The sequence below is a fragment of the Convolutriloba macropyga genome, chromosome 15 (genome assembly GCF_964194025.1).
Source record: "Convolutriloba macropyga chromosome 15, txConMacr16.3, whole genome shotgun sequence".
NCBI lineage: Eukaryota > Metazoa > Xenacoelomorpha > Acoela > Convolutidae > Convolutriloba > Convolutriloba macropyga.
The window spans coordinates 9,529,736-9,599,277 of record NC_134482.1 but is presented as its reverse complement, the minus strand read 5'-3'; the positions used below and the strand labels follow the sequence as shown (position 1 = coordinate 9,599,277).

The 69,542-nt window shown below is 34.8% G+C and overlaps 2 protein-coding genes across 2 annotated transcripts; one reads left to right on the top strand and one right to left on the bottom strand.

Moving 5' to 3' along the window:
* Nucleotides 1-28,745: 28,745 nt before the first annotated feature.
* LOC142353930 (uncharacterized) lies at nucleotides 28,746-37,829 on the top strand. The gene is made up of 2 exons (XM_075406161.1): nucleotides 28,746-28,867; nucleotides 34,882-37,829. The coding sequence occupies exon 2, from the start codon at nucleotides 34,896-34,898 to the stop codon at nucleotides 37,047-37,049; it is 2,154 nt and encodes a 717-aa protein (XP_075262276.1). The 5' UTR covers nucleotides 28,746-28,867; nucleotides 34,882-34,895; the 3' UTR covers nucleotides 37,050-37,829.
* Nucleotides 37,830-39,884: 2,055 nt separating this feature from the next.
* Nucleotides 39,885-47,509, bottom strand: LOC142353926 (neuronal acetylcholine receptor subunit alpha-10-like). Its single transcript, XM_075406158.1, has 4 exons — nucleotides 47,339-47,509; nucleotides 45,631-45,770; nucleotides 43,653-43,783; nucleotides 39,885-41,169 (listed from the first exon to the last, which is right to left on the bottom strand). Exons 2-4 carry the CDS (start codon nucleotides 45,724-45,726, stop codon nucleotides 40,326-40,328), a joined length of 1,071 nt encoding a protein of 356 aa, XP_075262273.1. The 5' UTR covers nucleotides 45,727-45,770; nucleotides 47,339-47,509; the 3' UTR covers nucleotides 39,885-40,325.
* Between the last annotated feature and the right edge of the window lie 22,033 nt (nucleotides 47,510-69,542).

The window sequence follows — 69,542 nt, the reverse complement described above, 5'->3', positions numbered from 1 at the left end:
ATCAAAGGAGAAACTTGAAAAGACATTTCCACTATTTTCTTGAAGAAAATTATTGCATAATACTGCCAGCTAGCTCAGTTAATGGGGTAATATGTACACTTCAGAATAAAAATAGATCTAATCTGAATATTTGTTAAATTTTATTACGTACTAATAGCCAATAGCAGCTCACTATTTAAATGGGATAGTATGAGCTGAATGAGAAAAAAACTAAAAGCAAAACATTTACGTAAGCAAAAAGCGGGCCAAAACCCTACAACTTCCCTCTCAAGCTTTGATTCTGTTGAGCCTTCCTGTGAGCCTAAAACTCCTTTCAATTGTATCCGCGTTCTCCGAAAATGCCACAAGAGGTCCCTTTTCAGCTTTGGTCACTGTAATAAACAAGAAAGGAAGATAGTTTTCTGGTTCCAGTAGTCATAAAATGAAGAGTAATAGTTAAATGTTAGTAATAGTTCATAAAGTCAACAATTTTTAGAAGAATTATACTTCTTTTAAAAAGTTTAAAAGAGGGGTTATTATTTTAACAACAACTTTTCACTGCTTGCTTTTTTGTAGCTCAAGTTGTCTAATTGCAGCGTATTAGAAAACTTTAAATTTGGAAAGTTTTCTAAGCTATAGTTTATTTGTTTGATTTACAGGTTTGAATATTTCATAAAACTCAAAAAAACAGAGACAACCATAGTTTACTTTTTGGGGTACGTTGAATGCAATTAGACACAAACTAAAAACTGCAGACAAACCTTTGAAGAGACGGATTTTTAAAAAAGAAACAAAATTGAAGCAATTATTTGATCCTGTTCAAAAACCATCTGTAAACAAGCGCGAACGCCTATTTTTTCATTTTTTAAACAAAATTTCTTGCTGGGTTTAGCACAAAAAAGGCACATAAGACTCCATTTTTGAGAAAAGTTGGGTCAATTTTTTTCATCCAAATAAATGTGTCTCATCAGCCTCACATAGATTCACTTTTTCTTAGAACTCTGGTTCGCTCAGGTTTTTTAGCCGTTTTGAACATTTTAGTAAAAGGAACACCAAGAGCAACTTGGCAAGCAAGAACAGCCAAAATGCTTCGAACCAATTCAAAATTTTGGAACTGAGTTTGAAGCAACTGGACCTTCTGCAATCTGCAATTGATCAGCTCAAAAGCTACAGATAATTGACCTTTCTCACCAACACCGCACACAAAAAAAAGCTGTCGAAGAGTTCAAATTCAGGTAGCAATTCATAAGTCACAGAACGATTCTCAGAACGAACAACTGTGGCTCTTAGAAAACGTCGAACACAAAATTGACCGTCTGAATGACGAAACAATACTCAGCCAAGCGTCAGAGAGATTACGCGATGACGTAATTGACACAATTTCTTCAACTACCAGGTGCTTAAACTCACAAAGAAGATGTTGGCCATCTTCGAAAGAGATGGCAAAAGCAGGCGATTCCGAACGTTCATAATTCTGCAACAAAACTCCTCCCCTTCCGGCTGAACCCAGAAAACTTTCCTTGTTTTGTTTTAAGGTCTCATTAAGCAAACAATTTTGTCAAGGTTTCTTAAGGGCAAAAACGAGAAGGCGCCAACTATTGGGATGGGCATGACAAGTTCATTCGAACAAATACTTACAGAAAACACAGGTAAATCAAACACAGAAGTCAAAGACTCTCATGCAGTTTGTAAGAAACAGGAATCGCTCATCCATAGAGTTGCACAACTTTTTGCTCTCAGTGACACAGATTTCTCTGGTTTACTTGATATGACAGACCACCTTCAGAATTATAGAGCAGGCAAAGAAACATTCAAACCACAAAGTTTTGCAATTACGCAAAATAGTTTTCAATTCCATTTGCCTCAGCATACTTTTAAACAACTAATTTTTGTCAAACTAGCGTCGAGGAAAAAATTTCAACTCAAATGTTTCAAAAGGAAAACATACCACTTCCACATGATCAAAAACACAAAAACTTTGGCAGACAGATTTCTATCCCGTAACAAAATACAGACAAAACTTGAAGCAATTGGGTTTAACTTGAACCAAATAGAATCTCCGTTTGAAATGTGTAATTTGCAATTAGAGGATTTCAATCATTTCAATGAAAAACCTCATCAAACTGCAAGCCCTTTCAATATTTTAACATAACTTCACAAGCTTTGCAAAATCAAAAAACGTTTCAGAATTTCGGAAGACAAATTTTTACCAAGAAATGGGAAATGTTTTGGCTCAAAATGGGAAACAGAAGGTGCAACAAAAGGCCTCTTTGAACAGAGTAACTACAAGCTGCCCATTGCTACTTTAATCAAAGCGTTTTTACCACATTGACCTCCTTTTCAAGAAAGCAACCCCGGGCAACAATTTTTTGATACACATTAAGTATCCAATGGAACATGGCTAAAATCAGACGAAAGTATCCATAACCCTTCCAAAGAAATCAAAGTTTTCCCCATTAGCTCAAACCAGGCTCCCTACTAATAATGTCTTATAAATAAAAAATGAAGAAGTTACCCCCTCATAATACACAAAATTTTAATGGTGACTCAATAAAGTTTCACGAAAGTATCAACGGTTTTTCTGTCTCGTGCAAAAAAATACTAGTTTACTGACATTCATTGAATTATCTATTTGCAAAACGCTGCTGATGGCAAAGCAAAGGGGATATCCCAACAAATTCGTTTGATCCTGCTTACCATAGCACATCATTGAATGAACTAATGTCATAATTCAACCAATCCTACTACAGTTGTAAACGCCTTCAAAACTAAATTAGAGAAGTGTTTGCCAATCAATACCTATGGCAATCTATATTTCTAGCATTTTGTTTGTCTTTGAAACCTTCCATAGAAATTTTTCGATACCTAGGACACACAGCGGACCTAAAGGTCTCAATTCCTTAGAATTAATTAAGGAGAAGTTTCCTCATTACTTCTTTAAACGGACAAAATACACTGCAGCCGACTTTACAACCCAAAACCAGAATCAAATCAACACACTAACTTGAAAATTTATTTAATGTTTCTAGTTACGATTCCATCGCGAATCACTTACATGCAACATTCAAATAATGGTTTGAACAACTTTAGCTAATTCCAGTCTCAGTCTACTATTTAAGCGGAAAGAATGCATTCGATACGTAAGCCCTGAGCGACAGATGAGGCCAATTCACTTAAATTATTGATAGGAATTTAGAGTTGACTACTCTTCCCACTGAAGCTGGAGAATCTAACACTATTCAGTATCATGACACCAAAGAGGAGATCTCGCATTGTCGAAAATTGCACAACCATTGAATGTGAAACCTTATGAAAATGTTTGATATCAAGTTTTAAGTAACAGCCAGTTTCAGCACCCCCTCTTAATTGTAACATCTGCTGATATATTTGAGCTCAGCCAGCTCTGCGATGCATCCAAAGAACTCCGTCATATTCAATTCCCAGAAATCGCAGCAGACAAAAAATCGGTGCGCTTTGGGAATAAACGATTTTGCCTTCACACACCCCACTCAAGTAATCCCAGCAACAAAAATCCAGCCACTTGGAGTAAAACCGAGCTTGGACGGACAGTTGCTGGAGAATATGAGCGAGTGCAGAACCGAAAAAGAACTCAACAACAAGGAAACTATACAGCAAAGATGCACTTCACAAGTTGGAGCAGACAATTAACCACATTGGTGGAAAGTACAGAATTGAATTACCTTTGAAAAAGCTAGTGAGATTGGCAAACATCAGGTTGGTCAATTATAAAGTCATCCCAAGCGTCTGAGTAACAACACCCGCTTGAATGAGACGTATGGACAAATTCTTGAATCAGATAATCAAAAGTGCTACGTCAAACCAATTGAAAAAGCAACCGCATGAACTCAAGAAAGTATGTAATCTGCTGCCTCAGCTGGCTGTCAATCCAAGCAGACCCGAGAAGGTAAGCAGAGTAGCGAATGCTGAGGCCAAACTTTAAGTCCAGCCCCTCAACTCAATTTTTTAACGAGACCAGATTTGCTAGACAACTTGACTAATCTTGTGTCAAATGAACTTGAAATTCCAACAACCATTGAAGAGGACGATCAGTTCTAACTGAAAGACAAAAATACTGTTTTAGGTCAGAAATTGAGAACTCAAAACTGGCTTCTTTCTAATGAAGATGTTAAAACAATTTCCTCCAAATGCAAAAAATTATATGCAAGAAATGTTCAGCTTAGTGTCAACAATTTTTGACCCACGAAGAGTACTGTCTTCACTGACAATCCGGGTTAAAAAACTTGGAGTACTGAGTATTGACTAAGAAAAGCCCGATATCGTAATCCCCTGACGCTGAGACACCTGTACAAATTGGGAATGAAACGACCAGCTTGATATTTTGTTAATGTTTCCACTGCTGTTTTGGCAGCAAATGACTATATTAGCATTGAAGAACCAGAGCATGAGTTTAGAACATCCTTCCTCCTTGTAGAAAGCGAAGTTGCACCAATAACACAAACAGTTGCCGTGCTAGGTAGCCGTCTCCGTACAGAAAAACAAAATCAAAAGAGACTAAATTTTGAAAAGTCTTCTACTTGAGAGATAGCCGTGTTGTTTTAGATTAGAGACGGATTGGTAAAGAAATCAGCGTTACACACGCTTGAACGCATGTCTTTTCCATTTTATAAACGAGAAATTTTGCGGGGTTGTTTAGAAAACACATTTAGGACTCCAATTTTGGAGAAAAAAATCGAAAAATTTTTATCTAAAAAACGTTTCTTTTCAGCCTCAAACAGTTAACTTCAGCTTTATCGTTTTTTAGAAGTCTTGTTCGCTTCAGTTCTGAAACCGTTTTGTAGTACGAAAAAGACCATCAACAACAAAACGACAAAAAAGAATAGCCATTATGCTTTGAACCAATTCCAACTTGCAGAACAGAATTCGAAGCATCCTGTATCTACAATCTGCATTTGATCAGCGCAAGAGTTTCATATTACTTGCCTTTCTCATTATTAACGCAATAAAGCAAAAACAACAGTTGACCAACTGAAAACTGTACTGGACGCTGTATTGAGATAAAATACGGCTTCCAGTAGCATTTCGTCAATCACTAAACAATTTTCTAAATTTTTGTCACTCTTAGAGATGTTGGAATCAACCATCTGGATGACGATGCTGATCTCAACCAATCCTCATTGAGGATACGCGATAACTTGAGTATCGAAATTCATTCAACTACCACGTTCTTAATTTCAAAAAGTTGTTGGCCACCTTTGAATGAGATTGCAGAAGCAATCAATTCCTATTCTTCATCATTTTGCAAAATAAAATGCCTACCCTTCAACCTGAACCCAAAAAACTTTCCTTGTTTTGTAAGAAGGTCTCAATAAGCAAACAATTTTGCCAAAGTTTCTTAAGGGCAAAAACGAGAAAGCGCCATCTATTGGGGTGGGCATTACAAGTTCATTCGAACAAATACTTACAACACATTCGAACAAAAAACACAGTTAAACCAAACACAGAAGTCAAAGACTCTCATGAAGTTTGTGAGAAACCAGAATCGCTCATCCTTAGAGTTCCACAAATCAGTGACACAGATTTCTCAGGTTTACTTGAAATGACACACCACCACCAGAAGCATAGAGCAAGCAAAGAAGCATTCGAACCACCTAGTTTTGCGATTAGGCAAAATAGTTTTCAATTCCTTTTGCCTCAGCATACTTTTAAACAGCCAATTTTTGTCAAACTTGCGTCGAGGAACTATTTTCAACTCAAATGTTTCAAAAGGAAAACATACCAATTCCACATGATCAAAAACACAAAATTTTTGCCAGACAGATTTCTATCCCGTAACAAAATACAGACAAAACTTGAAGCAATTGGGTTTAACTTGAACCAAATAGAATCACCGTTTGAAATGTATAATTTGCAATTAGAGGATTTTAATCATTTCAATGAAAACCCTCATCAAACTGCAAGCCCTTTCAAGATTTCAACATAACTTCACAAGCTTTGCAAAAACAAAAAACGTTTCAGAATTTCGGAAGACAATCTTTTACCAAGAAATGGGAAATGATTTGGCTCAAATTGGGAAACAGCCACAAACTAAAACCCTCAATTTTGATCATCGCAGCCCGTTTGTTGTCCAGCAAAACGCCTCTTTGAACAGAGTAATTGCAAGCAGCCCATTGCTTCTTTAATCAAAGCGTTTTTACCACATAGACCTCCTTTTCAGGAAAGCAACCCCGAGCAACAATTTTTTGATACACATTAAGTATCCAATGGAACACGGCTAAAATCACACGAAAGTTTCTATAACCCTTCAAATGAAATCAAAGCTTTGCCAATTAGCTCAAACCAGTCTCCCTACCTGAAAAGTCTAATAGAAACAAGGAACAATTTACCACTTCTTAATATTCAAAATTTTAAATTTGTTTCAGTTAAATTTAACGAAAAGCTCAACAGATTTTTCTGTCCAGTGGACAACAACCTTGGTATTACTGAAAAAAATTGAATTACCTATTTTCAAAACGCAGCTACTGGCAGAGTAAAAGAGTTTTTCCCAGCATATTCGTGTGATCCTGCTTACCTTATATAGCATTGAATGAGCTAATGTCATAAATCGGTGATTTTTTTAATAGAAAAAGACTTCATAAAAAAATTAGAAAACTGTAGCTCAACCAATGACTATGACATGCTAATTTTGTAGCATTTGCTTCGTTTTTGAAACGTTCAGTAGAAGCTTTCCGACATCTAGGACACACAGGGGACCTATGATCACAGCTCTTTGGAAAGAGCTAAGGAGAAGATTCCTCATTACTTTTCCTCAAGTGGACAGAGCTCATTGCATCGTCAAACGAGACACCTGTAATTGTGGTTAGAAGTCCGAGCAAATATGCAGGAGAACGTGTGTTTGGAAACTTTCTATCAAAACAAATTTCGTAGAAACATAGCCGTTACTTTAACGAATTTGTAATTTCTTCACAGCAGACAAATAAGCATTGGTTGTACAAGGCAAGCAGAAACAAATCGGTGACAGCACGCCACCATTTCCAGCATTTCCAACCCTGACAAGTATAGATTGTTGACTGCGCTCTCACGATGAACAATCGAGGAGAACTTATACGTGCGACCTGTCTCAATTATCAAAACTGCAGCCCCAGCCAATGATTTTATATAGCCAGCCAAACCAATATTTCTCAATTTTTTTATCAATCAACTCAAATATCAAAACAGCCCCTCAAAAAACCGCCCCAAAATGCAATGGATACCATCACAGATTGCATCATGATTCCAGGAAAAAACATCAAAGGTCCAGAAGCTGCATTCGCTACAAACAACCCAACTAGTTTAAAAAACGTTCAACCAGAAAACCAGTCAGTCAAAACCAGTCGGTCAGACTATGAAAATTCTGCTTGCAAAAGACTTACTTCGTTTCAACAGTTAGAACATACAACCAAAATAGTCCCATTTTCTGTACTTTGCTTTCCAACAGGAGATTAAAATGCTATTCACCGACACGGGACTGGATTTTTTGGCACATTTCAAATTGAAAAAGAAAATAGGGTAAAACTGAGGAACACTCTGGACTCATTCTAACTTGCCTCGTTATGTGAGCGGTAGAATTAGAAAAAAATCCAAACCTGAATACTGGTACTTTTTTCATTGCTTTTCGTAGACTAAGTTGCCGCAGGTGTCAGCCTTTTTTTATTTTACAGCGATCATAGAAAAACATTTTTGGGTGCTTCCGAAGATTTAGGGGAGAACGTTAGGGCTTTAGACAAAGACCAAGTTTTTTAAAAACTCTTGCTCCGGTCAAATCTACATGGAACTTCAACCCGCTGTACAGCTCTTATTTTGTTCTCGCTCATGCTAATTCTTGGATAAAGGCGTCTCTCCCTGACATCTTTCAGACAATAATTGTTGATGTTGAAGCAAGGCCATTGACAAATATTGCCGATCAGCCCGCCAATGAAGAGCTACTAACTCCGGATCATTTCATCGTCCAGCGCACGTACAGTTCAGGGCAATCTGGAGACCATGGAGGTCAGCAACCGGCTAATTTTAAGAACTCGGAGCACGTTCAGTGCTTTTAACCTGCGTTTTTCACTCTTCTTTTTAATAAAAAATCTTGGATAACGAAGAATTCTTACATTGTGAATTGTTTTTGCAGATCAGTTCTATAAAAAAAAGCACAATGAATCACATACAGAACAAAACATCAGCGCTTCATATGAACTGAGAAAGCTCTCAACTCTAGCCGAAGACATCCTACATTTATATTCTAACTTTTTCAACCCGTTTGAATATCAAAAGCAATAGTAAAAGTGTTTAATTTCGTTTTTACAAGGAGTTATCGAGGCCTGAAGTTTTGTTGACATTCGACCGATTCCCGTTGCTTTTGTTCACATCTTCCGTTATTTCTTCTAAAATTTTCCTCCATGTTTTTTTATAATATGTTGAAATGGTTAACGTTACAGTTTTTAGTTTTACATTTAGCGAGGAGGGTTACTGAACTTTTTGATCCGATGCCTTGACTCATTTTTGCGCTAATTTTTTTTCAAATTACAATTTCTTTATCATCAATGGCACCAAACATGCATCTTTATCCTTTCTGATTTATTTTTCAGGAAGTGAGGAAACGAAGTTGCTCAGACAATTGTGATAAACTCAAAAACAGGGCCAGTTGTATTTTTGTCATGTTTAAGGGCCTTCTGTATTTTAAGTTTTGCCGGTTGTTTGCAAAATTCTCGATAATTTTATTCATCAAATCTTTTAGATATATTGAAACATTTCATTGTCAATAGATCTATTTTGCAATTATTTGCATTAGTAAGGTGCTTTAATTTGACGCCAAGCAATATCAGAGCGCGTTTGTATTTAATAAAGGTTTTCAAGGCTTCGATTATAAATGTTTTCATAAAAATTGTGTCATTTTTGTGTTTCCTTATCAACGTATTGCATCAATGACAAGTCTAATTGGTGTTAACTTAACGCATATTATCAAATTTTTAGTTTTTGCTATGAATAAATCCTGGTTTTACAAATGCAACGTGGTTTTTGTGAAAATTTAACCTTACTTCTTCACCTTTACTTTTTTGGTTCGATTGAATCCCGTACGACAAATTCCGGGCAAAGAAATGTTTCACTGGCTCTCAATGTACATTATAATAAACCGTTTCAGCAATGTCGATAGATAGATAATTGCTTTTTATTTTTTAAATTAGCTTTGTAAGAAAAAGTATCCTTGAACTTATCGTTTTTCTCATTTTGGTCGAACTTCGTATCTTTATTGACAGGTCTTTTTAACTTTCAATAGAACAATTGCTGATTTTCCTTGTTGGTTAAATTTCTTTACTGAAGTTCCTAGGGCTTAGATTATGTATTTTTATGAGAATTTTGATGATGGTATAGGTGAGTTTTGGTACTAGTCAGTATTTGAGGCTCCCTTTGCCGTCTTTTCTCTTAGTTCTGTTACTATGAGGACTCATTGAGACTTAAATGAGCCCCATGTGAACATTTATACATCTTGCAATTAATATTTTATAGTTTTACTGTCCTCTGCAATGAGGTTTCCTTAAAACTGTACCTGGCACTTTATTCTCTACCTGTATTTGTTGTTATTTGGTTATGTTATGATTTAGAGACACTAATAATTAGCGTATTTGGTTTCCTAAGCAGGTTCATATTAATTTATCTGTATTTTGTTGAAATCATATAAATGTTATGACCTTTGAATATAAATAAATTTTTTAAAAGTCTTTAGACTTTTGAGCTTTACCTGTTTTCGAAACCTATTTCAGTTACTTTTCAGCTAGTCTCTGTAAAAACAGGTCACATCTTCTTTTATATATATTCTCGCTAGTCAACTAAATTATTTCATAGATTAATAACACTGTTCATAATTCAATAATCATAATCTCGCTTAATCTTCTGAAGTTCAAATGCATTTGTAAACGCTCTTCGACTCCGCTAACTATATCTAGCTTGGATTCGCCTAGCGATTCCCCTACTGAAAATTAATAAGTTTCATTCTAATCTGCCTAGCGATTCTACTACCGAAAATATGCAAAAGCATTCGCATCGCGGATACTTAGCGACAAAACTTTTATAGCTCTATCATAAGCTATAACATGGCGCAGTCCGCTCCAAAAGACAGCAGCAAATCTCCACTCGGAATTCAACCCTTTTGGGAGAAAGCAACCCTAGAGCCTCTTCTTCGATGGGAACACTGGAAAACACAACTCAAGTTGGCAATTCTTGCTCGCGAGGGGATTGTGGTGGACCTTCTCCTTGCAGACACTCCAGAACATTCTAATCCCTGAACCCGCTCAAGAAAACACTGTTGAAAATCCAACAACACAATCGGAACGAGATAGACACGTTCGAAATGAACAATCAAAGACGGCATGGAAGAACCATTGTCTCCGCCTTGAAACTGAGGGTATACTATGTGGACACAAACTATGGAAAGATTTGTGATCTAAAAGCATCATCTCTGATGTACTTAAGACTCGGAACAGAAGGACGACGAGTCTTCAACTCCAAAAATTCGGCTGTGATTTTGGATGAAATTTCAACTAAGAAACTCTGGGACCTCTCGAAGAACACTTTCATCCAAATTCACAATATTATATTCCATCGATATGTCTTTCTGACCCGAAAACAACAAAAAAGTGAAAATTGGAAAATTCTATGTTATGGTCACCTGAAAGAACTTTCCGAGATCTGTGATCTAGGATAAGAGGAAGCCACTATCATTAAAGATGTCTTTATTGCAAACATGAAGAATTAAGATATCCTAAGACAGCTACTGAAAGAGACAGTGGAATCCGACAATGCTCTGACAATTGCAAAACATTGAAATGGGCATCCTTAATCAACTTATGATGAATGCTAACAAATCAGAAATCAATTCCACACTCAATCAAGTACATTGTATGCGCATCGCAAATGCCACTCCTTACTCAAACATGAACTCTAGTGTCCGGAAAAAGCCTACAACTTGCTATTTCTGTGGACTCGGTTGGACTTCTGAGCACCGTAACAAAAATCCTGCTCATGGAAAACGATGCAATAATTATGGTGTGGATAACCATTGCGCAAAGGTTTGTCGAAAACCAAACGATCATATTTCTTACCCAGAACACAAGCCCGGCGTCAATAATGTTGAAAAGGAAGATCATCAAAATGATGATGTTAATCAAATTTCGGCTGATTATGATCCTGATTTAGAATCTAACTATTCATCTGATGAAGACAACTGTGCTGCATCAGTATCTTCAGAGGATCCTAAAACTCCGATAGAATCAATTAATCTTCCCGTGGTATTTGAAAACACAGCGGCAAATGTTCTAGCGGATTCAGGAAGCGTCTGCACGATAATAAATGTGACCCTGGCAAATTCTATCATCTCTCAAGGTAAAAATTCAAAATGGATACGCGAGGCTGCTCCAAAACAATTAAAGACTTTCTCTAATGAACTCATTCAAACGCTTGGCATACTCCAAACTTCAAATCGAACTAACAATTGGTAGGCAAATCCAATTGAAGTTCAGGTAGTGGCAGATGGTCATCGTTCACTACTAGGCAGAAATTTTTTCCCTGCTCTCGAACTTTCAATCCAACAATCAAATAATCCAAGGACACTTAATCAGGTAGAACATGAAAATTGTCCAATCAAAAAACAGAGCGCTACTGATTTTTCTGAATTAATCTCCAGAATTGGTCAGTCAAAATTACATACCGTTCGTTCAAAACTCCATGAAAGTATGCGCCAACACATCAAAAAGGCCGTCGCATTCCTATAAACCTGCTAAACAAAGTATCATATGAATTGAAAAAATTATCAAATCAAAGCCATATTGAAAAGTTGCAAGATTGTTTAGAGCAAAATTTTATTTCTCCGATTGTCATCACTGTCAAGAAAAATAAATCCGTTAAATTAGCTCTTGATTCAAAAGTTTTAAATAAAGCAATTCATAAAAACAAATATCAAATGCCGACTATTGATAGCCTTATCGATTCCATTTCACAACACATAAATGATTCCAACCTAGTCGAGAATGTCTATTTTTCAACGATCGATTTACAATATGCCTATAGACAGTTAAATTTACACCCAAAAACTGCTCGTTACTGTAATTTTGATATTATTTGTGGAGAATCTACTGGTACATATCGTTTTAAAAATGGTTTTTACGGTCTTAAAGATATGCCGGCAGAATTTCAAAAAGCCATGGATTACACACTGATTGATCTAACCAATACGTATTGCTTTCTTGACGATATACTTGTAATTAGTAAAGGTAGCAAGGAATCGAACATCAAATACGTTCACAATTGATTGCAAAAACTTAATGCGGATAAACTTCGAATAAACTTGAGAAAATTTTGTTTTGCAAAACAACAAATAAATTGGCCTGGTTTTACATTCTCTCAAAAGGGTATCAAACCTGTAATTATTGGTAATCAAAGACAGCAGCTATTTAAGAATTCAAGGCCCTAAAAAAGTTGAGACAATTAAGATCATTTTTAGGCAGTGTTCACCATATAAGTAAATTTATTCCCAATTTATCAAAAATTTGTCATCCTCTTCGACCTTTTTTAAAGAAACATGAAACATTTGTTCGGACTAAAAATCATCAAATTCATTTTGAACATATTAAAACTACAATAGCAAATGATCACTAAAAACACTCATTTTAATCCAACATTGGAAACGCGAGTCAAATGCGATGCATCTAGACAAGATTTAGGAGCTGCGTGAATGTGAAGAGTGGAAAACTCTTGCTTTTGCATCCCGTTTTCTTAACAACAAAGAACAACGGTACAGTATTAATGGATTAGAATTGCTTGGTGTGGTTTGGGCTTTTTTCAATATTGAATACAATCTTTTTGGAAAAAACTTCACACTCGTGACATTTCAAAGAGCACTTCTGTCAATTTTGAGTTCTCATCGTTCAAATAAATCATACAATATTCGATTAACAAGGTGGATTGACCGTTTGTTACCTTTCGATTTTGATATAAAACATATTCCTGGCACCCGTATGGGATAAGTTGATTATATTTCGCGCCAAGTAATTTAAAAAAAGCATAATTCAATATGATGAGGAATTTATGATAGCTACAATTTCACGCATTTGCGAGGCAATTACTGCTCTGTTTAAAAATTCGCCTCAAGTTCCATTCCAAAGGAAACACAACAACTCCAAACGCAAATTCCTTTCAAACACGACGCGAGTCCACACCCGCAATTTCACCAAACTCAACGCACATACTTCAAGTTCTTCAAAAAACACGTTCACTACTGAAGCAAGTGTAAATATTTGGAACCCAAAATTCATTGAATTCACCAATTAAATCCGATTTATTTCACCAAATTAAATCCGATATTAAAAACAATCACATCACGATGTCTGCACATGAGTCCCTTCAACTCAACCCATCCACTTCACCTCAAACTCCCCGAGTGACATTTCAAATCCTTTCAATGCCCAACATAAATACGAGTACAAGCACTACTCAATCTTCTTCATCGTCAGAGAACAGAAACATTGAACTTTCTTGGGAAGACGTTTTCAAGAATAACCTCAGTTTACTTTCCACAAAATCCTTCCCAGCTGTTCTTACAAGCGAGGACGCAGTGCTTAAGGAAATCCGATATTGTGTCTTGCAAGATGATGAGGCTAGATGTAAGGAAGTCCCTATACTCACGCTTTCTGGAAGGACCTCCACGTTAAGTCAGGATGCCTTTTTGTCGACGAACGCGTCGCAATTCCGCAATCAATTAAAGAAGCCCTAATAGAGTCGCTCCACATGACACATCCCGGTAGTTGTGGGATGATCTCCTTATCCCAATATGCATGGTGGCCATATATGCATAGAGAAATTCTGGCTAAAACAACTGAATGCGTTCCTTGCACAGAAGTAGTTAAGAATCTCAAATCTGTTGTTCCTAAATCAAAATGGCATCCGCATAAGCATGTCAAGAACCTAATGGAGAAATCCAAATCGATTTTGGGGGTTCGATACTAAATGAAAAGTCACAAGAAACTTATTTCCCCACTTGTATTGAGAGTTATTTAAAATATCCTACCACTGAAATTTTCGAGAAAGCTAATGGTACAAATGTAGTTAAATTTCTGCGAGAATATGTATATAATCATGGAGTTCCACGATCGATGCGCTTAGATCGAGCAACTTGTCTCGTAGGAAAAACGGTCTCAAACTATTGCAATGACAAAAATATTAACATTCTCGACAATCTTGTAGGCGATCACAGAGCAATTGGATTGTAAGAGCGAATGATTCAAAAAACAAAAAGAAGAGTATCTTGTATGGAAGAGGAACACAAATTTTTGACTTCCTCTTTGATCAAATCAAATAATTCAGATCTAACTACAAAGATAACCCATTTGAAGCCTTTTTTGCTCGTTCTGCAAAAACTCTATTAAAGAATTTTAGTACTGCTCCTTCAAGTTTTAATTTAACTTATGAAAAAATTATCAACTACTATTTAGATGCCGACACTGTTTTTGCAGAGGATTTCCTTGACAATGCCGTTTGGGTCAATCCTGACAGAAGCGATCTGGAAAGTGAAAAGAAAATGAATGCAGCTCAACAAGATGCAGGTCGCCGATATCGTGATTCCACCGACAAGGAATCGCGTTTCATTATTCATCAAAAATTGACTAACCCCATGACCAGGACAGAGGCATCTCTCAAAGTCAAACTCGCTCGCAAACTTCTACACAAGAAACGGGCCAAGAAGCAACTTGCAGGACTATGCGAAGTCATCAAAACCGGTGCATATGTCACAAATTCGTCACCCAGTACGACAATCGTTAACGAACCTGGACGACGGCCTGTTAGGGTCAGAGACAGTGATTTTGCCAAATTTGGGACCAAAGCAGAAAGAGCAACAAACTTGTGGACTTACGCACGGCGTCGGACAGCTCTGTACGATAAGACTAGTGAAATGAAAATCGCAAAGCATAGTATTGATCTCAGAAAACACAAGCGTGGGAGATCAAAAATCGACACAGACAACAAGACACCACATCAGTAGTCTCATCAGTAGATTCGAACGTCTTCCGAGCTCTAACTGTTAGGAAGCCCTCTAAAGCACATCAGAAACGCCGCCGAACTACGTCTTCAGTGAATGAGCCCAGTGAACCAGCACCACATGAACAGTTTGGCCCTTCAACAGCACCCGACCAGCAAACACACGTACCCGACCAGCGAACCCAATTCTATGGTTTTTCTGAAGCGGACATATATCCAACCAATTCTCTAGCATTCTCTACTTCTTCGAAATCGAAGAAAAGAAAAACCAAAAAGACGGCACCTAAAACAACTTCCACAACTGGTGAATCGGTGGTTGAACTTATACAGAACGCAGAGCAAGACCGGATCCCATCTCCGCCAATGCAGGACATATAAATTGGTCACGTGCCACCTCCTGATCCTCGTATTCGTTATCATGACTACGAGCAGGAACGATGAATGTTGGTATGGGACGCCGAAAATGAAACATAGTGATTGAAGAAACTGTTAAAACTTCTCAAACTCTTGGTTTTTGTTGATTTAATTTCATTCAGGCATTCGCCTAGCAAATAAAGTTAATTTCTCGATTCACATAATTTAAATGTTGTATTCGCCTCTCAATTTCAGCTCACAATTGTTAGTAAGCATATCTTTAGCCTTTTATCTTAAGCATTTTCATTTAATATTCCCATCATTCGCGGTGCTTTCCCATTCCAAAGTTATGTTTTTTTTAGTCCAATTTAAGTTTTGTTTCATTGATTCAATTCAATTTGCATTCACATGCCTATTCTTGTTCCAGTGGTGTTCTTCTTTAAAAAATTGTAAATACGTTTTAATTTTTTCCTATCATGGGGGAAATGTGACACCTATTGATAACTATCTATATACCGAAATTCATTATTGTACTAAATTACCATTACACTCTATTCTAATATTTATATCATACAATTTGTAACAAAGGATATGATGACTTTTTATTATTCACCTATATATATATATATATATATATATATATATATATATATATATATATATTTATATATATATATATATATATATATATACTCCGTAGTCTACTAAATTATTTCAAAGAATGTTCACTCTGTTCATAATACAATAATTATAATCTCGCTTAATCTTAAGTTGCATTTGTAAACGCTCTTCAATTTCGCGAACTTAATCTAGCTTGGATTCGCCTAGCGATTCCCTTACTGAAATTTAGTAAAGTTCATTCTAGTCTGGATTTGCCTAGCGATTCCACTACCGAAAATAAGCAAAAGCATTCGCATCGCGGATACTTAACGACAAAACTTGTATAGCTCTATCATAAGCTATAACAGGTTCCCATAGGCGTTGAGAGAAAGAGCAAATGAAAGTTTCCCAGAAAATATCTTATGGCTTAACAGCTGCATAGAATTTATTGAGTTTTTTTTTTACTTTTCAGCCTGTTGTTGTCGTTCTTTTTGGTGTCGTATGGCATATTCTGAATAATAACGAGTCTGAATTGCTTCCACTACAGTTGAAAAATAATTTTTTTTACTTGAGTTGTTATCTAATGGTTTTAATCACTTTGAAAATCATTGTTTCGGAAAATAGACAAGCATTTTTGAAGTTTCTTGCGCTCTTTACCGCGTCTCATACTACCGCTCATTATTAGGGACAGGTCTCATATCTTTTCTAATGAAGTACAGTTTATGTTGTGCATTTTTGGTTTTTATCTTATACTATGTTCATCTTTTTTATTAAAATAGGAAGTTATAGCTTCATCGAATTTTGTTCGCAATTAATGTTTTTGTTTTTTGATTTTCATGTTTGTGTTGTGTAGTGGTCTAGTAGTCTCATTAATGACAGGCCTCATCGGGCCTCTATTTCTGGCCTCATATATTATCTATTTATAAATTTGTTGAACTACATGTGAAATTTCAAAAATTTTCTGTCACGTCGTCATTTGTCAGACAATTAGGTCAGAAATGTAGACGAAGTTTTTTCCCTACTTCATAGCGGCTGCATAGATGAAGAGAATTCTTAAAATCCATCAAAGAGCTTTTTAGAGAACTTTCTCCACTGGAGATTCTGTAAGTAGTATGAAACGCAGAAGAACTTTATGTTTACCTAGAATTCAAGTTACTGCTTATGGAGGGGAGCCAGATTGTTGATCGATTAATATTAAGATACTATCGAAAAAAATGGATCTAAACACTGAAACTAAAAAATTCGAGTGCTGAGGAAAAACACAACATTTGCTTAAAAATCAAAATCATGGCAAATGAATGGGACTGTGCTAATAAAGGAACGGCAAAACACGTGCACAGGTCAGTTTGATTAATCAGCAATTTTAGGTAATTTCACCTGCACATTATGTTAGTGTGTACAACATAAATTTTGTTGACTAAGTTTATTATTTTTCATTTCAAAAGTTTTTCAATGAAGGAAACTTGTTTGTCATTGAAACTTAAACTTTCATAAAAGCGTTTAAAGTGAGTTAGTTTGAAATCGTTTTTAGTTGTGAAAACATTATGCATGATTCAGCGGTAGATGCTCTTTTTAACTTGCTAATTTTTCAATAAAAATGGAATCTTTTTCCGTTATTTCTGATCTCCAATAAACGTATCAAAACGAACCAAAACGGTTCAACCGCAACCTGGTAGTGTTGGTTTAATAAATTTAAATAAACGTGATTTCTGTTTTGCGAATGAGTCTTTCTTTTCAACTCCTCGAACAAATGATAGTCATATTTATTGAACCCGAAGGTTCAAAAAGTACAACAATGAATATTATTTCTGCTTCAATAATCATAGAAACGACTAGAAAATGATTTACAAGGAGGCTCAGTAATGTTCGTTTGCACTTAATGTTCCGGTTCCGTTCATCCGACTTCTTGCCTTATAAACCAACTGAAGGAAGTACAGATATGGAAAAATTTTAATACAACACAGAGTACAGAAATCTAAGCAATACGTGATGGATTCTCACATACAGACCAACGTGTTTATGCATGCTATCATTTTTATTCACTAGAATAGAGAAAAATTTTAATCTCAACACAAAAACTATGGTTGAAAAAATAAATCAAGGACATTACGCCGCAGAGATATACCCAAATCGTTACGGGCAAATTCGCCCGATCTGCGAATCTCTTGTTCGGTTTTTCTATGTTAATACAATGAGAATGCATCAATATTGCGAAAAAAGATACTTTAGCAACAATAGGCAAAATTGAAGGGAACTGCGCAGCCCGTGTTCACAAAAGTCTCCAAATTTCACCGCGAAATTGAGACACAAGCTGTGTATCTTAATTTTCGCGCACTATGTATCACTAATCTGCTCGATTTATGTATCTCTTTTTCGCACGCAACGTAACTCGATTTTGCATTAAATGTATCTAATTTTCGCTCTGAATGTAAGTAAATTCCGCAATTAAGCATATATAAATTTGCGTTTTTGAGCATGTTTAAGTTGTTTAAAGCTTTATTCAATGATGGCAATTAAAATGAAGTTGCCATCAACTAATATTTTTGATTGTCACCTCACGCAGAATGTTTTTATTTGATGCCTTTTCTGGTCGGGAAATGGAATTGGCATCACCCATAACTTTTTTAAGGTTTTTTTCTGAGAATTTTACAAATAAAATATTTTCTGCAAAATACCTCTCACTTTGCAGTGTGATTGAAAATGAAATTAGCATTCGCCTCACTATTTTGTCATGGTTTGTCCGGCTTTTAAAAGTATTCAAGTATCATTGTTTTGCGATAATTTTTTTAAATTTGCAAATCAATTGATTTCTAAATAATCCATCAGTTTCACATTTCTCTTATTTTATGCTCTATAGTTGAATTAGATACTTCGTCAAAAAAACCTAGCATCAGGTAAAATGTTGTATCTGCAAAACTCTTCAACTCATTTAACTTATTTGTCCATAACAAGATAAGATTGGATAGGGGGAAACTTTGGTATTAAAATCACATGTGAAACAATTACTGTTTTTTCTCGCTAAATTTAGTTAATGATTGATTTGCAGTTGAATTCAGCAAATGAATTGTTAAATTGAGTTTGCTCAATACTTTTGCGTCTATTTACACGATCACATGTGTCTAGCACTTTTTTCTGACAAATCTCTCAATTGTGCGTCTTTTTTGGTTGTCCATCATTTTCTTCTGAAAATTACCTCCATTGCTCGACTTTTTTGCATCTTCTTACAGGTTTACAGCTGTTTGTTAATTTTTGAATCAACCGTTTTTTTTAATCAACAGTTTTTTGAATTAACAATTTTTTAGAATCAACAGTTTACAGGTGTCTTTTTATTTTTGAATCAACAGTTTTTGAATCAACATCAAATACGTCTATTTACAGGTATATTAGTGTCTATTATTTTTTGCGTTTATTTGAAGGTTTTCAGGTTTCTAATAAATTTAAAGATTCCGTCCTTATCGTGTATCTGCTGCAATTTTACTGGAAAGGAAAACGGTTTATATAACATATGAAAGGATTTCTACTATAAAAAACAACAAAAACCAAAGCTGTAAACAAATGTATTTTGTCGCGACATTAATTCTATCTTTAAATCACTTTGAAAGCTTCAAATCACTTTTGCATGCTACATTAATGAAGCCCTTAATTACTTTTTTATGCTAAAAAGCGCCCTTTTAATCAGGCTCCAATGCAAATTAGAGACAAAATTATTGCAAAAAATAGATACCTAAAAAAGCGGAAATCTGCTACAAAATTGTCACCTATTTTACAAATTTAAACTATCTTAATTTCCCAAAAAAAACGTAATCCCTTTTGCGAAAAATAAGATACAAAGCTTGTCTCCTAATTTCGTTCATTTTGTGTATCCATTTTTTGCGTTATTTTTACTAAGCTTGAAATTTTGGGGTACACTTCTGCGTCGTAATGGAAATACAGTACCTCAAGAAAAGAACAATTTTTCATCGAGTAAACCCCTTATTTGGTTAATTAACAGAAAAGGAAACTCTGACTTCAATCGTTGCAACCATTTTGAATTAAAGTTCTGAAAATTAGTCTGTTTCTAGTAACATTGCCTCATAAAAACCTAGCTTGGGTGAGCTCTATTTGATGTCAAATAATTATTGGATTTCTTTTTGAGATATATAAGTTTTTATAGATACCATTTAAGTAAGTCAGATAGGTAAGACATGAAGAAAGAAGTTATCAAACTGAGGATTTAAAACCATGCTGAAACAATTAAATTTATTGCAAAGAAATCTCAGTGAATTAGGAAAGCTAAAAAAGCGCAGGACATGCCTTGAATTGAAACAAAAAAAAGTGATCAAAAAGATGGCTTAACTTTCCACAATTTTTTAAAAAAAAAGTTCTGACAGTGTACAAAGCAGTTGACCCCGCATGCGCATTAAAAAAAAAGCAAGCAAAAACTTTTGATCAGAACTAGTGGTGTTAGAATTGTCGATACCAATTACTTCATGATTGATAATTGAGAGATTGAAACTAAAATAAAAAACGATTCACTTATGCATTGCTCGAAAAGAGATGAGACCTGTCCATAATAATTGACTAAGTACACGTCCAGGAAAATGCAATCAACAAAAGGGAGGCCTAATTCAACAACTCACATACGTTTTTGCAAAAGCAGGTTTTGTTGGAGTCCTAAAAACAATCAGCTATCAAAATTAGATTCTAATAAAGCTAGTTTAAACTTGATAAAAAAACCTGATTCAAAAAATGGCATTTGTAATTATTGACCCCAGGAGACAAAACAATAAAAAAATTAGTGGCAGAATTAAAAATTCCACCATTATTCTATGCAAATCCATTGTTGAAGTTATATAAAACGAAATTTAAAAACCAAGAGCTTTGAAAAATGGGCTTACAGATGAGCGGAAAGCCTATCTCACCTGCCAATACCGCAACAAAAATGCAAAATGCAAGAAAACAAAAACCTACGAAACACAAAAAAAAAAAATCTTCGCTAACAAATTTTAAAATTTGTTTTGAATATTTATGTCAAAATCTTGAAAAAATTAATCTGTCAACTGAAAATATTACAAAATTTTGGTAGTGTAAAACAACAAAATCAGGAAACAAAAACAACAAACTCGAATTTTACTAATAAACGTAGTCAAAGACGTAAAAAACGAAAAACAACAACTGAGAACAATAAAACAACTCTCAAGAGCTTCATTGGAACGTCACGGGAGTTTCTCATTTATGAGACCAAAATATACAGTTTCAAAATCAGAAAACAGAGTGCTGTCAATTGGGCTGTTCAAACAACAGCATTTATGCACCATTAGCAAGGTTCACAAGCAAATCGAAAAGCAAACAACAAAAAAAAGATGTCCAATTGCCGTATCTTCAAAAATCAAAAAAATACAAGACAGAGTATCTTGTACCAAACGATTTCTAGCTTTTTTCCTTTTGCTCCCCCCAATTATAGAGCGCGTGCCATTACATAGTAAGTTACTATTTAAAAATATGGCACGTGCGTCTGTGGGGCGCAATTAATATGCACCCACTAAGCTGGGGGGGGGGGGGGGGGCACAAACGGAAAAGATCCCAATCTGTTCACCTAAAATGAAATTTAAGAATCACTTCCGCTTTAAATCTAATTAATCGGCTTGTCCACTTGCTATTAAAGGTTGATAAAAAGTCATTTCTCAATTTTTACTACACATTGACATCAGAAGTAAAAGAAATGAACACATCTTAAATCAAGACAGCGCCAAATTTAATAAAAAATATATTGGAGTTCCTGAAAACTACAATGAAACCAACAACGGCCTCATTGCTTCGTGATATTGTAAATACCTGATTTCCTCCAAATGCTAACGTAGCGCGACAAAACATCTAAGAGAGACCAAAATTGTTAATAAAAATGAAAAAATTAACGTGTGATGTACATAAATTAGATTGAACAATCTCAAATTTGAAGTTACTGATTGTTTTTTTCAGAAAACGGAAGTTCAATAAGCTCTCGATGCGTTTTGTGGTTATCATTTGCTCGGGTTCTAAGGCAGTGTTTGAGTATTTGCAGTTTTGCCAATCGAACAGATATTTGCAAAAAGAAAGTACTTAAAGAATTAAACCTATATCGACTCTGTTTCTGTTAAAGAAACGTTTACGAAGTTTTTGTTTTTGGCCCTATTTCAGTTCATTTTTAGCAAATTCAAATAAAAACAGACAAAATTAGTCAAAATTTGAGGAATTTTAAACCTCAATATCTCTTCACAAGCAAAACTCAAGCCTAATAATTCAATTAATATTTTTGCGCTGGACGGGCTTTCTAATGGTACCTCTCATATTTCTCTACGATAAAAAATCAATCGGCCAAATTCGACATTTCAGAAGCAAAACAAAACCAGTTGAACATATAGTTCCTCCTCCTCCAGAAAAAGACTAGTTATGAATTTAATGAATATGTTTTTTCGGCAATAATGAAATGCTATTTTGAAAATTCATTCGGCTGCTGATAAGCTACATTTGTTAGACTGATGAACATTTGAACTTTCTCAGTCTTCAGGGTTCATACGTGTTTAAATTATTTTTTTGTAATTGTCACTTTCCATAATTCTTTTTTCCTTAAAACACATTTCACATATAATTGTTTCCGAAATAATATTTAAATTTCAATTTTGCAACATTGATGATTTAGTAGTAGCATATTTTTAATTAAGGAACTAGTTCGAAAGTTACTGCAGCGACTAATGAATTTGAACGCGAATTTTTCTCCGATCAACATTGTTGAGAACAGGAAACATATACACGACAAAAAGATTTTTATAAGATATGTACCACTAATTTATTTCAAAAAGTTTTATCAAATGAAAAATTATAAATTCCATTAAGCACAGAAATCTTTAATTGGTTGTGGCTTTCAAGTTTTTTCTAATTAAAGGTTTGAGTAATTTTTTTCTCAATTGTCTTCAAGATAATTTTGAAACTATCAAATATGGTTTGCAAAATTTACAAATCTGTATTGAAATAACTGCAGATTTCGTTTCCTTACTTTTATTTTGTTTGAACGATTTCAAAAAATATGAAGACTTTAAGAAAAAAATTTGAGTTGCTTACAGTTAAAAAATGTGTTGTGGTTGAGTACTTTTAAGTCAAAATTAAAGATAGCAGACTTGCTCAATTATACATTTTCCTAAAATTCCTACAATTTCCTACAAAATTTATCGTAAAACATATAAACCACACCCCCTGACAGGTGGAGAAGTATCTTTCCTTTTTGAAAAAAAAACGAAATTGATAAAAAAAATGACCTGAAATCATTTTACTCTACATCAATCACTGCAACCTTTAGATCCGGTTGTCGGATATTTAAAGTTTTTATAAATGATCGAAACAAAATTTTACAATAGTTTTAAAAAGCCAATCAAACTGTTCTTGATAAATTTTTTTCACAGCATGCTTTTGATTGACTTATTCAAACATTTTAGAAATGTTTTAATTTGAAAACAACAGCATTATGCAATCCAAATCCTTTGGAAAATTAACTTTGTCCATAACATTTTTGTTGCGTGTATGTAAAAAAATTGGTTTGTTTTGAACCAGCTGTAATAGTTCCTAGAAAAGCAGAAAACATATTTTTTGTCACGGTGTTCACGAACAATTCATATCTAAATTTGATTGATACGCAAAACCAGAGGAAGAGTCACAGTACAAAAACAAAGGCATTATTTTATTGTGAAAAAGGTAACAAAGAGTCAATTTGTTTTTTCTTTATTTATTTGAAAGAAACGTGAATTAAATTTATGAAAATTGAAAAAAAACATTAAGATTTCCAATAAGTAAAATTGAAACATTACGGTTTCGAAAATAAATTTTGTAATTTTGCTTTTTTGATCTTTTGGGATGTAAAATATTAAAACTACCTCGTCACATTTTTGTCCTTCATCAGTATTTCCCACTCTAATATTTTTAGCCATAAATAGCAGTGATAAAAAGAAGCATCCATTACTTCAGAGCTCTTTTCCATCGATAAACGTAACCAACTTCCACGGTTTTATGCATGTAGTTCTTCACAAGAGAGCCCTTAGTCAGCCTAAAACTTAAGGCTAAAAATAATTTTCTTCGAATGGAGACCCAGTTAAGAGACACGAATTTTTACGAGCTTTTGCAAAAGTGCTACTGGTCTTCTAATCTGCTATTTTTATTGTGTTTGACTGTTATACATTATTATCAAAAAAAAAAAATTCTCCCACAATTCTCTAATAATTGAAACGTTAATTCGACAACTTGGATACACCAACAGCGAAGGAGAGTCGTGACCGTGAGCATCAATATTACTTTAATATTGCAAATAATTTTCTTGTTGGATCAAAAATGATTTCTGATTTAAGAAAACGGATATTTCCAATTTGGACGAAAATTTGATTCAAAATAAATATTATTTCATCAAAATTTGCTCAATAAAAATGAACGCTTTACGGCTCAATGCTGTTGAGAAAAGTTTTTGGGGGTGCAATATACATTGAAAGCTCGAGAAAAGTTTCCCAAAAACTTGCCCTTAATTTTTAGTGCCTCATTATAAAGGATAAATTGTATGAAAGTACCCTGAGACAAAATCACAAAAATTTGCTTTTTCCTGCTTTGATAATGGTTACTTTAGCTTCGTCTAGTAGTGCACACGAAACATAGTAGGAGTGGTTCTTAGTTTTTGTAATGGTTTCAAAGAAACATCAAGAAACTTAGAAGTTTTCTTTATTAAAGTTTCAAAGAACGAAAGAAGAATTTACCTGACGAACTTTATTGCTGTGTCGATAAATAATGGCCACAAAACTAAACTCAATTCTAATTTTATTTTGGCGCTATCATTATCTTGTTGACCTATCAATCATATGTCAGAAGTATGATCTCTCACCAACAGAAACCTGATTCTAACATCCACCGACCTCCAATTAATGAACTCGATTGTACCCGTGCCATTTATGATTCTCATAAAATGTTGATGAAAATAGAAAATCACCTCCGGGATTCGGAGTTAAGATCTATTCACATGCCAATCATGTAAAATATTTTTGGCTAATCTAAATTTTCTCTGTATATTTTCGCATAGATAACTACTATAAATATAAGCTAATTTTTGTATAATTTCAGTTCAAAATTTAATTTAAAATTCCACTTATTGAATTCTTTGATCCGTGTTATCGATCACGACAAGGGTGTCCAGAACAGCTACAGACAGACAATTTGTGGATCTACAGAACGCAGAATCAGCTACTGCGTCGATTATGTCTTTTGTGGCGAAATGTCGCGCAGAGAAAAAAAGGACAAGGTCAACACCGATGGTACTGTACAGGACCTACAGGTAACCAATCTTTTCCTTAGTATGTGCGGGAAAGATGCAATTATTAAACTCAGGAGCCTAATGAGTCCTAGGATTTTGATAGACACTACGTATAAAGACATCAAATTGGCGATTCAAAATTATGTTTCTCCTAAAGAGAGAGTAGTAACGGCAGAAAAAGCTAAATTTCTGTCCATAATAAAAGGTGTAGGGGAGTCAGACGACGACTTCTTAGCACGTCTTAGAGAAGAAGCACGCTATTGTGACTTCAAAACGCTGAAAACAGTGGCCTACCCCGAAGAGGAGTTGATAAAAATAAAATTTATCTCAGGTTTGAGGGACCCTGAAGCAGAACTTAGACTACTAGACGGTATTAAAGCAAAACCAGCAATACCGGTTACTGAAATGACCGAGAGCTTACAGTTCAGAAGTCAAGCAATGGCTTTTGCAAGTTCTTCATTAGGTAATAAACCCTTTACTGTGAAAGAAGAATTTGGGTTCAACTTCAAAAAGACCTTTCGAAAACAAAATGAAAAAATTACGGCTAATAAAAGCAACAATATGTGCACTAGGTGTGGAGGTAAGCCACACTCTAGTAGACCCTGTCCAGCGCTAAGTAAAAAATGCAACACCTGTGAAAAGGTGGGACACTTCTCAAAAATGTGTAGAAGCAAACCCCAACCAAATTCAGGTGAGTACAATAAACAAAATAACTTTTGCGAAGAAGAAAATGTTTCTTCAGAGCAAGCATCTCCAGCATCGGAGATGGGAATGTTTTGTACTAAAGAACAAATCTTTAGCATGTCTATGACATAGGAATATATCTCAATAAATAACTGCAAACTAAAAATGCAGGTAGACACATGTGCAGATAGCACAATGATATCATCAAAAAAATGACTTCAAAAAAAATTTCGTTTCCCCGTTTCAATTACCAATCACGTAACATTTTGTATGCATTTTGCGCGGGAAAGCAAGGTCGTGTTAACGGAAGCACGGAGAAACTACCATTATAATTGATAAATTGCCCATTTCTGTTTATTTTCCGAGAAACTTTATTTGCACGGACTCGGCTGAATTTATCCGCTTAAGAGCTCTGATCAGGCTATTCAGAATTTAGATTACTTCTAGACTCTGACGAGGTGTCGCTCTTTATAGAGCGGAACAGAAGTCGCAAGTTAATTTGGTTTGCTAGGTTTGGTCATCATCCTGGATCCTGTTCAATTTCCCAAAAATTCTCCAGGGTGAGATACATTACTTAATTTTTTAAAAAATGATAGCATGGAAAAAGATACAGACCTGACTTTCAAAATACGCGGTTTTGGCACATCACCATCAAAATGATTTCCTATACGCACAGAGTGAGGCGGACAACACTAGCGCCCTCAAAACTTGACATCAGAGCGTTATTTTTAATAAATGTCAATTTCAAAGAAATTTAATTTTTCCTATGTTTTTGGAATCCTTTAACTCTGTTGTACCTCAATTAGATTTCACAGCCCAGTGGATCGAAACTTGGTGCACCTTGATAAGACATGCATGATCGTGGCATCTCTTGCAAGACCTGAAATCTCTTGCCAAAAAATGAACTACCAATATTTCGTGGTACATCTTGATAAGATTGTATCAACCCCAGTTGACTTAGAATGGTTATCTTGCAAAATCTTGCAAGATTTTCTTCCAAAATCTTTCATGATCTTGCAAGATAACCATTCGCCTCGCAAGAATATTTCAAGATAACCATTTATCTTACAAACATGCAAATAACTGGAACATGATCGAAGAGGATCAGAAGGAGACGAGAAGGTTTTCCTAGCACTTTTTCTACGTTATGGTAAAGTTATACAACCGATTATTCGTCAATTTTGTTTTTCTATCTGTCAAAACAAAATATAGAGAAATATAAGAACGAATTTTATTTGTTTGCAAAATAACAATTGTTAAATGCAAAAAAGTATAATTAATTAATAATAACAAGTATTAATTTCGATTACTTTAACTTTTTCCAAAAAATTAGTTTAAACGTGTAATTGTAGAAAATTTTCAAAAGAATTAACAAATGAACAGTATGAGGGTTTTGAGGATTTGTTTTGAGGATCTATTTGTGACTGAATGGCTCACTGAAACCGCAAAGTTTTACTCTTAGTTCACCGAACTGATGTTGTAATTTATTAAAATACAGATGTCTGATGCAATCTTTAATTCCAATTTTCTCTTCAAACTCATTGAAGTTTATTTTGGGAAAATCTGCTCTAAATGAACGGTAATAGGTCTAAAACAGCCAGCCAGAGCAGAGCTCGACCGGAACAATTTTACAAGAATCTTGCAAGATAACAATTCGTCGTGCACGATCTTGCAAGAGAGCCATCGGCTTGAAAGATCTTTCAAGATAGCCATTTTTTGCAAGAATCTTGCAAGATCTTGTAAGATGACCATCTGGGGTGGACTAGGGACTAGGGAATATAAACCAAAGAACTTTCTTCACAGCTCTTGAGAAAATCACTTGATTAATTTCAATCAATTTCAATAGTTTTTAGGCTGAAAAATGGCAATTATTATAGCCAGCTTTGACACTTCTTAGATACCATATCAGGGACCACATATGGTTCCATCCAAGTCACGGCAAAATTCCTTGTATGATCTTGTTGAGGTTTCTAAGGAGCCATATATGATCAGGGTTTTTTTCACGATTTTACATATAAAAGGTAGTTTCAGCAGAGCAGCATTTTTTTGATAATTTTCTCACATTTCGAATATTTTATGATCTTGGATATGATAGCGAAGAAATCATTATGCTCTTCGATGTGGTATCTAAGACAACGTTGTCGTGGAAATGGTTTCTAAGATTCTTTTAATTTCAATTTTAATATTGAATAGGGACTCATAGAAGCTTAGATCCACAATAATTGACTCAATTTTATCTATTTTTGTGAATCTAGATATATGTTTGAACCATAAATCGAGTTAATAAATAGTTTAATCATTGTTTATGATTTTTATTAAGCAGATAACCATTAACAAAAATGAATCAAATTGAATGAATGTTGAAAATTTGAGAGTTTTTCATCTCTGGAAATTGAAGACATGAGTTGACGCCTTTTCAATCATTCGATTTTGCTTTACAATTTTATTAAACTGAGTTTTGCTTCTTCTTCAAGAATTTGCCTTTTTTAGACAGAAATAGCGGATGGGGCGGGGGAGAAGGCGGCTGTCGACATTCATTTTGCGTGTTTTATCGCCCCGCAAAAGCACCAATAGTATTAATGAGCGTAATTGTTTTGCAATTCAAAATTTGTGTCAGGTCAATAGAATAGTTAACTAAAATTTCTGTTTTTCTAAGTTTGTTTAACTAACATTTGGCGAAACAAATAACCATAAACAAAAATGAACTGATACACTGAAAATCAGTGCAATTAATAAGCAATTTTGGCAAACATGTTATGTTTGGAAAACATTCATCTCTGGCTAAATAATCAATCGCTGAAACAATTGAAGCGCGCTCAATCAAAATTAAACCCTAAATCTGGCGAATTAAAATACAAAACATATAGCACAGTTCGCAAAACAACAACATCAACGAAGTGTCAACAAAGCAACCAAGAAACAGTGAGTGAAATATCCAACGCAAATTCACAAAGCCTCTACCCATTCAATTATTGCACCTTGACAAACCTTAATAATACATGCATGCTCTTGACATCGCTTGCAAAAATTAAAACATCTTGCCGCAAGAACTTGAAATAACAACATTTCTTGTAAATCATGATGACATCTTAACAAGATTTTATCAAAGTAAACCAAGAAAATTTCTTGACACCTCTTGTAAAACTCTTCATAAATCTTGATTCCAAATGCTGTTTGACAAATCTTGGCCTAGCAAGAGCAAAAAAAACGTAATCCAGCGTTCTCATAATATAAAGTACAGCAGGCGGATCACACTTTTTTTTCAGCCCTAAGACTCAATCATCTCAATTATTTCGCTAATTTCTATAAAATCTCTTAAATATAGTTTTTGCTGGAACAAAAGAAAACAAGGTGACCTTTAAGTAAGATTAAAAAAAGTCCTAAAAATAGAAATCAAAAAACAATTTATAGTGTTTTTACCACTGAAATTAAAAATGCTCTTCAAATAATTAAACAGTGCTCCCTTAATAGAGCAAAACAATTTGAAAGGTTGCAAAATAAAATTAGTTAGAAAAATAGTCAAGTAACTGAATTAATTCAGATTAAACGCTTTCCTTGTTTTATCTTTTTAAACAACTTGAGGTTTGTCAGACCAAATACGTTTTTTAAATCTTTTTCAGTTCCTCAAGTGCTTGCTGCTTGTTGTTGAGTTTTGTTTGGTCAGCAGCACTAAATTTCAACACAATTTCAATTTCTGAATCATTACAAAGCCTTTCAAAACGCAAAATGCTCAGTTTTTAAACTTCTGTTTTTAAAGCATTGGCTGCATGTTCTCGTTAACAAACACATTTTGTCTATTTGACAAGAAAAACAAAGAATGTATATAAATATATATATATATATATATATATACATATATATATATATATATATATATATATATATATATATATATATATATATAGATAGACATATAATATATATATATATATATATATATATAAATATAATACATATTTATTTATATATATATATATATAAAATACATATTTATATATATATATATATATATATATATATATATATATATATATATATATATATATACATATATATATATATATATATATATATATAAATCTATATATATATATATATATATATATATAAACATACATATATATATATATATTATGTATATGTATATATATATATATATATATATATATATATATATATATATATATAATATATATATATATATATATATATATATATATATATATATATATAATATATATATATATATATATATATATATATATATATATATATATATATATATATATATATATATATATATATATATATTATATATATATATATATATATATATATATATATATATTATATATATATATATATTATATATATATATATATCACATTTTGTAAATATATGTGTTTCAGATGAAACCAAAAACATAAAAATCATTTTAAAAAAGTTTTGTCCAGGGCATCTTAAAAAGTGTAAGATCACTGGGAAGTGATTGAGTTAGGTGAGTTATCATGCAGTTAGGACTTTGGTTGTATCTTTTCATGATTAACGCTCAGAGGACAACAAAAAAATAGTCGATTTCAATCTTGGTAGATTTTATGTTTTTAGAAAACATCTTTAACACCAATGTCATTTGTTCCTTTTTAATTTTTGCTTGCTATCTGTCAATAAGATTTGAAGTTTTTCCCGAAAGTTCATTTAAAATGAAGAAAATTTTGAACCAGGAGAGGATTACCAGAATGACTTGATGCGTCAAGTTTTATCAACGCATAAGTCTCAGGTTGCATGTGCAAAAACCCATAACTATAATCCCGTTTTAGAATGAAAGCCTTTCAATTAATCTAATACTCAAGAGGATCAAAATTTATATTAATTAGAACGCAGTATTGTGGTTTCTAACTTTTATTTAAGTTTAAGTTTACAATGTCCTAATTCAGGTTTACGAAGAATGAGATATATTTAGATATTATATTTATGAATGTTATGTGCCTCAAAAAGATTGCAAACAAAGTCAGGGCGATTGGGTTAACTTGAACAAAAAAAAATGCAAATGTTTTATATTTATTCACCTAGTTGTTTATAAAAACCTTATATAAATATATATATATATAAATATATATTTATAAGGTTTTTATAACAACTAGGTGGACAAATATAAATTATTTGACTTTTTTGTTCCGACCCCACTTGTGGGGGGGAGGAACTATATACTCAAATGGGTTTTATTTTGTTCCGTGAATTTTGGCCGACCGATATATTCATCGAAGAGAAATGTGCGTGGTATCATTAAAAAGCTCGTCCATAGTAGAATTCAAAAATAAAGAGATTTTTTTGAATTTCGTTTTTTTGAGGAGTTATCGAGGTTTAAAATTTCATGTGAACACTGGATATTTGGTTCACTTTTGTTCACTTTTACCGTAAATTTCGTTCGAATTAACGTTTTTTCTACAAAAAATTTAATTCAAAAGTAGATTTCACGCCAAAAAGTAAATCAATTTTAGGTTTTTAATAGACGAAAAGAGATAATAAAGACTAGTTCTAGTCTTTGAGGGAAGTTTATTATATAACAAAAAATTCGAATTAGCTTTGGGAGCTCTTTTTTTTAAGAAAACTTTGCAATTTTTTTGTTTTTTCAAGTCACCTAGAGACTACTAGACACTTTTAATATCGAAGTTCCGTTAATGACAAACTTTTTTCACAATCAAATGAAGCCCAATGAACAAAAAATTTGTTTCGAAGGGATCGCTCATGTTTTTTTTGGATTCGTATCTCAAATTTCGTAATTTCAAATGAAATTTTGATTTATTTTTTGAGGTTTTACTGAAGTTTTATAATCCAATGGCATAAACTTTTTGACTAAAGGTGTAATAGATTTGCTAATGAGCAATAGGTGAACCATCTAGTGCTGTGAGTGGACAGCTAATAGCTGTTAAGACTTTGAAAATAAATGTTCAGTCTTAACAGCTATTAGCTGTCCACAAATTTTTTTAAAATTAGTAAATCATAAACTTATTTTTGTGAACTGTAAGTTCGTCTCAGTAAAACAGGATTGACTTCCATACCAGTGCAACATACGTTAATCTCATTGGCGGCTTTATCAAATAACTATTGGTTATACGTCTTCAATGCCACAAGATTTCAAATTTTTTTTTTAAATTTTTTGGACATTTTGTTTTATTGGTTCATTTTGAAATCCTATCACGTCATCCTGATATTGATGGCTACATCTTCCTTTAGTAAAGACGTCCAAAGGATCATAGATAAAGCTTTCTGAGAAAAATGTATGGTTTAAATGGCTTCAACATTTTCTTCTCCCATTTTTCTAAAGAAATTTTGGTTTTTGCCTGTATTTGTTTTTTTTTCATAGTCATAAGACAAATTGCGATGTCTTAATGATAACCTAGGCATGATAAACATCTTTGTATTCGCATCGTGGCATAGCTGAGCGTATTCATTGAATTCCTATGAAAGCTTTTTTGATTAAAGGCTGTTAAGACTTTAAAAATATTTTTTTTTTGAATTTTTTTTGAACATAAATCAATCTTAAGCTTATTTTCGTGGATTGTAAGTCAGTCTCGGTAATGACAGAACCGGTTTTTTTCTACATCAACAACAATTTATCTAGTTAGCGGTTTTGTCTTCTAACTACTGGTTTTTTTTACTTCGGTGCACGAGTTTTCATAATTTTTATGATTTTTGGATTTTTTTTAGTAATTTTGGTTCCTTTTGAAATCGTATTACATTATCCTAATAATGATAGCGCCCATTGGCTTAGTGAAGACGTTCAATGGATCGTTGAAAAAGTTTTCAGAGAAAAGAGCTTATGGTTTAAATAGCTTCGACACTTTCTTCTCTCAATTTTCTGCCGAACTTTTGGATTTTGCCTGTTTTTGTTGTTGTTTTCATAGTCAATGACTTGTTGTAATGTCTTATTGATAAATTTTAAATGACAAACATCCTTGTCGTCACATCATCTAGGCATAATTTATCGTATTAAATGCCTTCCGTTGAAAGCTGTAGAATTTTATGACTTTGATACTATGGGTTTTCTCAAAAATTTCGTGATTTTGATGTGTTTTTCTTTGCGAGTTATTGATGTCACATGAATGAAACCTATGCTTGCTATTTTATCGAGGCAGAATTTAGTGTGTTTAATTAACTGCGTTGAAAATAATTGATTTTAATGTCTTTGATACTAGGGCTTTTCTCAAAAACTTCGTGGTTTTAATATCTTTGTTTATATTTGTTGTTTTTCAAGTCATTTTGTAACAATAGAAACAATCACCTTGCTGTTAAAAAATTAATTGAAAATAGAAGAATTTATACTGAAAAGTTCATTCTCTAATGGCATTAAAACTTTTCTCGCTTAATTTGCTGTTTTTGCTTTTTTTTAGGTAGCCGTAAAATTCTGATCGGTCTCATAAACCTTTAATGTTGCCTGTCATGTTGCCCATAAACCTGTAATGAGTGATGTTACCCGAAGCAGTCAGTTTAAAGCCAATGGTCTTGAAAATTATGATATTATACATCTTCAAAGATTTTTCAAACTCTCAGTTTTTTGTTCTTTTCGTCAACTTATTCTCGTCATTGAGAAGTCCACTCCAATTCCTTGAATTTCAAAAAACAACTTGTCTACTAATATTATGTCGTAACTGATGTTTGGTTTGGTGGACATTATGCATTTTCATAAAAAATATTGTGAGTGGTGTATTTTTGTTTCCTTTTTCTCTTCTTTTAGCTTATTCAGGTAATAACAGATCCCAATGATTTTCAAATGTGGCCCAAATGAACGAACTTCGTTTCTCTTTTAGTATAAATTTAGCTGAATGAGTATAAATGTAAACTGAAATAAAAATAAATAAAATTCAGATATAGCTGATGATTTTAATGGCTTCAATAATTTATGTTATTGTTCTTAATTTTTTGAGATTTTTTGCGTCTTTGTGTAAATTGTTCGTTTTTTTGAGATTTTCTGCGTATTTAGTTGATTCCTATGGCTTAGTCTCAGCAAAGACAGGTCCCATTAGTTTCATATTGACTTTTTAGTAAATTTATCAAGAATTATCTTATTAAAAAGGTAAAGATTTTTTTAGACTTTTGAAATTATTTGGTTTAAGAAATGTTGATTGATCTTTGACTTTAACCTCATTTTTTTTCTCTATGTCAACTTTTTACCTAACCTCATTATGAAAAACATACATCTGTTGTATAGTTAGCAAAAACTTAATTTGTGGAGTTAAGGTTTTATCTGATTGCATTTTTACGTTGTTACTAGGTGCTTTTAAAATTATATATTGAGTTTTTGCCGTGAAAATTTTATTTTTGCATATTTTGTTGTTTGATGTTTTTTCTCGTAGTCTTTTTATTGGTAGATCTCGTGAGCGCTGTAATGAGTAATGGCATTATGTAATTCAATTAGTATTTACGTTTGTTAACGTGTTTTTTAAAGTCAAACATCTATTTTTGTTATCTCTTCTTTTGGTTGACAATTAAGTCAAAAAAGTAGATGAGCTCGGGTCGGAACATCATGTGCGAACACACATTAACGAGCCGCCTTGTTTCAAGTTAAAGATTCAACAGACTGGTTGACATTGATTGAGATTCAGTTAATTAAATCAGACTCACAGAGTCTGGATAAGAGCATGAGAATTTGGATACATAAACCGCTTTGTCATGATTTCTTGTGATTTGAAATTGAACACACCGACGGTTTCTTTTTTAAGAAACAACTATTCCAGGACCAGTGATAGTTGAACTCAAATCTGAGCTAAATAGACGGTAGTAGTTTTTCGAAGTTCTGAGTTGCGCCAAAACGTTTGATCAATAATTCTTTGTACAAAACGAACGTAGCGCGCAGACCAGTAAATTTTTTTTGTTTTTTGTTTTCAATTTTGTTTTCAAAATTGATGGTATGCTGAAATTATTATGTTAAATTTTAGGGTGGATTGATAACATGAACGATTGCGATTTCTTAGTTAATTCCGATGTTCTACACAACGACGATTCAGATAATAAGTTGGAAGGATCTTTTGGAAATACAGCAAAACCTGTCTTACCATTTTTGAAAGTATTAGAGCAAAACAATAATTCTGCCTTTTATTACGATAATTGTTCACCCGGTACCCCGCACGATGAGTGCTTCTTTGAACCCGGTACGCTTGAACCAACCGCAACTAAATCAGAAACGGACCCTGAAATTTGGTTGGCTGCGAATAAAAAGATAGTAAGAAATGCCTTGCTGGCGTCCGAAGCTATATACCACAATGAAGATCCCTGGTCATATCTAAATGAACGAAGACATTCTTTCGGCTGTTTAGATGTCCATGAAAACAAAAACTGCCATTTTCTCATAGCTGAAGACACAAATGCAAACGTTTATTTAGCGTTTAGAGGCAGTGTAACAGGATACGATTGGGAAAAGAACTTCGCCTTCGATTTGGAGAAGTTAAATATCGGAAGCCTCCATTCAGGGTTCCTGGAAAAAACCAGAACAATTCCATTGTCAACCATTCTGTCCAGCAAAGACTTGAAAGGAAAACAGTTCATAATCTGCGGCCATTCCCAAGGCGGTGCAGTTGCGGCGATTGTGTACACTCTTCTAAAAGAGGCAAAGTCAAGTTCAGAGACCTCCTTTCTAGAAGGTATCCGAGGTCTAAAAAACATCACCTTCGCAGCGCCTTTGTTCGGCGATGAGGAGCTAAAAAGTATAATCGAAGACGAGAAATTAAGGTTCGATTCAGATATGTTCCATTATGTTGCCCAAAACGACCCTGTCCCAGGCTCTCTTGTTTTCGCCCACATTGCTCGCCAAGGAGTTAGACATTATCTAAAACGTTCCCGATGGAGATTAATGATTCGGCCGCCGCTTCACTTTTTAAGACTGGCTTTCCGGCCTTTCAATAACTTCATGGCAGAAAACGTGGATCGATCGGATGGTTCATTTATGGTTTCGAACAAATCTTACCAACCAATAGGAAATTACATATTTTTAAGCCCAGAAGAAGATTCCGCAAAGTTTGTCGATTGCCGTCAAAGGGACGAAAAACTGGAATGGCTGACAAAAACAAGCCTCACGAAGTCAAACTCAAAGAGTCACGTTAGCAGCAGAAAAACAGCTCATAAATTGGACAACTACAAATTGTTATTATCTGAAGATTTTTTGCAAGTTTCAAATGTTTTTCAAAAAACCACAATTTTCAAGCCAAAAATATGTAACGTTGCTATAGATAATGACTTCGATGGTTGTAAGAAAAACTGTAAAGTAACAATTTCAGGTGAAAATATTACAGCTGATTGCATTTTAGAATGCAAAATTTTACTCACGACCAAAGAGAAAGAAACGAGCGTGGTGAAAATCTTCGACCATCAAAATTCTGAGACCGTAGAATTGAATAACGAACCTTCGGGGATATCCTTGGACGCAAAAATCGAACATGAGAACATAGTTGACAAAAATATCCAGCGAATTGTTTACATAAAAACAATTTTCGGCAAAGCAGAATTTGATTTGTCGAAAAGTAAAGCTGAAAAATCAGTTTCAGCTTGCATACAAATGGCTTTTGACCGATGCTCGGCTTTAGAGACTAAAAATTTATCAAATGAGTTAACAAAATCAGTGCGTGAAATGCTCCGCGCGTCAGATGTTAAAGAACTGAAATGTGACCAAAAAAGTCAGAATATTGGTCAGTTTGTTGGTCAAGTTATTCAGGCCTTCAAAAACCCTCTCCTCTTGGAAGCCAGCAATCCGACCAAGAATTTTCTAGAAGGTGCTATTTCGTCCGTTGGGTTGCTTAACTTTGACTGGCAATGTCAAAGTTTTGAAGCAGGTACTTTGACGATTGGTCGCAAACATGACGCGAGTGCCCGACAAAATGGTAACTATTCCACTGTTTTGCGCTACATATCAAATCAAGTTAAGCAGGCCTTTGCAAAACAACTTCGGGAAGACGAAAATCCGGCTTCGAAGGATACGGATTCTGAGATGGAAAACGCAGTTTACCAGATTTTTGCTGAAAGACTGAAGACCAAATTTTTGGAATACTTTCTGCAAACGCTGGCTGGAATTGTGTCGCTTCTTCTGGTAAACAGATGTTGCTACGCGCGATAATGCGCATAATTAAATTGCACTCCATTCGTAAATGCCTGGAAAATGATATTTTCATTGGCATTGTCGGGCCCCAAAATGCGGGAAAAACTCTTTTTGTGAACACACTTTGCAACAAAAACGAACCAGTCGGCTTGTTAACTCATACTACAGAAGTAAAATTTTTTGCTGTACCGCCGAATATTTACATTGTTGATTTTCCAGGATTCGATGCTGCCAAAGAGTATCGCAAATGTTTCACTGACTTTGGGTCAATGATCAATTTCTTTGTTGTTGTTTTGAAATATGGCGGCAACTTAGATCAAAATTCTTGTCAAGTGATTGGCAAAGTCGCGGAAAGAAGTTTTCAATCGGGTTCCCCAAAAAACGTGCTGATATGTTTCAACCAAAGCTTGGCTGTGATTGATACAGTTCAAGCAGAACTGGAAGAAAATAATCAGACTTTTGATGAGCATAAGGAAAATCTTCTATGGGAAATCAATAAATATATTGCGCATGAAAAGGTTAAACTGGAAAGGAATGATGTCTATTTCACAGATTGGAAGTTCAGCCAGGAAACAATTGAAGACAATTTTGGGCTTGTTGGAGTGGAAACAATTGGGAATGAAGTCAAGAAGCGACTCAATTTGGGAAATGTTGACTTTCACAATTCGAATCTTATCTAATATTCTTCCTGTTATTTTTCATAAATCTTGGAAAAAAATCAAACCTGCAAATAGTTGTCTGTTTTTTTATCTGCTATTTTTGCTGTAAATAAATAAATTTCACACAGATCACAATGTGTAGGTTTACTAATTCTTGTTGTACAGCACATTAGCAGAACAACAAAAGCATAGGCCGTCCAAGATAAGTTAACCACCGCGACACATTTGATATCTAAATTGCTGGCTGAAAACAAACAGACAATTTAATTTTCTCGCCTAATGTTTTCATTATATGAATTTTGACATGCTTTTTAACTGAATATATTATCAATTGTCAATTGAAAGCTGCTCACTAATCATTTTTGATCTTTTGCTTCTTTATAAATTGGGGGTTTGCACTTCATTTTAATTATCCATATGACAATCAATTCAAAACAGTTTTTTTTTCAAAGGTCACAAACAATCTACCGGTAACAAATGTTCGAGTAAAATTATTCGTTTATTACTAGATTTCACTTTTCCTATGTTAATACATTGTGCGTGTGAAACATATTTTCAAATTTTGGGGACAAGAAAGCGGTTCCTTCTATGGAAAACCTTGTCGGTGTTTTCACTTTGAAACTGTAAGTTGAAAAGTGAAAGCATTTTTTCACGGCAACATTTGTTTGACAAAAGCGCGTTCCGCAAAGAATTGTCCCGCATATCAATTGCAGCATAATTCCTCAATTTGTTAATCTTAAAAAACTCAATTGTAAAATTGAGCGGAAAAAGAATTAAAAATGTTATAATTCTGTGAAATGTCCTAAGAGCGGCAAGTAAATACTTTTCACATTTATTTGATCCTATTTTTCGTTTTAAGTCTTTTAATTGCTTTGTGGAAGCCACTTTCACAAAATTGAAGCGCTTTCAGCATTTAACAGAAGTTGGCGCTTGAAAGTGCCAGTCATATTCTTTGGAAGTAATTTTAGTTCGGTACCGCTCAATGCTCGTAACGAGAAAAAATGTCAAAAAATATTAAAACAGTTATTTTTTTTCAAAAAATGGCTCATAAGTAATTCAGTTTCGTTTTTTATTTGTTTCGAAAGCTAATAGAAGGACAAACGAATGACAAACTTCAAAAACTGCGAGAAGGATGGTGAACAAATCATACTGGATGAAAAGTATGAATTTGGATGAAAAGTATATTGGAGGTTTAATAATTTGGTTACATTGCTTAGTTACTGCGTTTACAAAATTCTGTGTAATTATGTACACATTATAGTCATTTGCATACAAGTAGTTGCCAAAAATTTGTGACATGCATCTAATGAAACAATTTTTCTGGCTACGGATGAATCCCGATCTTTGGAAACCTTTGAAAGTAAGGTTATTACAAAAATATGCAGCTTTTTGATGGTGTAATTTAAATACAACTACAATGACCACTTCCTGTTCAGGTTTCTAGAGCTCCATCATTATAAGTGTAAAATTATTATTTTCCTTACACTGGTGTGTCAAAATCAACTCGTTATCTACTGTGGTTTTGGGGGTTTCCTGTGAAAGATCGCGTCAAGTTATGTTTCACTCATAAATTTGAAGACAGTTTTTTTAGTTCTCGTGTTACCCGAAAGACTGGAAAAGCAAGATAATATGACAGATTTACACCAGTTATGTTTGTAATTACAATAGTAGAAAGGTCAGTTCCACCCATGGAGTGTAACTTTAAGAAGTCTTTCCCATTAAAACTACTCCCCCACCCGACGAAATTATAGCCTCTCATTGAAGTACGAACATACTAGGGGGGGTTTACGTTTCATACCCTCTAAAGCCAGGGGAGCTTTAATAGGAACACATAATCTTCAATAAAAATACCTTTAATAATAACTTTGACAGCTCATAACGCTATATGTTAATTAAAATGGCCACGTGTACCGTTCATTGGGGCACAAAACCTCCCGGACTTTAGTTTCATGCTAAACCAGTACTGAATCATGGTACTACAATTGTAAAACGTTGCATCAGTCGACACTGTTTCATAGAACTGATAGTAAAAAGTAACATGATCAAATTATCTTTACAGTAAATTTACAGTCTTGAAAAACCATGATTCAGGACTGAGCTACAATGTTATTATAATCCGCGTGTGGTTAGCAGGTACAATAACATTTTTCGCAAGTTTGTGATGATGAGAATAGAAAGATCTTTAAAACCCCGATTAAAGGGAACATCAGCTATTAATACAGGTGATCAAACGACCCGTCAGAGATATATGATTACAAATTAAACTTATGAACAAAGTTGTGATAATTTCTGATGCAGTTTCCGAATCTAGGTTTTGTCGAGAAAATAATGTATGATTTGTAATGAATAGCTGTGGAAAAAAATTAACCCAAAAAGCGCGTCACTTGAGGCTGCAAATGCCGTGAAAGTGGTGAATTTTCGTAAGGTTCACCTTTTTTAAAGGTCAATCCTGAGGTCTTTCCCATTATAGCTCCACAAAATTATGCCCTCATTATGGTATAATTACCATGATGGGGGTATGGGTTATGTGACCAGTAAGCTGGGGGTGGGGGGGTGGGGGGGCTATAACGGGAATTCTTACATTTTTTTCAATTTTTAGCGTCGACATTTGACCCGTATTCATGATAAGCAGCTTTTAGTCAACGAATAGCCATAGAATATAAACAACAGTGCTGGTCAAGTTGACAAACGCGTAGATATAGCTGACCAAATCGTTCTTTCTTTGTCGCGAAATCTCACACCAGAACCCGCCTTTTCCCGACATTTTAGCCCTGTTCCTTTCGGACATTCGGTCCACAAGTTGAATGTTGTCGGCAGCGACCTTGGATGACACGGAAGAAACGTCTGAGTTCTCTTTCCCCGTTGCCGAAAGATAGTTGGGGGGTTCACTTGGGCTGATTGAGTTGCTTCGGGACGGGAAAATGTACCCGAACCTCATTCGAGGCGGGTAAGATGGATCGTCCTTTAAATTGAGACTGGATCGCGAGATAACACCGGATGGGTCAGGGGTAGAGGCCCTGCTTCGTGTGAACAACATCGAATCATCCCGGGATTTCGAGTTGGTGTCGGACAGTTTATGTTCGCGATTCTCGGCATTTGAGGTTTTGTCGTCTTCGGTCTCCTCGGACTCTGCGACTCGAGAGTCGTACACAGCGTATGATACACTGAAAGCCGTCATTATGATTGACAAAACCAGGTATTGCCCGACAAGGGGTATGGCGTTACCCCCGGGGGGCAAATACTCCGCAAACAGCATCAAGTTCACAGTCTGTGCCAAGAACAAAGTGACTGTGAGTCCAATTTTGTCGCCGCTCGAATTGGGGAGGAAGAAAGCGGCGATGCATAGCAAGTTGATGAGGGTTCCAGGGAGACATATGATTGTGAAAATGAAGTTTCCTTGTCTCTGGAATCTGAGAGTGTATGTTATTTTGGAGTACTTTGCACTTGTACCGCTGTACAGTTGCTCAACGTCCACGTCTCTGGATAGAAAAAAATGGTTGTAACACCAAGAAATGGTAAAGATAACAATACGAATAATAACTTTTTTCTGTGCTCCCAAGGTTTCCAAGATTTTTTGAGGAAGTTTCCATCAGGCGTCAAATGGTTTTTGGAAAAAAAATTGCTCAGTATTTTGCTCAGGTTTTACCGCACAGTAGTTCACAGATTTCGAAAAACTTGAAATAACAAATGAACATTTTTACAATACATGCCACTGATTTTTTGACGGAGAAAACTTTGCAAATGGTGATGTATCTCAGCTGAAGCGTTGCTTTTCATTTTTGGCAGAAATTTGTTTAAAAACTGCCTGTTTTTTGCTGTGCAGAAAACAGAACAATCAAGAACATAACGTTGTTGTTGCCTACTAAAATGAGTTACTGCTCGGACAAAGAGAAGGCAGTCCAGCCTGAAATAGGAAAAAAATCTATAAGGAAATTTAATTGCAGAAATCAATTTTTGTGCCAAAAGCTGGGAAATCATTAGCAGCTAAGACACCCTCTAAAATTTAGCCATTATTGAAATAATTTGACTACATTTCATTTTGAAAATATGGTTACAATTAGCAAAATTATGCATGTATTGTCCAGGAGGTTGCATGACAAATTGCCTAATGCCAAAATATCCGACGTCATAATACCCAATTTATTCCCTTTGATCTTTTCGTTCAATAATGCGATTACAAATTAGCACTCGGTAATACAAGCAAGGTTTTTCACAATAAGGCTGATAGTTTGATCCCCTGGTTGTGATAGTTTCATATCAAGTCCCCCGGGCTACTGAGGCATGGTCATGGCCCGCGAAGCGTGGCCAAATGCACTCCATAAACATAATGTTAAAAAATGTTCAGTAAGTTTCAACCTTAAGATGGAATATTGGGTACAATATGGATATTTGGTTACATTGAGTAATTTGGCATTGATTATTTTGTCCTGACATTGTCCAGGATTTTTGTCTTTGAAGGCCTAAAAACAGGAGCAAATGTACAAGGATTATTACTTTTAAAAAGTCTATTAAGTGCTACGAATCCGCGGGTAATCAAATTTTGGCCGCAAAATTCCACTGAATGCACAAATATCCCCAGTTCGGATTAGAGTAATTGAAACAGCTGAAGGATATTTTTTTGTTTCTATCCGTCTCATTAAATGAATAACTCTAACCAGAGTGAGGCATTCATAGCAAGAGCATAGTTCTAATCTTCTTTTGTTTCTCATTAATTTATTAATTGAACGCAAAATGCAAAAAAAAATATTTATAAATGTGGACTTTTTGCTTGTAAAAATTTATGAGACAATCTTTTTTGTGCGAAATAAAATGGCTCATCCTATGATTTAGTCCACGGTAAGCAAAATTTATATGGTAATTAAAAATTCCCAACAATTACTCGATATAGGCCTAATTTATTGGTCTACAAAGTTTGTATAAAACAAGGCATCATAATGTGCATGCCAATTTATTATCTACTTTGAATTTTCTTTTTTACGCAAGAAAAGCTGCTCATATGTTGCTGACTAAATTAACTGGCTATCATTTCTTTTTTTCCAAAATTAATTTACCATACATACTTCATTCAAATATGATCATACATATCGTTCATGCATCATTTTTCATTCATAAAAACTGTATAGCAAAAGTCGCGATAACTCAAACTTAAGTTCACAGCTTTTTGATCTCGCTCTTGTTTGATATTTACTTATAACAAAGTGACATGCCCTTTCTTCATCTGGGTTATTCTTCGCTGGTGAAAACTTTTGGCAAGGTTTTCTGGCTGTAAACGCACGTAAAAATCTAAGTTTGTCCGTGAATTTCTTGTCAAGTGCCTGGACAACACATTGCTATGTTATAGTATGATTGCTTATCACAGTTATCAAGTTTCGTTTTACTTGTACACTAGAAGAGTTAGAAATTTACCTGAAAAAAAACATCTTTACTGACCTGAAAATACCTTAAAATTACTTTTAAAATTAAGGAGACACTGTCTTAATTCTCTACGTTGACATTGCCTTAATTATTACCATTTCTTAAAGATAAAAAAGTAAGGTACAAATTACACTGTTTAAGTAAAAGTTACTGAACTTTTAAAGTAAAATGGTTGCTGTCCCGAGGCGAATGTCCTCCATAAAATCCTCCCATTTTGTGGTAAGAGTGGGGGGGGGGGGGGGTAAATTGATGTAAGAGTGAGGGGGTAATTTGGTGTCTGGGGGGGGGGGGGGTGAAATGATTTAAGAGTTGGGCTGCAATGGGAGGAATTTTGAGGAATTACCACCCCTGACTAAAATTGCCATGCAAGAGTGGGCTGCAATGGAGAGACATTTAAGGAATGACATAAAAATAACACGCAAAAAATAACGACCATCTCTCGACCGTCATTTAGGTTTTAGATTAAACTTGTATCTTTCGCTTATATCCTCGGTTTACCGTTCTTTTGGGTGCATAGGGGACTGGATTCAAAAAGAAAGTGACTAACTTGTACTTATCATATGATAGAATATCCCAGACATCGCCCTTCATGTAACTCTTGCCAGTGAGGTTGGATGCTTTTAACATCAACTTGTCTGTTGTGTCCGCATCTGCCTTCAAACTCAGCTTACATTCATGCTAAACGAGAGACAACATACAAACTCACCCCGGTGACCCTGGAATTTTTATCGTGTAAGATCTGATAAGATGAGATGCTGATCAATTATTTTTATCGTGTAAGATCTTACCTGGTCTTAAACGATAACAATTCTGCCCAATGTGAACTTTAATCGTGTAAGATCTGATAAGATACTTATCAGATCTTATAATATAATAATTCAACTTTGCTGAATTGTTATCTCTTAAGATCTGATATGTATCTTATCAAATTTTACACGATAAAAAATCGCGTAGGACAAAATTTTTTACCGTGTAAGATCTGATAAGACATGTCAGAACGATTTCAATTTTGCCGTATAAAGTAGTCAAGTTCCCATTAAAGTAAAAAATAATCGGTCAACTAACCAATTAAGAAACAAAAAAATTGTTGATTTTTTTGACGGCAGTTTTATTCTGAGTCTCAACTAGGCACTATGGTTCATTTTAGGAGTCCAAGATAATTTTGGTCTTTGGAAAAGATGTTCAGCCTAGTCTCAAAAGACAATATAAGATAATTTTCTCTTTTTTACTCTGACACTTAAGTGTTGCATGCTGTAGCTTTTTAGCTACTGCTTGAAAACAACTCTGAATTGTCTTCAATTCGAAGAACATGCCATACTTTAATATTATTCATCGTATAAGATCTAATAAAGAATCTTATCCAAAAGATGAGCCCCAATGTTTAGCTTGCAAGATCTTATAAGATCTTACACGATAAACTTTTTTAGTTAAGCAGAACTTTTATGGTGTAAGATCTTATAAAAGAAAATGCTTATCGGGTAATATCTGACAAAATTGAACTCTTATCGTACAAGATCTGATCAGATCTGATGAAAAATTTCATCGTGTCAGACCTGATAAATTGTCTTACAAAGTCTTAGTTAGGCGACGCATAATCGTATAAGTTTTTAATAAGACAATTTTGTAAGAAATTTACACGATAAAAATGCTCAGATGTCTGGGGCACACCATAAATCTTTAACACTGTGTCTTTAGACCCATGTTATTGAAGTCGTAGGGTGAGGAAAAACTAAAGCACCGATTTTTTTGCCTGGTTATACCATGTGGTAACAAATCAGCCAAACGGTACGTATTAAATTGCTCGATTGAATTAAGATGGGAATTAGCATGTTGATACTTTTTTCCGCGTTGAAACGATAATTTAGCCCAACCCTTTTAATTGTTAAATTATAGAATTACATTTTTTCAACAAAATAAATAATACTGTTTACAGTTAGTGTTTTCAGTGTAAAGAATCTTCACTTAGCTTACAACTTGCTTTTGCAAAATTCGATATTAATTACTTAAGATATCTCTGAGATGCCGCATTTTCTCACAAGCCAAATTAACATGCTAGCTTGTGTCCCCAGAAAACGAGTGGCAAGTGCGAATATGACTACTCACCTAAAAACCACGTAATGAAGTGCTGATATGATCAGAGCTTTTTTTACCCAAATTTGAAATTATACCAATTGTAGGGAAGTTATGATTACTTCATTTTAGCCTCCCAAAACGCGATTGTTTGTAATCTAAAAGTATTGTTACTAATCTCCCACACTATGATCCATATCATATATCCCACGTGTACGAATGAAAACAATCGGATCAGAGGACAAAGTATGGGTAATTTCTAACTGGGATTCTTTGGTACCATTTGCAGGACATTATCGTTTTCGGATTACAGTTTTAAGTTTAATGTATGACTTTTTATGATTTCCAGAAAATTTTCACGATGTCTTCCAAAAATGAAAAATTTACAGAATACTAGCTGACAAAACCCTGACTCAATCAAAAAATTTTTCCTGTTCGTGGGGTGCAAAAAGTACCTTATCGTAAGGGAACTTCCACGATTCCATCTGACAGGTAACAAAAACAGTAGCATATCTGCAAATCATCGAATGGCCATCCTCTGTGATTCTCATCTGAGCTGAACTCGACTTCAAAATCTCCTCATTGGACGCCAGCTCTGTAGCAAAAAAAATCTGTTCAAAATAATATATTTTAGTTAGTTAGATATCTCTTTAAGGAATCTTAGTTAGACGCAGAATTCTCATCAGTTCAAATCATGAACGAATCAAATTGTCATTTTGGACTTGCAACGAACACAAACAGTTTTAAATTAAAGTAGATAACATATCAAATCGCGAACTGCCTCAATCTCCGAAAATATTGATCTAATTTGTCATCAGTTTTAGAACCAGCAGAGATCAGTTAGGTTTTCCAATTATATTGTTTAAAGCTACAATTATTAAAAACAAATTAGTGTTTTGTTCGAAGACTTCTTTAAAATAAAGCCTTGTTTGATTTATAATTTGACAGCATGTAATATTTACCAAGTTGTTACTTTAATTTGAAATTCAAAAATAATGCTTTTTGAAATAACAAAAATGATAATAACTTCCCGGGTAGAATTTTTACCCCAAAAAAGATGAAAGATTAGGGGGGAAGGGGGGGGGTAATCGGGGGAATTTTAGCCAATTCCCCTCAAAACTCTTACATCGCTTTTTGTGTGTGTGTGTGTGGGGGGGCAATGGGGGCTAAATCTTAAGTTAAAATTACAGAGAAAAATTAACATTTATTTGTGTTGGAGCTGAGCTTAAGGAATAACAAGCTTGCATAGGCGGGGAAAATAGAAACAAAACACTTTCTGATGTCTTAGTCATTTAATAGTTATAGTTATAGTTCTAGTTCTAGTTACAGTTTGTCACGTGAGAAAAAAGAGAAAAAGGGGAAATAACAAAAGGCAACACACAGAACTCAACGTAGTAGCCGCAGAAAACGGCTGAAAGTATAACTCAGCAAAATATTGCAAAACAAATTGTCTTGAGCAGTAAATAACGTGTTACTGTGTCTTGAACTAGAAATATTCCTGAGCAGTAAATTGTTACTGTGTCTTGTATTCAAAATATTATTCTTGAGCAGTAAATTCTGTTACTGTGTCTTGCATCAACGAATTATTGGAGCTGAAATTCAACTGTTACAACCCCAACTTCTGGTATTCTCAACTTGTGAGTACAAACAACAAAAGCCAACTTAGGTTTAAATTTAAATATTTTTGCAAAAACAGGTCTTAGACATATATCTTTGTCTTCGATTTGTTTTTTCTATCGGATTGAACTGGTATACATAAAGAGATCCCGTATTGTGTGATCTGTAGCAATCCAGTTCAAATTGATAGTTGAAAAAACTAAGATCAGCGGATAGTTACGAACTAAAATAGTTAATGCAACGGTAAGTACAGCAGAGCGGATACACAGTTACAAAAGCGAACTGCATAAACGAAGTATCCGGACAGATTTTGTAACCACTCAGAACGAACTGGGCGGTGTAAAACTTTCTTTGTGAAACACAAGGAGAGCAGCCGTTACAATTTGCGATGCGAATTAATCCCCAATTAATAAAACACTGTAAGTCCACTAATAAATAGTTACATTAAAGTTGAGACGGCATCTAAGAAATTTCGATAGAGACAAAAAAAATTGATAGGGTTTGATAAAATTCTTATCGTCTGCATGTGAGTGAACAAATCCAAACCTGGCAAAATTATATCCGGGAACCAGAGCAAATTTTTGTCCCCACTTGACAAGACATGAGTGACTCCACAAAAGTCGGAAGAGTTCCAGTGAACGAATTCATTCACCCACTGCAGTGCCACCCACACTCGAATTGTGATTTGTTGCTATATAAATAGGTACTGTTTCCCAATCTAGTTACCTATGATGATGTTATAACCCAGTTAGAGTATTAGAGCAACGTTGTTCATTCTATATCAACACCATTATAGTGAGAGTAAAGTTTGTGACCTTTGTGGGTTGCGACCCCACAATCTCTCAATTGATTGCAATCCTGTGCTCTCTACTGAGCCAACTGGTCCAGACTATGCTCTCTTATATTGAGCTATCATTTCAAGCTCCATCTTATGATCACAGCTTACTTACTAGAGTGGATACTCTAACATAGAGCTCCCAATATAATGCCAGGTAACAGGTTGGCAGGGGTAACGTTTTCATTATTGGGATCTTTACATGTTTATAAATAGTAAAATTCGCTCTGATTTTAAACACTTTTAACACCCTATATGAAGAACTTAAAGGCATTGATGTTAAGATGAATTCAAACTCCTTCAAGATTTTTGATACAGTTGAACTTGCTCATAAATTTCTCAAATAATCACTATAGTTTTTCGATTGTGTTTGTACCAGAAATTGATTATGAGGGGTGTGGGATTAACGGAAACAAGTCCCTGTAAAATATCCACGTGGAGAAGATGCAGGAAATCAATGGAAGCAACCGCGTCAATTGAGGATGTCGGATCTTTGACCGGGAAGACATTGATGGTCGAGTTGGCTTTTAAATCGTCCAGAAGCTGCGCCTGGGACTTGCACGAGTGACCATTGACGCACAGAACGCCAGTAAATTGAGCCAAAAACGTGATAAAACAAACTACAAATCTTTGAATCTTCATATTAGCTTCACATGAATCAAAGTGAAGATTTTTTAATTAGTTTTTTTGCTCGGATAAACTGCTGAGCTAGTTAATAAGAATCTGTTATAACTCGTTTATAACCAACCTCTTAATTAGTGGTTTGACGTTTATTAATTCTGGTACACTTGGTAAGTTCTTCATGTAAAACAGTAATTTTGAATGTCCATTCGAGTGTAAAATAAAGGAGAGTGCGTCAAATTTGACAAAACGTGCCAACATTTTTTACAACTCAACTTTTGCTTATAAGTATATTTTTTGCAGTCTTTGACATTTTACTAGTCAAAAGGTTTTTGCATAAATTATGCTTAGAAGTATCTTATTCGTTTTTGATTTATTATTCATGCGAGTCATAGTAGATAGAGAGCAACGAACCGTAACAAACTTGTTTTGAAGTTTTTAACTCGAGTCATAAAAATGTTTACTATGGATGGTTTGAAGGAAATAAATAAAGACCAACATTGAAAAATTCAACAGATTTGTATCTTTTCTTGGATGACCGGCTTTGGAGTGACTTAAAGGCGCTGATTTGATTTGACATATGCATCTATTCATGTCAGCAACGTGCCAGCAATTTAAAAAAATATATAATGATAAGGTCGAGGTCCCCACATTTAATGACATTTGTTAAGACCATCATCGGGCTCATAGAAGCATTGCCCGCTCGAATTAAATAGCCTGGAAAATTCTCGAGCACACAAAACCATGCGAAAAGTGTCTTGATCGGATGTCATTTTGTTCGGGGTGGTCTGATCGGAAGCAGTTTTAAACGCATGTTTTTGAAAAAAAAACACATTCTGATCCATTTTCTATTTGATCTGGCTATGGCTACGGCCTCGGGTCGTTTCCGTCTAGACCATGGCCTGTTCGGTCTCTAACCATGGGTATGTTGAGTATGCGCAGGGTGTTCATAGTGTGTTCGATTTTGCCCAGAATATTAGTCTGTTTTGTTTGCCCAGGGTGTGGCCTTGAGTCTGTTTGGTCTGGACCATACCCGACTTTCGATCTGTTCAGTTTGGACTCCATTTTTTACGACCAAAGTCTATGTCGCTCGTCAAGGACTTCATCGTGGATTAAAAGTTAACTTATTTCATTACTCCCTTTAAAGAAACATGTAAAAACATTAATTTTTAGCAAGCTTCCTGTTCAACTAACTCAATAAAAATAGTAAGCCATCAGCTCGAGGAGTAAATCCAGTGCAAGGGCTCACAAAGATGCAGTGGAATCACAGTGGTTTGAGTTGATGAGCTGCCCGGGTTGAGAAATTTTCTGAAAAATTATGTAAGAAAGGCGCTAAAATGCAAATACATGACATAATGATGCGCTTAATTAAGCTGAAACTTTGAAAGAAATGCGCTGAAATCTACTGGACTTTCAAAATACTTAGCGTTGACAAAGACTCCAAAACTGCTTTGCTGTGACGTAGCCATAACCTAATCCACTGCTCCACTGATTCCTGAAACTCTTTCCATTTGTATTGATTTTATATTCATAAACAATTTAGAGAGAAATGCACTCAGTTGAAATGTTAGAAAATTTAGAAATCAATGCTAAAAAGCGTTAAAATCTACTAAACTTACTGAAGAAATGTACTGTAAATTGAATTCAATTCTTACAAAGTTTCAGTGCGTTTCAGTGTTTTATTATGTAAGATTCTGCTGCCAAAAACTTGACAAACTGTCACTTTTCAGCGCATTTCATACGAACTAATGCGCTAAAAAGGCGATGACATCTCGACGCGGGTGGCAATAAGGTGATGCTGCTAGTATTAACTTTCGGCTGTATCCCATATTGATTACCTTCTCTTGCACTGCTAGGGACTGAACATCTCCATCGTAATATTGGAAAACCGTATTAGAATCGCGATAAATAAGCAATGTCGCGAAACAACTGTTTCTCAGTTTTAGCATGGGGGATACTTGCTCACGTTTTGAATAAAAGCGTGATTTTATACCTTGACTACGGTCTGTGCCGTTAAACAGCGCTATCTTTGCATTGCGTTAGAGATACCAAGAAACCTCAACTTAGTTTTCCAGATCAAGACTAATTTATCTTCTGAAAGTGATCGTAACAGAGGAAATAGAATGGCGTCAAATACTTCTAGAGCCATTTCTCTCGATTCAGAAGAAAGCCAATCTACACCACTAGTCTAGAGGTGTTGGTCATGATTTCGCAAAGTAAATTAAATTTGCAACGAGTCAAATGTTTGTTGGTTGGGGTTGCTAAATTTAACATTTGATCGTTATTTCACAAAGATCAATGTACTGAGACAAGTGTTTTTTCTAGATGTTCTCCCGGTACGAGCAAAAATGAGGGGAATCCGTTTGTTATTGTCACAGAAACCGTCAACAGGGATGATCGGAATATATATGCTACCGTTCTGAAGTTTTCAATTTCTGTTCGAAGGCTACCTAACCAAGATAACTATTGAACTAGAGATCCTATTGAACTATAAATTTTCCTTTCCCGAAGTTGCAGACGTCTTAATGCTTAATTATGGCGCCTTTTTTCTTGATTGTTTTGAAGTCTGTCGCATCATTTAGGAGTTAAATTTTTGATTTGTAACTTCCTCACTCGTTTTGATACTAATTCAAACAGTAAACGTTGTTTCAAGACAAAGTTCACCTTTTTGTTCGATAATGTCGTTAGTTGCCCAAATCTATCTTTAACTTCACTGATTCTCTGGATGCTTCTTCGAATACGCTTTGTCGCTTTTGGGAAACTCTGTGCAAATACCGATAAGGCCTAAGATAGCGCAGCCAATTCTGTCTGAGCCAACTCCACCGCCAGGGACGGTAACGTCTTTGTCTGCCAAGAGGAGGGGGAGGGACGCATCTTTTTCCGGATGCTCGGGGTTGGCTTGGTGCTAAATTGTGTAGTACTAGGGCTTCACGCATTTTCTCTGTGATTGACGTTAGATATGCCAGGGCATCTGCATGCTCATCTACTTATTCGCCCACTAGCCAACAAAAATTACGATTGTTGGTGGCTTCTAGTTCCTGAAGATTAGGATTTGCTAGATTGTGGCAGAGACGGCTTCAGTTTCTTAAAATTCGTAACTTTTTTCTACTAGTGTTGTTAAGTTATCAGCTTACCGGATCTCAATTACAAATTAAGGGACGCTGAAATAATTTGGAAAGAACTTATCTGCGATTAGAACTCTTGGCGAAAAATGAAAATTCTTGCTTTGGTTACTACATTGGCGCTTGTTAGTGAGATAAAAAGAAATAAAAAGCATTGAATAGAAGGATACCTGAAAATCGCTGATCATTGTAGAGAACCAAAAACAAAAAACACGTTTAATGGCTTCAGAAATTTGAAGTTCTCAGCTCTAGTACAATGAATATAATGACAAGAAAAAGACGATTTTAATAGACTTGTAAAACAAAAAAAAATATGCGGCTGGTGTTTTTGGTCTAGGTTCTGTGCTTACGACACTGTAACCACATGAGGAGTTTTGTTTTTTTGCAGTTCATTATGAGGCCTGTTTCGGATACCGGTTGAGAATGTTATCTGTTTTCTCTTAATTAATTGAGAAAAATGTATCTGCGTCCTAAATATGCTGGGTCTCCCATTCGAATTGCTTTAACTGATAATGGAGTGCAAAATCAAATTCCTCTAATTAACAAGTCCCATATTTCGGGCAGGTCTCAGCTGATGTTTTACTTGCACTTAAACAATCTCAGATGCTATTCCGTACATAATTTACGGGAAACCTGGGTCTCAGGTTGCCCCGAGAGGTCTAATCAAATTGGATTTAATGGTTGCAATCAATGGGCTCAGTTGTTAGAGAAAAATTAACAATAACTGCCTCCGTAAAAATAATCCAATTTTGTGATTCAGAAAAGATCATTTTTGTGACGCTAACAAAATGCATCATAGAAAATGTTGTTCGACGTCGGCAAAAAGCGCCATGAGAAAACCTTTGTGACGTTGGTAAACTGCCTTGTAGGAAAGAAATGAAGTAAAGTGAAGGATGGTTAACGTTATATACAATTTTTTAGAAGGTAACTATTTCAAAAATAACGAAAAACATGATCACCAAACGAATTTTTGAAATTTATTCTTTAAGGATTGAACGAAATAACTTTGCAAACAAGTAACTGGGAAAAAATGCAGGAATTTTATCAACTGACCCTCGAAAAGGGCAACTTTCGTTTTCATGCGCCATAGAAAGAAAAAAATTAGGTGGGGCATCTCAAAATGTGGGAATGAGCATCTCAAAAATGGTCTCATTCTCAGTTCTGTTTGACTTTCAATTTGAACACTCGGAATGTATATGCTACCGTTCTGAAGTTTTCAATTTCTGTTCGAAGGCTACCTAACCAAGATAACTATTGAACTAGAGATCCTACTGAACTGTAAATTTTCCTTTCCCGAAGTTGCAGACGTCTTAATGCTTAATTATGGCACCTTTTTTCTTGATTTTTTTGAAGTCTGTCGCATCATTTAGGAGTTAAATTTTTGATTTTTAACTTCCTCACTCGTTTTGATATTAATCCAAACAGTAAAAGTTGTTTCAAGACAGTTCACCTTTTTGTTCGATAATGTCGTTAGTTGCCCAAATCTATCTTAAGCATCACTGATTCTCTGGATGCTTCTTCGAATACTCTTTGTCGCTTTTGGGAAACTCTGTGCAAAAACCGATAAGGCTTAGGATAGCGCAGCCCATTTTGTCTGAGCCAACTCCACCACCACGGACGGTAACGTCTTTGTCTGCCAAGAGGAGGGGGAGGGACGCATCTTTGTCCGGATGCTCGGGGTTGGCTTGGTGCTAAATTGTGTAGTACTAGGGCTTCACGCATTTTCTCTGTGATTGACGTTAGATATGCCAGGGCATCTGCATGCTCATCTACTTATTCGCCCACTAGCCAACAAAAATTACGATTGTTGGTGGCTTCTAGTTCCTGAAGATTAGGATTTGCTAGATTGTGGCAGAGACGGCTTCAGTTTCTTAAAATTCGTAACTTTTTTCTACTAGTGTTGTTAAGTTATCAGCTTACCGGATCTCAATTACAAATTAAGGGACGCTGAAATAATTTGGAAAGAACTTATCTGCGATTAGAACTCTTGGCGAAAAATGAAAATTCTTGCTTTGGTTACTACATTGGCGCTTGTTAGTGAGATAAAAAGAAATAAAAAGCATTGAATAGAAGGATACCTGAAAATCGCTGATCATTGTAGAGAACCAAAAACAAAAAACACGTTTAATGGCTTCAGAAATTTGAAGTTCTCAGCTCTAGTACAATGAATATAATGACAAGAAAAAGACGATTTTAATAGACTTGTAAAACAAAAAAAAATATGCGGCTGGTGTTTTTGGTCTAGGTTCTGTGCTTACGACACTGTAACCACATGAGGAGTTTTGTTTTTTTGCAGTTCATTATGAGGCCTGTTTCGGATACCGGTTGAGAATGTTATCTGTTTTCTCTTAATTAATTGAGAAAAATGTATCTGCGTCCTAAATATGCTGGGTCTCCCATTCGAATTGCTTTAACTGATAATGGAGTGCAAAATCAAATTCCTCTAATTAACAAGTCCCATATTTCGGGCAGGTCTCAGCTGATGTTTTACTTGCACTTAAACAATCTCAGATGCTATTCCGTACATAATTTACGGGAAACCTGGGTCTCAGGTTGCCCCGAGAGGTCTAATCAAATTGGATTTAATGGTTGCAATCAATGGGCTCAGTTGTCAGAGAAAAATTAACAATAACTGCCTCCGTAAAAATAATCCAATTTTGTGATTCAGAAAAGAGCATTTTTGTGACGCTAAAAAACTGCATCATAGAAAATGTTGTTCGACGTTGGCAAAAAGCGCCATGAGAAAACCTTTGTGACGTTGGTAAACTGCCTTGTAGGAAAGAAATGAAGTAAAGTGAAGGATGGTTAACCTTATATACAATTTTTCAGAAGGTAACTATTTCAAAAATAACGAAAAACATGATCACCAAACGAATTTTTAACATTTATTCTTTAAGGATTGAACGAAATAACTTTGCAAACAAGTGACTGGGAAAAAATGCAGGAATTTTATCAAAACGGGCAACTTTCGTTTTCATGCGCCATAGAAAGAAAAAAATTAGGTGGGGCATCTCAAAATGTGGGAATGAGCATCTCAAAAATGGTCTCATTCTCAGTCCTGTTTGACTTTCAATTTGAACACTTTGTCCCCAAGCTCGAATTTTTACAAAATTTCGACGAGATTGCATTGATTGAAAAATCTCTGAATAATGTTCGAATTCAACTGAATTAGAATTAGATTAAATTTGCGTATGGTCTTGGGGAGAAATCATTAAGGCCATAAAAATAAAGTTTTCGTTTAGGTGATAAGTATTGCAAGGGCAAAACACAATTCGCAAAAAAATGTAATTACCAATAAAGCACGGCTTACATTGCCGCACGTAAAAATTGGGTTAGTTTTTTCATTTGCGTATTCATTCAATGGAAAAAGTTTCTGTTAACTGCAAAAACTAAAATGAGATGACGGCCTTGATAAATATAAAGGACCTAAAATACTATTTGAAAAATCACTGCTCAGGAGTCTGTGATGTCGGGAATTGCCACTATGTTTAAGCTGGGAACACAATATTAGACCAAGAACTAGCAGTGTGCACAGTTCTGACATTCAATACAGGAGAAGCGGAGCCTATTTTTAGTGAAAAAAACATTGTCGTGTTCCATTGAAGTTAACAATCAGAAAATTTATTGTAATTAGTTCTCTGAAGTCGTCAAAACTGTTATGGGAAGCAGGAAGGGCACAAAGCGCACTAATACACATATATCAACTTTATTTAATGTTTTTTAAGAAAAAATTAGAAATGGCTGGAAACTAAAAACTTGGTCAGCTGAATCCAAATCATTGCCTGAAGCAAATGCAGAAGGAAGATGAAAGTCTGATAAGAGCCCACAGCCAGCAATGAGTTACAGGGAAAATGAAAACACGGAAACATGAGGACACTGATATAAATGGACGTTGATTTTAGTAGTATTAAAGGGGCGGAAAAAAGAAAAGGGAGCAAAAAGAAAAAAAGGACAACTAAGAAGAAAATTTTACTGAATTTTAATTTTTGTCATTTTGTGTCGTTTCAGTTTGAATAATTGCGGATCAATATGTTACCACAAACACAAAAGTTATCTTTTCTCTACTATTACAAATTCCGTTGTTTCGGAAAATATTTTTTTCGTTCTATTTTACTGGAAAAAATAGTATGAAAGTAGAACAAACTAATTAGTAATAAATAAGAATTTTCACAATTTCAGTGTAGAATAAGATCTCAAGGTTATTTTTGTGTTTGTTCTGTTTTTTTAATATACCAACCAATAACAAATCAAACAGAAAATTTAAAATAACAGATTTAAGCGGTTTGCTGGGGAGACTTGTGGAGTGCTGGTTTGTTTTCTGGAAAGCTCACAAGAAGTATTGTTGCTTGGTATGGGTTCATATAGCGTTTTCTTAAGTGTCTCAAAAATTCTAAAAAATCACTTTCTTCTGCATTTAGCTGCTGTTCGTTCAATTGTAGCGCTCCCTCATGTAATCTGAGGTGCAGAGAAGGTGTCGCTGGCCATTTGAAACCCCAGGAAGACCAATTGAACTTCTTAATTGTCGTTCAAAAACAGTAAATCTTCGGAATGCGAAACGATAAATTTAGTAAAATATGCAGGTAAAAATTGGTTTGGTTTGGTGTTATAGTCGCAGGCAACTGATGCGTAGTTGGAGCAAAGTTTTCACTTGCCTAATCATAAAGTAGTCTCTCCTTGAATATCACCCATTGAGAGGTGAAAATTACTATTACAAGATGATCTCGCTCTTTAAGTTAGAAGCAAATTCTTTTTTCCAAAGAGGGTGAGAATTCATTTTGACAAATTGATCGCAACCAATAAGTGGGGAGCAACTTCATGTTTAATATTAAAGTGAGGGTAAAATTTTAAAATTTACACTGGAAGTCTGATCGTTATGACCAAATTTGGTCAATTTTAACTATGACCAGAAACCAACCAAAAATTAGGACAACTCTAAGTTGAATTCAAAACTTTTTTGCAAAAAAACTTTTACTTTTAGCTTCCAGTCGCAAATATTCAGACTGTTTTTAACATCAATACCTCTGCAACTTCTGTAAAAGCAAATAACAGATGAAGTTAATTTAAAAGTGAACGACAATCTGAGAGTACTTAGGCAAAAAAACATGAAATAACGGCCCTACTTTTGAAAAAATTAACACCCGAATTGACTGCTGACTCTTTTACCGATATCGTTGAGGCAAATTCTCACCCGAATTGGTTTGAACAGTTCCTGAGATCAATTGGTTTTCAGACTGTTTGATATAATCACCACAAAGGTACACTGTTGAGAAGGGAAAAAAACACTGAAGGTTCAAAAAACAGTAAATTTGTCGGAAGTTTTGGACAACGAAAATTGGTAGTTACTCGGTCCAGTGTTTTGTGTACATTTGGAGCTAGCGGAAACGTTTCATTCTTAACTGAGCCATAACTTTATCAGAGAACTGATTGAGCTAACGGATGACACATATCTGAAATTGTTACCGACTAAACGCTGGCAAACAGCTGAGTTGGATTCTTTTATATAGAAATCAATTGTTCTGAGTATTCAGTTGTTATTTTTTTTTTGAGTTGTGCCCTTCATAAGCTCAAGAAATTGTCGGTTTTAAGTTACGGTCAACTCACTATGAACCCGTTATGTAGTTCTTCTTTGGGTAGCTATAATTACAGATATCAACAGAACTAACAAAATAGAAAAAAGTAGTCCATAAAAATATTAGTTTTTAAGCAAAATCAAAAATCCGTTCAAGATGCTTTACTACATGGCTGATTCTAAGACTCCTTAAATTTTCATAAAAAGGATTATAAAATAAATTCTTTAGATTGTCGTCAAGTCAAATTCTATCAGCTGCTTTTCCAGGAACAGTATTTAACTCAAATATCAAGAAAACAAAGGGTCAATAAATGCGCTCGGTACCAAGCAGCGTTGCGTCGAAGTCAGACTTGAAACGATGAATAATTCATCAGGAAAACGTCTAAATAGGAAAAGTATGAATAGAAACTGAGATAAATTTTTAAGAGTTGGTTCTTTCAATCTATAAAAAAATTCAAGTTCCCAAGTTAAACATTTTAATGGTAACTTCAATGGTTGCTCTAAGACAGGATTCAGTTCATTAGAGCTTAACATAAAGACGCGAGATAAAAGAATTTTTACCGCAGAAAATACGACACGGAAATTCAGTCAGCGAAAAAAAAACAGAAAACAGTTATTAACAAATTTTTCGAAAAGCCGTAATAAGATCGAGACATTAAAAGATATCCAGAAGAACTAAATTTAATCCAACAGTTTACACAAATTATTTTCTATTTGTTTTTGAACTAGTTGCGGGACTCAAATAAAATAGATATCAAAGAATGTGGAAATACTAGGCGGCTACCAAAATTATAGTGAAATTAATAAATAATGAGATAACGACGGTGAAATAACAAATTCAGAATTTGTTAAACGAATATAATAATTTACAAAATAAATTATTAAGTGATGGTTTGGACAAGAATGCGAGCGAAACCGGACTGAGGTGCCGCAGATTTTTTAAGTGAAGCCGGGAAGACGTAATCAAGATATCTTGAACGGTTACTGTAAACTACAATTATAAATGCAAATTGGACGCAATGTTTTTTGCTGAAATTATTGAGAATTACTCTAGAAATTTTTTGAGATATTGAAGTTCGAAACAGGTCTAAAAAAGCTAATAACTAAATGTTTAATAGTTTTAGTTAGATGTAGCCCATAAATTTCCTATTCACACCTGACTAGAGTCAACGTGCACGCATTGCACACACTGAAATTGATTTTCAGAAACCGGTAAGTAAGAGGACAATTTTTGTACGTGACACCACAAAACTTTAAATTCAATAAAATTCAACAAAAAATTCTTCTTTCCTTGTTTCGTGTTTTAAATGAAAAATTTTGCTACTCAGGCTAAGTCGAAAAAACAAGGCATCATAGGCAGTTCATGAAAATTTTGTTGACAACGTGTTTGTCTACCATAATTTTTGTCAAACAACAGTTGAATTTCGGTTATTGAAAGAACCTAAAAAATGCTATAACTGATATATGCCAACAAAATATAAACAAAGAACACCATTTCAGCATCCATGACTTCCTGGATCATAGTAGCATAGTAAATCGGCGCTGAATCATAGAATGTCGAAATCTGTATTTTACTCTGACTATACTCTGTTCATACCAAGTTTTATTTATTCAGACAAAAACAACAAAGTCTGTTAAGCGTAAAAAAAGCATTAAATTTTTAAACTTAGCTTAAACTCTTCAGAGTTGTCTTTCAGCCGTTTTTCGCTAATCAGAACTCATATAGTATTATAAACCGATACCGACAAAAAAGAGTTCCATTAAACTCTACTTGAAGAAGGAAACCAACTGCATAATAGTTAAATTTTGATTGATTATTGAAACCAATATGCATATAAAAAATTAGTTTTTAATTCGAAAATTTGAAAATGTATTATGATATTTGTATGAGCAGAGAAAAGAATAAAAACTGAGTGTGCATCACAAATTCATTAAAAAAATTTTCTGCGAAGTCTTCGGCAAAGAACCCTTAGAATACTTTGAAACAGTACTGATCTATCTTTTTACTGCTGATACATCATGAACCAGTACAATTGACTATGACATCAGGGTCCGGGTTCCAACTCTAAAGTTGCCGTCTACACCAGTGCCAGTTCAAATTTTCCATTATTTAAAACAAATTGACCAAAACTTTCTGTGATATTAATGATGTTATCCCACATTTGAACCATGAGCTTAAAAATTCAAAACTGAAAATCAGACAGCATCCATAAAAATGGCTTCTTGCAAACAAAAGAGTTACAGCAAAAACGTTGTTGATTCAAAATCTAAATGAGAGAGCTTCAAACTATTAAGTTTTCTAAATAATTTTCGAGAACCAGGACCTAAAATCCGCTAGACGATGCAGTAAATTTTCCTCAGAATTGTATTCAGTGAAGGTAACCTGAAGCACATTATCTTAGTTTCTTCTTTCTGCAAAAAAGCATCTGATAGAGTAAGTTAAAAATTAGGGTTTGTACAATTTTTAAATACAAAAATTTTTGAAGGCGAAAGGTTGTCAGCAAAGTCAATATAGTTCTTTTAGTCAGCTCATACAATATAAAAATGAGAATAAGACACGTATTTTGACACGCCGATTGGATTGATTTTTCCGGTTTTATCTTTAAAAACCAGCAGTTAATTTTCTCTGTTTCTATGCTATTTGACTATACCGTCTTAAAAAGGTCACAATTAGTGCTCAAACCTCAAATTATCAATCCAAACATCATGAAAAAACTCAAATTAAATTTACAAGTGCAATTAGGATTAACTTTTTGGGAAATCATTCTTTTTCCTAGGCATCACTACTTGAAAAGACAATGAAAAAGAACATTGGAAGAACTAAAAAACTTGACATTTGATTTTGAAGAAAACAAAAATTTAGGTGACTGACAATCAATTGTCAGAAAAAAAGCGGATATCAAAAAAACTTGCACAAATCATTTGCCATCACTTTAAGTTTAATTCCTAATTCTAAACTTAAAAAGTGACAACCCAGGGTGAGGTGCTATAGACAAAAACCAGAATGTCCCGGCCATCCCAAATGGAATGAGCATATGTCCCGAATCTAGAGCGTTGTCCGGACTTTCTGGCGTTCATCAGAATTCTGAGCACTAATATTCTAAAATTTGCATTGGTGTACAGACTTTTGTGCATTGACTTGCAATTTTTTGAGCATTGATGTCACAACTTTCATGCATTGATGTCCACACTTTCGTGAGTAAATTTCTAAAAGTTTGTGCGTTCGCAAGACTTCGTGCTCTCACCAGGCTTTTTGTGTTCATGTCCCGACAATGACCAATTACTCAGCTTTTTGTGTTTCATTCAGAATTCTGTACGGTTTTTGATGTTTCCATACTAAGTAATTTTAGATGCACGATGCCCCTTCATGCTATCACCCTCGGTCTGGGCATACTTGATTTCGTCTGGACCTCAACTTGGACAACAATTTTTCCCTGTAATAAAAAATAATTTAATTGAGCGTCATTGTTAAAATCGAAAGCGCGGTCGTCCATCACCATTCTTCGAGTGTATAAAGTTGATGGATGCTTCTTGTTTGATAGTCACGTTTGCTTAAAAAGGGCAGTAATAGGAAAATAGTCCAGAAAGATATAAATTCGGCTATAAAAAAACTTACTTACATTTACATTTATGCCATAAAAGGTTTCCTTGAATCACTTTTTGACTGTGCCAGAAAAAAAGCGGATATCAAAAAACTGGCGCAAATCATTAGCCAGCACTTTGAATTTAATTCCTAATTCGTTAAATAATCTCAAAAATTCCTTCCGCGAGTCAACCAAATGTTGCAAATAATTTTTCACCTATAAAAATGTAACACTGGTGATTTTCTTGACGCTTTTTTTTCTTGACGCTAAAAATGAAGTAACAATTTCCACAGAGTCACAATAAGGAGGAACGATTATGTCAGATTAACAAAATTAATGAAGGAATTATGAAGGCTGTGGTCGGGTCTTAACCCTCAAAATTGTGACTGTTCAATGTCAAATTTTGAGAGATTAGTCTGTTATAGCTTTCAATTTATCTGTTCTTCTGAAGGGTTGTCTGAAGTCCAAAAACTTGAAGGGGAGTCACATTTCTAACCGGTGCTCCGTGGGAGTCTTTTGTAGAGCTTTGGAAAAAAAATTAAACCAAAATCTATGAGTAGTTTGACATCAATGGACTAAAAACCGATTGCCCGAGGATCTTCAATGCAGTCTCAATTTAACCCATTTTTAGTTAAAACCTTGAATTATGAAAAGACTCAAAAACCTTTTCAGAAAAGACTTTTCTCCGACTCATGATTCGGGTCAAATTAAAGTCGAGCATCAAACTTCGGTCGGGTTATAGTCGAGCATTAAATTGGGACCCGCTAAAATCCAGCGACAAAAGTTTGGTTCGAGTGAAAATTGAGTCGCAGAGAATTAGAGTGAGAAAAGTTGAGCTGACAATACAATTCTGCTAAGTAAAGACTTGCTCGAAATTAGAACTTCTCCATAATGCCAACTTTTTACATGATGCTGATGAAGTCAAAATGAATAAAGGCGTCCATTTTGAAGTGAATCATTGCTTCAAAGCTGTTCATACAGCTGCGAGAACAATGTGTTTACATGCAATAAACTGGTTAGTGTATTGGTCATATCAGGCAAGGGAGGAAACCTTAATCAAACTCAAGGTATAATTAAATCCACTTCAGCTTACATCTAGACGGAAAAGACAAGTTTCTAAGTGATACTGAAATAAAAACCTGTTATCTTTTGCATTTTTAGACCAATTTAAGTTCAACAATTTGAGGAACAAAAATCGTTTTATTTGCGCTGGACAGCACGTCATTGGTGCCAAAACGCCACTCGACTAACAAAAAAAGTTTGGAATGCTGAAGGTTGTAATGGGTGGATCAAATTATTTGTAGCAAAAGGTTGCGCAGACAACAGAGAGGACAAATCAACAAAAACGATGCCATCTTGAGCCTATATCTTTTGAATTTCTTTCATATCATGACCGGCCAGAAACTCGCCACTAAATTTTTGTGAGCCCTAAGAAACTTTTATGAATTCTTTCATAGAAATTCAAAATTAAACTTCAATAACTTCAAATAAACAAGAGAGAAAGGGAGAGAGAGAGAGAGATAATAATGTGTTTACATGCAATAAACTGGTTACTGCATAGGCCATTACAGGCAAGGGATGAAACCTTAATAAAACTCAAGGTATAATTAAGTACATGTTAGCTTATAACTAGACGGAAAAGACAAATTTCTAAGTGATACTGAAATAAAAACCTGTTAACGTTTGCATTTTTTGGCCAATTTAAGTTCAACAATTTGAGGAGCAAAAGTCCTTTTATTTGAGTTGAACACCATGACAATGGCGTCCAAATCACCAACCGACAAAAAAACGTTTGGATCTCCAGAAAGCTGAGAATTGTAATGCGTGGACCAAATCAGTTGTGGCAAAACGTTGCGCAGACAACAAAGAACCGAAATCAAGAAAAACGGTGCCATTTTGAATCTATATGTTTTGAGTTTCATTCTTATCATGACCCGCCAAAAACTCAGTTCTGAATTTTTGTGAGCCATAAGAAAACTCTATGATTATTTTTTTTGAAAATTAAACTGCTTCAAGAGTGAGAGAGATGAATAACAGCAAAAATGTTGCATTTTTTTTCCGTTTTCCAAGGTTTAGGAGAGTCTGATAACGATTGTCTGGCGCTCCTCGGCAGAAAAAGGACACTTCTGTGACTTCAAAAGGTTCCAAACAGCAACAAAGTCAAGTAGAAGGTGAGAAAAAAACGAATTTCAAGTTCGAGAGACCCCAAAGCCGAACCTAAACCCTAGAACTCAGAAATCAATCAATTTAATTGCTGGTTCTTCAAAATATTACAACACATGAAAAGAAAAGACGAAGTTCTATACAAATTCCAAAACAGGTTTAGAAAGCCGAAAAATTTTTTTACTGATATTAAAAGCAAAGGTGACATGTGTTACAGATGATGTGAAGGCAAGCAAAACATTAGCGAGGCGAAGATGGGGCCCTTAGGTAAATTGTTCAGAAATTTAAATCAGGTGAATTTTAACAACTATAAATTTTTTGAGATGAAAAAATTAAATTTCCGGTTGTATGTTGACGGAGATGGGAAAGAAGTACACGTGATAAAACGTGTTAAACATGTCTCCGGCATGGGGACGTAAAACCGTTAAGGACCACAAATTAAACATACAAGGTGATACTGGCGATGATAGCATTCTGATTTTATCGTAAATTTGATATTAGCTTGGCAAACCTCAGTTATATGTTAAAATTAGACGTCTTGAGGCCTATGATAGTCATCAACTGGGGCTTCTGGATCACAACCTTGTGATGTTGAGTTGAACAAAGGTAAGTAAAGGCGACAATTACGAGCAGTTGTGAAGTCCAATAAAAAAATTGGGGCTATATACACAAGATATATCACAGCATGAGGATGGCAATGAAGTGTGCAATGAAAAACTACTTTCAATCAAAAGATACAAGGCGCAAATAAAACTCATACGGGATCAAAAACAGTGATAGGCAAGATCAGAACTATACCCCACCTCGGGAAAACAGGCTCCACAAAAAACTCTAGTTATTGGTACAACAAGGCATCCAGGAGACAGTGAAGAGCCGTGTTGGTCACTGAAACAACGCCATGAGCGGAATAAAACGGACACAAAGGCCATTTGCGCACCTAAATTCACATGAACAACATAGCAATATTCCTAATGTTCTGAAGAAATTTTTAACCAACTTCAAAATTTGAATTGACACAAACGAAAAGAGAAAAAAACGTCTAAATACACAAATCACAAAACTTTGATTTTGGCAAGAACGAGTGCAATAAATTAACGGTTTTACAAAAGAGTAGCCCTAAATGGTGAACGTCAAAACTGTAACAGTTGATGTAACGGACGCAATAAAAATTGGGCTTTGAGAGGTTACGACTTTCTCGTAGATAGAACTTTTATTTAGGCAAACTTTTACATGATGTTGATGAAGTCGAAATTAAAAAATGTGTCAATTTTGATTGAATCTTTGCTTCAAGCTGTTCATACAGCTGCCAGATCAATGTCACTACGTGCAATAATCCTTTTAACAATTGGCTATACCAGGCAATGGAGGAATCATTAATCAATTTCAATGTAAAATTTAGTACATGTCATCTTATGTCTAGAGGGATAAGAAAATTATGGAATGATACTGAAACAGATACCTGTTAACTTTTGCTTTTTTCGACCATTTTACCTTCAGCAATTTGAGGAACAATATGCTTTTAATTTGCACTGGAGACTACCACATTGGTGTCATTTGTGGCAAAAGACAGCGCAGACAACAGAGAAAACAAATCAACAAAACCATTGCCATATTGAGCTTAAAGATTTTGAATTTATTTTTTGTCATGGCCGGCCAAACGCACTTCTGATCATTTTTGAGCCCTACGAAAATTTTATAAACTATTTTGTTAGAGATTATAAAAAAATCAAAAATCAAAAGAGAGAGAGAGAGAGAGAAAGAGATAAACAACATCAGAAGTTGTTCGAAATCTTTCCATTTTCCAAGGTTTAGGAGAGTCTGATAAAGATTGTATGGCGCGCCTCGGCAAAAAAGCACACTTCTGTGACTTCAAAATGTTCCAAACAGCAACAAAGTCAAGTAGAAGGTGAGAAAAAAACGAATTTCAAGTTCGAGAGACCCCAAAGCCGAACCTAAACACTAGAACTCAGAAATCAATCAATTTAATTGCTGGTTCTTCAAAATATTACAACACATGAAAAGAAAAGACGAAGTTCTTTACAAATTCCAAAACAGGTTTAGAAAGCCGAAAAATTTTTTTACTGATATTAAAAGCAAAGGTGACATGTGTTACAGATGATGTGAAGGCAAGCAAAACATTAGCGAGGCGAAGATGGGGCCCTTAGGTAAATTGTTCAGAAATTTAAATCAGGTGAATTTGAACAACTATAAATTTTTTGAGATGAAAAAATTAAATTTCCGGTTGTATGTTGACGGAGATGGGAAAGAAGTACACGTGATAAAACGTGTTAAACATGTCTCCGGCATGGGGACGTAAAACCGTTAAGGACCACAAATTAAACATACAAGGTGATACTGGCGATGATAGCATTCTGATTTTATCGTAAATTTGATATTAGCTTGGCAAACCTCAGTTATATGTTAAAATTAGACGTCTTGAGGCCTATGATAGTCATCAACTGGGGCTTCTGGATCACAACCTTGTGATGTTGAGTTGAACAAAGGTAAGTAAAGGCGACAATTACGAGCAGTTGTGAAGTCCAATAAAAAAATTGGGGCTATATACACAAGATATATCACAGCATGAGGATGGCAATGAAGTGTGCAATGAAAAACTACTTTCAATCAAAAGATACAAGGCGCAAATAAAACTCATACGGGATCAAAAACAGTGATAGGCAAGATCAGAACTATACCCCACCTCGGGAAAACAGGCTCCACAAAAAACTCTAGTTATTGGTACAACAAGGCATCCAGGAGACAGTGAAGAGCCGTGTTGGTCACTGAAACAACGCCATGAGCGGAATAAAACGGACACAAAGGCCATTTGCGCACCTAAATTCACATGAACAACATAGCAATATTCCTAATGTTCTGAAGAAATTTTTAACCAACTTCAAAATTTGAATTGACACAAACGAAAAGAGAAAAAAACGTCTAAATACACAAATCACAAAACTTTGATTTTGGCAAGAACGAGTGCAATAAATTAACGGTTTTACAAAAGAGTAGCCCTAAATAGTGAACGTCAAAACTGTAACAGTTGATGTAACTGACGCAATAAAAATTGGGCTTTGAGAGGTTACGACTTTCTCGTAGATAGAACTTTTATTTAGGCAAACTTTTACATGATATTGATGAAGTCGAAATTAAAAAATGTGTCAATTTTGATTGAATCTTTGCTTCAAGCTTTTCATACAGCTGCCAGATCAATGTCACTACGTGCAATAATCCTTTTAACAATTGGCTATACCAGGCAATGGAGGAATCATTAATCAATTTCAATGTAAAATTTAGTACATGTCATCTTATGTCTAGAGGGATAAGAAAATTATGGAATGATACTGAAACAGATACCTGTTAACTTTTGCTTTTTTCGACCATTTTACCTTCAGCAATTTGAGGAACAATATGCTTTTAATTTGCACTGGAGACTACCACATTGGTGTCATTTGTGGCAAAAGACAGCGCAGACAACAGAGAAAACAAATCAACAAAACCATTGCCATATTGAGCTTAAAGATTTTGAATTTATTTTTTGTCATGGCCGGCCAAACTCACTTCTGATCATTTTTGAGCCCTACTAAAATTTTATAAACTATTTTGTTAGAGATTATAAAAAAATCAAAAATCAAAAGAGAGAGAGAGAGAGAGAGAGAGAGAGAGAGAAAGAGATAAACAACATCAGAAGTTGTTCGAAATCTTTCCATTTTCCAAGGTTTAGGAGAGTCTGATAAAGATTGTATGGCGCGCCTCGGCAAAAAAGCACACTTCTGTGACTTCAAAAAAGGTCCAAAACAGCCAACAAGATCAAGTAGGAGGTGACATGAAAATGAATTTTATGTTTGAGAGACGTTGAAGCCGAAATGAATTACCTGAAACTCAATAGTCAAGCAATGGTGTTTGCCGGTTCTTCAAAAGGTTACCCATTGGATGTAATAAGAGACGAAGATGCATACAAATTCTAAAAGGCGTTTAGAAAACCAAATGAAATGTTAACTGATAATAAAGGAAAAGGTCTCCTGATTAACAGATGATTTGGAGATTAGCAAAACAGCAGCAAGACAAAGATGGGTCGCCTTAAAAAATTGTAAAAAAGTTTAAGTAAGATAAATTTGACCAACCATAAATATTCTGAGAGGAACAAATTAAATTGTCGGTGATAGGTTAACGGATATGGGAAAGAACTACACGTGAGAAAAAGTGTTAAACATGTCTCCCACATGGGGACGAAATACCGTTAAGGACCACAAACAAAAAAAACAAGTTGATACAGGCGATGATAGCACTCTGATATCATCACAAAAATACAGTTAGCTTGCCAAACCTCAGCTATATGTTGTGATTAGATGTCTTGAGGCCAATGATTGTCGTCAATTGGGGCTTCTGGATCAAAAACATGTGATGCTGAGTTGAAAAAAGATAAATAATGGCGACAATTAGCAGCAGTTGTGCAGTCTAACAAAAGCGTTTGAACTTTATACAAGAGATATACTATACCATGAGGACGTCAATGCAGTGCGCAATGCATAGCTACTTTTGGTCGCCCTGTTGGTCACTGAAGCATCACCAAGTGTGTGAGCGGAAATAAATGGACAAAAAGGCCATGTGCGCACCTGAAAATTCACATGAACGACATAGATATGAACAAGGATTACGAAATCCCACACCTGGAGATCATCTTCCATCATCTCCATGGGGCCTCCCACTTTAATAAAGAAATGATTAACAAAACATAAATTATCGGATTGAAATACATTAGGCTGCAGAGGGCAACTGAACAGTCAGCATGTCCCAAGAGCTATTCAAGAATTGCAATTTTCCTATTGTTCTGAAGAAATATTTACCCATCTTCAAAAGTTTCATTGAAAGAAATGAAAAGAGAAAAAAAACGTCTAAAAACACAAATCAGAAAACTTTGATTTTGGCAAAAACGAGTGCAATAAATTAACAGTTTCACAAAAGAGTAGCCCAAAATAGTGAACCTCAAAACAGTAACAGTTGGTGTAACTGACGCAATAAAAGTGGGGCTGTGAGAGTTTACAACTTTCACGGAGTTAGAACTTCTTTTTAGGCAAATTTTTTACATGATGCTGATGAAGTCAAAATTAAAACATGTGTCATTTTTGATTGAATCGTTGCCTCAAAGCAATTCATACAGCTGCGAGAAAAATGTCGATACGTGCAATTAACAGTTTAAACTATTGGCCATACCAGACAATGTAGGAAACTTTGACCAACAGCAAGGCAAAGCTTAATACATCAAGACGGATAGGAAAAAGTATAGAATGATACTGAAATCAATACCTGTTAACCTTTGCATTTTTTGGCCATTTTAACTTCAGCAATTTGAGGAAAAATTTATTATTTGCACCGGAGACCAAGAACTTGGTATCATTTGAGGAAAAAGATAGCGCAGACAACAGAGACGACAATTCAACAAAACCGGTGTCATCTTGAGCCTGTAGATTGTGAGTTTCTTTCCTGCCATGACAGGCCAGAGTCAATTGTGAATTTTAGTGAGCCCTATAAAAATCTATAAACTAGTTTTATAGAGATTATAAACGAAAATCAAAATAAATCGCTACAAAAAGAGAGAGAGATAGAGAGCGAGAGAGAGAGAGATAGAGAGAATAAGAGAGACAGATAAACAAAAGCAGAAGTAGTTCAAATTTTTTCCGTCTTCCAAGGTTTAGGAGAGTCTGATAACGGTTGTCTGGCGCGCCTCGGGGAAAAAGCACATTACTGTGACTTCAAAAGGTCCCAAACAGCAAACAAGATCAAGTAGGTGTTGAGATACAAACGAATTTCATGTTTGAGAGACGTTGAAGCCGAAATTATTTAACTGAAACTCAATAGTCAAGCAATGGTGTTAGCCGGTTCTTCAAAAGGTTACCCGATGGATGAAATAAAACACGAATATGCATACAAATTCAAAAAGACGTACATAAAACCAAATGAAACGTTAACTGATAATAAAGGGGAAGGTCACTCGTTTAACAGATAATTTGGAGGTAAGCAAAACAGCAGCAAGACTAGATGTGGCACTTAAGAAAATTGTACAGAAGTTTAAGTCAGGGAAATTTGACCAAACTTAAACTTTCTGAGAGAAGAAAATTAAGTTGTCGGTGGTAGGTTAACGAAGATGGGAATGTACTACACGTGTAAAAACGTGTTATAGGTGTCTCCGACATAGGGATGTAACATCGTTGAGACCACAAATGAAAAAAACAAGTTGATACAGGCAATCGCAGCACTCTGATATCATCGTAAATTGGAGTTAGCTTGGCAATTCTCAATTATATGTTAAAATTAGACGTCTTGAGGCCTATGATGGTCATCAACTAACTTCTGATGCCGAATTGAACGAAGTTAAGTAAGGAAGACAATTATTCTCGTTTTTGCATTCCGATTAAAAACAGTTCGGGCTAATTTCAACAGACAAACTACACAATGAAGGCGTCAATGCAGTGTGTAATGCGCAACTACTTTCAATCAAAGGATACAAGGTGCAAGTAAAACCCAAGCGGGCTCGAAACCAGTGCTCTGCAAGATCAGAACTCTATCCCACCTCTACAAAACAGGGTCCACAAAAAACTCTAGTTAATGGTGCAACAAGGCATCCAGGAGACAGTGAAGAGCCGTGTTGGTCACTGAAGCAACGCAATTTGTGTGAGCGGAATAAAACGGACACAAAGACCTTGTGCGCACCTAAAAAGTCACATGAACGGCATAGATATGAACAAGTATTACGAAGTCCCACACCTGGAGATCATCTTCCGTAATCTCCATTGGGCCTCCAATTTTAATAAAGAATTGATTAACCAAAAACAAATTATCGGATTGAACTACATTA

What these genes read in the sequence shown, in the direction of transcription:
- LOC142353930 (XM_075406161.1), top strand. Translation starts at nt 34,896, where the DNA reads ATGAACGATTGCGATTTCTTAGTTAATTCCGATGTTCTACACAACGAC.
- LOC142353926 (XM_075406158.1), bottom strand. Translation starts at nt 45,726, where the DNA reads ATGAGAATCACAGAGGATGGCCATTCGATGATTTGCAGATATGCTACT. An exon ending in GGAAGTTCCCTTACGATAAG is followed by an intron (nt 43,784 to 45,630) that starts GTACTTTTTGCA and finishes TCTCTCGTTTAG; the next exon opens with CATGAATGTAAGCTGAGTTT. An exon ending in CTATCATATGATAAGTACAA is followed by an intron (nt 41,170 to 43,652) that starts GTTAGTCACTTT and finishes TTTTCTATCCAG; the next exon opens with AGACGTGGACGTTGAGCAAC.